Raw genomic sequence first — 72,089 nt, 5'->3', positions numbered from 1 at the left:
GGTATGTTTGTTTGCTTGGTGTGTCTCAATCTCAAAATGGAAGACAAAACATGACACCTAAAATATGTCAACCTAGAGCCACCTAAAATATGGTGCAACTATGATTATTGCCACAAGTATTCCAATGTGATCACACTACAAGGAACTTTAGGTTTAGTTTTGGTTAAGAAGAAAGAAGAAAGATGAAAATAATAATAAGAAGGAGAAATAGAGGAGGAACAAGAAGTGTATATTTTTTCCTTTTTTAGATTACAATGCTCTTGTTTTCAACATTCTCAGTTTCCTTTCATATCTAAAGAAATCCCTAGTTTTGAAGGGTGCCAATTGCCATTGCCAACTAACCTACCAAATTAATTAAGTGTTGTTGATGTTGTTGAGCACAAGTGCATTGCTTTTTTATTCTCAGTTTTCTTTCATGTCTAAAAACTTGGCTTTGTTCCAACTATGTCCATTTATCAAATATGATACAGTTGAATTAGAGCCAAGCTGGAGTAGATATGCATATGGTCCATTTATCAAATATGGTTCTAGCTAGCTGTGTTTATGGATATGGTTCTAGATACTAATTGGTCTCTTCTGCTGCTTATCAGAGATGGGGGGAGGCCGCCACTGCAGGCTGCGCTCTGCCACACCGGAGTACGACTTGGAAGGTTTCGAGTTCTTCATGATCATACTTGAGAATTCCTCCAGTAGGCAGGTATATAAAAGGAGAGATCTCCCCTTCACCCATCTCTTTATCATAACTCTATTGTTTTCTACATCACTCCTTGACCCATGCTGCGGAGGCTTCATGACACTTTTATGAAGATGCTGGATGACCATCGGCCAAAGAATGTGAAGCTACAACAGGCCGGCAGCGGGCTTCACAGACTGTGGGATGTGGAGGTGGTGATCAGGTACGACCAGATGTACCTGTGTCGTGCTTGGGAGCAGTTCGTCTGTGCCTAATCCCTAGTTTAATATTTTTAGTGTAAACCTTTTAAGTATGATAGTGTTGAACTTTCTTAATTATGTGTGCTCATGGATGCTCATGAATTGAAATTATGTTCATGCTCATGAATTGAAATTATGTGTTTTTGTGCTTGCTCATTCATTGAATAGTTTTTTTTTATAAAATTATATATCTGTGAAATCTGTGATATTGAATGAATTTAAGAAAAAACAGAAAAAAAACAGGGGTATACAGGATCTTTGCCGTCCGACTGGCTGATGGCAAAGAGCTTTGCTATCTTCCAGCAGACGACAACGCTGCCATGTTTCAGCCACCTATGCAACCTAGGGTCCTATTTGGCAGCTTTGCCGTCCGCTGGCAGACGACAAAGATGCAAAGATGTTTGTCGTCTGCCAGCGGACGGCAAAGCACACCGTTAACCCTTTAACAGAGCTAAGGTGCCACGTGTGCCGTCTAGGCTCTTTGTCGTGTGCCAGTAGACGGCAAAGGCCTTTGCATCTTTGCCGTCTGCCAGCAGATGACAAAGAGGCCTTTGCCGTGGCCTGTTCAGCCGGACCTATTGCCGCCTCCTGGCTTACGGCAAGGCCTTTGCTGTCAGCCATGGCTGACGGCAAAGTGCCTGATTCTTGTAGTGGTACCTGTGTTTCTTGTAAAGTTTCCTATTCTTTTTACTGCATATTGCCGCTGTATTTGTACTGGTTTTATATAGTGTCTCATCATATGATTTTATGATCATGATGAGTTATTATTTCAGTGGGTGAAAAAGACATGGATTACATTAAAGTGGAGGCAACATGGTGCATATCCAAAGTACTGCTAAGTGATCAAGTTTGGATTAGTAGTACTTTGGATCTGCATCATGTGATGCCTCCACTTGAATGCAATCCATGTTTATTTCACCCACTGATATATATATATATATATATATATATATATATATATATATATAATTGATCATGCTAATAATGATATAACAACTAAGCATCATCATCATTAATAATAACTCATCATCGTTATCATAATAACAAGTCATACTCATCATCATCATAGTCATCTAACAATTTCTACTCGTTATCATAATAACAAGTCAAAATCATCATCATCATCATAGTCATCTAACAACTTCTACGTGTTATCATAATAACAAGTCATACTCGTCATCATCACAATCATCTAACAACTTCTACTAGTTATCATAATAACAAGTCATACTCATCATCATTATAGTCATTTAAGAACTTCTACTCGTTATCATAATAACAAGTCATGCTCATCATCATCATAGTCATCTAACCAACCCTACTTAATTGTTCTTAGCATATGATCATGAGTATTAGCTAGCTAGGACCTACTACCCTCTCTAAGATAAAATAGCATAAAACAAGATAGCCCCTGGCATTCCATTATGGAGAATGGAGATTATATTGTCTCCAATTCTTGCGCTTCGCACAATGTTGCTTCCAAGTAGTTCTTTGCGATTCTTCATACATTTTTTCCATTCTTTGATTGTCATGTCTTGATTAGTTTTAGAAATCCAGTATGAACAGACGTGAAGCCTAGACAGACTTGGCCGTAAGGAAATAACATCAAGGCGACCTTTCAAAAATATCAGATCACGCACACAATCATTCGGGATTTTCTGTTGAAAAACATAATAATAACGCAGTAGTTAGCAATGTAGCTTAGCTTTAGAAGAATGTATGCAAAAGATGCACAAATGTAGTAATAGTAAAAAAAATCTTAGCATGGCATCTCCATGGATGTTACCGTAGTTCAACACGTGCACTAGTGGCACGTATTGACCATAATGTGCAGTAGTAAATGAGATAAGATGATCTTTCTTGTCACAAGTTAATTCAGCGCCTTCAGTGTAGTAGGTTTTGTCTACCATCTTCCGAACATTTTTTGAAGAATGAAAATAATTGTAAATGAAAATAAGCTATCAACTGTTTTGAAATAAACAATATAAATTACTTAATACATATGCTTGAGAACCTCACATAGAGGTAGAACTGGTAAAGTATCAACAAGGACCCCAAATGTCCATATTCTCTTCGTCGCTATCATCTTCAAGATTACCAAGATCGAAGTTGACATACATATCCTCCTGAAAATCATACGCCTTGCACAGAGCTTCCCAATTCGAGCAACAGAAATGGGATACGCTCTCCGAGTTGTAAAGCTTTACGGCAAAAGTATAACCATGATGGGTCCTAAGGTGAACTATCTTGTCTCCATATTTTCATGATCTTCAAAATTGAGCTTCTGCAAGACATAGCGTCTTGCATGGCATGGGATAAGCTAGTCGAATTGTAAAAAAACGAAAATTACACGTTGAAGAAGCATAAGTCATGCTTAATTACGAAAATGACTTGTCGTCGTTGCGTACCGTTTCAACATCAATGGTATCATCGAGATTAATTAATATTGAAGCGTCAACCGTCTACCAGGTGAGGAATATCGCACATACCCCGGTCGTCGCCGCAATAGCCACACTTCGGGATCTTATCATCGTCGTCAGACATTTCCTATGTTCATAATTTAAATATTAAACTTCTAAAATATTTAAATATTAAACTTCTAAAATTCAATACATGTACGACAAAAAATTTCATTATATCATTATTATTCATCACGGGTTGAAATATGGGTCTGACAAGTCTTTTCTTGTAAACTCTCAGCTCACATGGTGTGTATATTCGACCATCAGTGATGGTCGCTCCTCCCTTCATGCCCGAGTGCATTACACGAGAATGTCTAGCACACGGGAATGAAGGAGAAGCAATCCTCACAACAACAGTCGGGATTCTTCTTCTCTCATATATGGTGGAGACTCTCCCTCACTGATTCCTCTCTGACATTTGCGACCTTTGGTGATGGTCGTTCTCCTCTTCCTTCTCGTGCATTACCAAAATGTCTATCACGAGAAAGAAGAGGAAGAACGACCCCACAACAACAGTCGGCATTCTTCTTCTCTCATATATGATGGAGTCCCGACAGACTTGAAGTCAACGCGAAATCTTGTTTAGTTATCTTTCTAGAAAATTCGGGCCACTCGATATTTCCTACATATTCTAGCATAAGTCATGCCAGAATTCACGGAAAATCCGACATGACCATTGTTAAAAAGGACATATCGAGCGCTTGAACTTTGCCGGAATGGAAATTAATCAACACTCTGGCAAAACATAGACCACTCTGAGGTGTTCCCTGCAAACATAGGCCACTTGGGCAAGCACTAGTAGTACACAACACTACATATCACATGTCTAAATCTTCATCATATTTGAAAGACCTACATTACTCTACTACATCTATCAAAACATCTACTCATTTACTACTCTACTCTACTATATCTATCAAAACATCTACATCATCATCGACATAGAGATTAGGATGGTCTCACCCCGAGGTCGGAGGGGGTCGGTGATGGGGACGACGGCGGGGATGATGCGTGGGGTCATTGGTTTCTGCAAAAAGAAGAAATATAAACAAAAACATGAGCATTCAAACTTGATGGTCATTGCATTTCAATGGTCGAAAATATTCACAAAAACATTTCAATATATCTTATATATAATCCTAACATTTCATTTGGATAAGAAGCATGACCAAATAGGACCATCATACACTTACTAAATACCCTAGTTCTACTTCAGTTCTACTCTATTCAACACATACTAAAAATCCTACCATTTCATCCGGACAATATAGGTCGCTCTCTCTCTTGGCATGTGATGTTGACATAACTAAATACCATAGTTCTACTCTATTGAACACTTACTAAATTTTCTATTACCCTAGTTCTACCCTAATTTTCTTCCTACAGACTTCTATTACTAAATTTAATACCTAAAATTTTCTATTATTAAAATTTTAAAAACAGATGAAGGTGGAGGGAGCAGGAACGAGGGACGGGTGAGTGAGCGAGGAAGGGAGGAGGAGGACGGATGAGCCAGGGAGGAGGAGGACGGACGAGGCAGGGAGGCGGGAGGGAGGAGGCGGGAGGAAGGATGGAGGGGGAGGTGGAAGGAGGGAGGGAGGGATCGGGAGAGGGACGAGGAGAGGAGGGAGGTGGAAGAGGGATGGAGCTACCTCGATTGAGGAGGAGCAAGAGCGGCGGCGGCGGCGTGCGACGATGTTGGTCGGGGAGGGCCGAATGTCAGCAGCGGTGGAGGACGGGGTGCGGGGGTGAAAGTGCAATCATGCCCTTAATCATATTTTGATGTTGATGACAACACATATGCTAGGGACTAATCATGTTTATCAAGTATATCTCAGGATTATGTCTCAAAGACCGTGTGCATGGGTCATGACTAGGGATAAAAAACATATAACTCAAGAATGGATATACAAGACATTGACTTCATTTATGGTTTGTTCTTGAGTATAGGGATCCTGCACTATTAAGAGGGGATCGTTGGATCTAGTGAAAAACTTGCTCAAAAGCCACTGTTCCTATATCTTGCCTTCGGACGTCCGGTGCTCTACGGACGTTCGGTCCCTCTCGGCTGCCCGGACGTCCGGCCACTTCCGGTCGTCCGGTGTTCCTTTACAGTATGATTTTTACGGATGTCCGGAACTTTCCGGACGTAAGATACTTTCACAACAGAATCATTTTTACGGATTTCTGGACTCTCCGATCGTCCGTGCTCCGGATGTCCGGCCCGTCTCGGACATCCGTGTCCTGTACACTGGGTCGTGGCTCACAGTTTCATAGCGCCCGGTCGTCCGATGACTGTCGGACGTCCGGACCTATTTTGTGCCTCCGGACGTCTGATGTTCTCGGGACGTCCGATGTTCTCCGGATGTCCGACCTATCTTGAGCACTTATGTTCCCCAAACGGTCACTTTTACTCACCTACTATATATATGCCCTTCCCTTCCACGGGATAGGGTTGACCACTCACTTTGAGCCTACCAAGAACACTCCTCACTCTCTCTCTCATTCACCTACACCAAATCCTAGATTCCCAAGAGTTCTAGGAGCATTTGAGAGAAGTTCTCCAATCAAGTGATAGATCCACTCCTTCCCCTTCTTTGCACCAAAGGAATTCGTGATTTGAGAAAGTTTTGAGCTTTCCCCCATCGTTCTTGTTACTCTTGGAGGTTGGAGACTCCTAGGCGGTAGGAGTCATTCGGAGAGGAATCGAACTTTGTGATTACCATCGGAAAAGTTTGTGAGGGTTTGGAGACCACCCCAATGTCTACCACTAGTGGTTGAGAAACGCCTCCGTGGTGTTTTCTCAAAGGGAGAATAGGTGAGCCTTCGTGGCGTTGGTGTGCCTTCGTGGTAACATCCACCTCTCTAACAGTGACTAGCTTCCCTCCAAGGAAGTGAACATCGGCATACATCCTCGTCTCCCAGAGTTGTGGTTATTCCTAACCCTAACTCTCTACTTGTGGTTACTTGTCTCTTTGCACTTACGTACATCATATTGTGCTTGCCTACTGACGTGCTTGTGTTACTTGCTTAGTACTTAGTACTCACTTGCAATTGTTAGGGTCATCTTCATATTCCGCATTATTGCCTAAAATTGCTAAGTAATAATTAAAATTTGTAATTGTACCTATTCACCCCCCTCTAGGTCCATCTCGATCCTTTCAATTGGTATCAGAGCCTCGTGCTCTATTCTTGTGGCTTAACTGCCCTAGAGCGAGATGAACCCGGATGGGACTCCCCTGGTTGTAGATCCTTAGGATAAAGGTGAGGCTTCCTCTGAAGTCAAGTCCTTTACGTCAGAGGATCTAGAACGGGCCCTTGCTAAGCAAAAAGAGGAGCATGATGCTTCTCTTGAGGCCTTGGTCCAAATGAGATTAGCCACGTTGTCCACGGTGCTTGCACCACTCTCGGGTGGTGCTGCTTCGAGGCCAACTGTGCCTACTCCATCACTTGGTCAACAACCTCCTAGCAATGAACATGCCAGTGTTCCTTGGCTTTATGCAAGACCTCAGGTTGACAAACCAAGATATAATCCTCAAGGCAAACCTCCTTTACTTAGTGCCACTTCTGATTTTGCTTTGTGGAGAGTTGCTATGCAGGATCATCTTCGACATGGAAACGATGAGATGCTGGAGATCTTGGAGTATGGCTATCATGTGGTTGATCCAAAGAACCCCACACCAAGAGAAATATATGACAAGAACCTCAATGACACTGCAATCATGTGTGTAAGGAGAGGTATGGATGAAAAGCAAAGAAGACTGTTCATACACATCACAAGTGCCAAGGAACTATGGGAAAGTGTTATACGATCCAAGACTGGCACTTCTACCCTCCGGAGTGCTCAATATGAAATTGCCAAAGGGCAATTGCAAATCTTTTGTATGGAGAAAGGTGAAACCCCCAATCAACTCCATGAGTGTCTCATGACTCTCACTGCCGATATTGAGTCATGTGAGTGTGACAAGACACAAGATGGATTCAACATGACTAAGAGGTTCCTTGTGGATAAGTTGCTTCATGCTCTTGCACCATATCACCATCAAATGGTGTGGGACATAAGACAACATCATACCTTCAAGGAAATGACTACAGATGACATCGTATCCACCTCTAAACTATTTGAAGAGTCAAAGGATAATGCCACAAAACATCTTGCCATGCATGGTTCCCCATCATCAAAGATCAATCTTGCATTGAAGGCCAAGCATGTATGTGAAGATGAACAAAGTGAAGAAGAAGAAGAAGAAGATGATGATGATGAAGATGGTGATGAGATTGAATCCGACGAGGGCCCTTCATATGAAGACATGGCTCTTTTTGTCAAGAAGTTTAGCGCAGAAAAATTCAAGGGAAGATTTCAAAAGAAGAAAGTAAGAAAATGCTACAACTGTGAAGAAACCAATCACTTCTCCAACGAGTGCCCTTATGAGAAGAGAGAAGATAAACCAAGGTTTCCCAAGACCTTTCCCAAGAAGAAGTTGCCAAATCCTTTGAACTCCAAGCTCAATAAGAGAGATGGCAAAGCAATGGTTTCTCAAGAAGAATCCGATCCGGATGATATTAGTGGTGTTTCTAGAGTTGCTCAAGACTCTCAAAACAGTTTGAGGTTAGTAAACAAGAGTGGTGATGTGGTCACTTACAACTACATGAAAGACTACAAGGGCAACGCTCACAAGTGCCTAATGGCAAAGCCCGTGGTAGAAGATGGAGAGGACCAAAGCTCTCCTGACAAGGTCAAGGTAACTCCACGATCAAATCCTCCTCTTTTCACTCCTTCTACTCCTAGTGATGAGTATCTTGATGCGGAGGATAGTTATGAGGATGATGATCTAAATGATCCTATGTTTGCTAAACTTAATAAGTTCATGTGCTCCCTCAAAGGAAAGAAGCTCACTATGTTTCGTATGCTTATGGAGATGGTGAGTAAGCACGCCATCACCATTAAGGAACTCGAAACCCTCGTCACCGAGGAAAAGGAAAAATGTGAAATCCTTGAGAGGAAAGTCCAATATGAGGAAGCACGAAATGATGAACTATGCTTAAAAATTGGTGCAAATATTGATGTTCATACTAAAGATCTTGCCTCCTTGAAAAAGGCTATTGGCTCTTGTGAAGAGTTGATGAATGATAAAAGTAACCTTGCAAAGTCTCATGCTTCTCTCTCTAAGGATTGTGAGCTTCTATCCGTGTCCCTCAAGACTAAGGAAGAAGAGCTCACCCTTCTTACAAAGAGTTTTGAGACGCTCAAACCTACTTATCTTGCAAATTCTAGCTAAGGCTTACTCATCTCCTATTATCAATGTTGATGCTTGTTCTACTAACTATAGTAGTGATCTAGCATATATTCTTGAGGAGAATCGTTTTCTCAAGGCTCAAATCGAGAAAGGGCTCATGACATGTGCTCAAGGGCAAAAGAACCTTAATGAGGTGTTGAGCCAACACAATGAAGTGTTCGCCAAAGAGGGACTCGGGTTTGACCCAAGCACAAGCAAGAAGAAGACGTCCTCTCAAAAGTGCACCACCCCTTTAAAAGAAACTTTTGTACGAGAAGGACACAAGGAGAAAGGTAAGGTTGCTAGTGGGAAGGCCACAAGGGGCATGCCCACTCTCAACAAGCCAAAAGAGTTCATGCCTCCATCCTATGTACTTCGTAAGACTAAGGATGGAGAAGTTTATGCAAAGTTTGTTGGTCCTCGAAATGCATTTCGGTTTTATGCTATTTGGGTCCCTAAGACCCTTGTGACTAACTTGAGAGGTCCCATTGCAAAATGGGTGCCTCTAACCAAGTAATAATTGTGTGTAGGTTGCCTTCTCCGGTGGAGTAAAATGAGTGACTGATAGTGGATGTACCAATCATATGACCGGAGACAGCAAATTGCTCTACGATTTCATGGAAGCTATTCAACCATTTATGAGCATTATGTTTGGTGGAGGATCAAAAGGATAGGTACTTGGGTTGGGGAAGGTGGCTATCACAAATGACATGTCTCTTGCAAATGTCGTGCTTGTCCAATCCCTTAAATATCATTTGCTTTCTGTTCGTCAACTGGCTTCTGTTGGTTATGATACACTATTTGGACTAACGGATGTGAAAGTCTTTAAGAGAGATACTCTCGAAGTGGCCTTTGTTGGAGAGTTGGATGGCAACCTTTACACGGTTGATTTCTCAAAAGAGAGCATATTCCATGCAACTTGTCTAATGGCCAAGGCCGACAAGGGGTGGCTATGGCACCGCCGGCTAGCCCATGTCGGCATGAGGAATCTTCAAGATCTCTTAAAGGGTAATCACATCCTTGGACTAACAAATGTCTCTTTTGAGAAAGATCATGTGTGTAGTGCATGCATAGCCGGGAAGCAACATCAATCTAAGCACCCACCAAAGAATATTGTGTCTCAAGGCCTTTGGAGCTCCTTCATGTGGATCTCTTTGGGTCTCCTTCATGGGACTTGTCATTGTTGATGATTACTCAAGATATACATGGGTGTTTTTCCTCAAGTCCAAGGACGAGATGAAGATCACCTTCATTGACTTTGCCAAGCAAGCACAACGCAAGTTTGACAAAGAAATCTTGGCAATAAGAAGTGACAATGGATCTGAGTTCAAAAACTATACCTTGGAAGAATTCCTTAGTGATGAAGGGATTGAGCATCAATATTCAGCTCCATACACTCCTCAGCAAAATGGTGTAGCCGAAAGGAAGAACCGCACCCTTGTGGAGATGGCAAGGTCCATGTTGGATGAATACAAGTCACCACATAGTTTTTGGGCCGAAGCTGTCAACACCGCATGCCATGCATCAAACCGGCTCTTCCTCCGCACTATATTGGAAAAGACTCCATATGAGCTTCTAACTGGAAACAAGACAAATGTCAAGTACTTTCGTGTATTTGGGTGCAAATGTTTCATCCTCAACAAAAGAGAATGGTTAGGAAAATTTCAATCCAAAACAATTGAGGGTATATTTGTTGGCTATGGATCAAACTCTCACGCCTATAGAGTCTACAACAAATCCAATGGATGTGTTGTAGAAACTTGTGACATGGTGTTTGATGAATTTAATGGCTCCCATGGGGAGCAAGTTGATCTAAGTGATGTAGGTGAAGAAGATTCTTCTCAAGACATTTTGACCATGGGCGTTGGTGCACTTCTTCCTATGGAACAAGAACCTCATGATGAAGAAGAAGAAGATGGAAGTCTCACACATCATCAAACTACTTCAACATCCATACCACCACAAGCTCCTATTGTTCAACCGATACCCTTAGCCCAAGTTGAAGAGGATGATCAAGTTCCTCCTCATGATAATCTTCAAGAACAAGAACAAGAAAGTCCAACCATTGATGATGAACCTCAACAAATGCAATATGAACAAGAAGATCTTCATCCACACATTAATGATCCATATGTTGAGGATGTGGATGATGGACACGAAGTTGAACCTCCTGAAACCCTTACCTCCATTATGCCTGGAGTGGCCGGTCGTGTTGATGTTGACAGAATTCTCACCGGCATATCGGAAGGTAGAGTCACTCGTAAACATTTGACAAACTTTTGTGCTCACTTCTCGTTTGTGTCTAGTATTGAGCCCCTCAAGGTACAAGATGCATTGATGGACAACGATTGGCTAGTTTCTATGCAAGAAGAGTTGAACAGTTTTGAACACAACCAAGTGTGGTCATTAGTCAAGAGGCCATCTACCGAGCACAATGTTATTGGAACAAAATGGATTTTCAAGAACAAGCAAGATGAAAATGGTGTAATCATCCGTAACAAGGCAAGGTTAGTGGCACAAGGGTACTCACAAGTTGAAGGTTTGGACTTTGGTGAGACCTTTGCCCCCGTTGCCCGTCTTGAATCCATCCGCATCTTACTTGCTTATGCCGCTTTCAATGGTTTTACATTACATGACATAATGGATGTGAAGAGTGCTTTCCTTAACGGTCCTCTACAAGAAGAAGTATATGTGTCACAACCACCCGGGTTCGTTGATCCATTTCACAAAGACTATGTGTATAAACTTCATAAGGCTTTGTATGGCCTCAAACAAGCACCTCGTGTTTGGTATGATCACTTGAAGAAGTTTTTACTCGATGATGGTTTTGTGAGAGGGGTGATCGATCCCACTCTTTTTACTAAGAGGGACAAGGGTGATTTGATCTTATGCCAAATCTATGTAGATGATATAATTTTTGGTTCTCCTAACATTCATTTGTGCAAGAAGTTTGCGGACTCCATGACCAAGAATTTTGAAATGTCACTCAATACGGATTTGAAGTTCTTTCTTGGATTTCAAATTCAACAATTTCAAGAAGGAATTTTCTTTTCTCAAGCAAAATACCTCAAGGATATCTTAGAGAAGTTCGGCATGACTGATGCTAGTCCATGTAAGACACCCATGCCAACCGAAATTGTACTCACTGAAGACACCAACGGTATCCCTTTTGACCCATCTAAATACCGCTCTATGATTGGTTCATTGCTTTATCTTTGTGCATCTAGACCAGACATCATGTTTAGTGTATGCATGTGTGCTAGATTTCAAGCTTCCCCTAGGGAAAGTCATCATAAGGCGGTTAAGCATATTCTTAGATACCTTGTTCACACACCAAAGTTGGGCCTCTGGTACCCCAAGGATGCTAAGTTTGATCTCATTGGGTACACGGATGCGGATTGGGCTGGAGACAAAGTGGATCGTAAGGGCACATCCGGTGCATGTCAGTTTCTTGGACGATCCTTGGTTGGTCCTCGAGGAAACAAAATTGTATTGCTCTCTCTACCGCAGAAGCTGAATACATTGCTGCCGCTAGTTGTGCAACTCAGTTGTTATGGATGAGGCAAACTTTGAAGGATTACGGTATCACATATACACATGTGCCTCTTCTGTGTGATAATGTAAGTGCCATCAATATTGCTGAGAACCCCAAAGATCATCTCCGCACCAAACACATTGATATTAGGTATCATTTCTTGAGAGATCATGTTGAAAAGGGTGATATTCACATTGATCACATTGGCACAGATTTTCAACTAGCCAATATCTTCACCAAACCTTTAGATGAAGCAAGGTTTTGTCGACTTAGGCGTGAACTTGGTATCTTGGAGCTTGACAATATTATGTGAAATCTAGTAACCATTCATGCATGAATCTAATGTCTTGTCATGATTTAGGCATATATTTAGGGGGAGGCATTCAATTCATGAATATTCTCACCCTACTTATGCATAAAAAGAACCAACACTCTCAAAGTTACCATGGTTCTAAAACTATGGTGCTTTAACATGATGGAGTAGTGACTATGCACTCAAAGTTCAAATCTTTCAGTGTCATGCCACATCTACTCATACATGGTGGCATTAGCCACCGCTTGTATCACTCGACCAATATTGGAATAGTATATGGCTATTATTGATTGGGGTAGGGTATTAGTTACTAAATAAATAAATTTTTACTGTGGACGGTAATTGTCTTCTCCTCATCATGATCAGCAGCACATACACTTACACCTTGCCTCTTGTCAAAATTCTGGCGTCAGACGTTCGTAGGTTTCGGACGTCCGTGTGGTTCTTCAATGCCGGTCGTTCATAGGAATCCGGACGTCCGTAAATTCTTCTCTGATTGACATCGCCCGGTCGTCCGGCCTATCCGGACGTCCGTAAAATCCTCTTTGGCTCCCTTAGCTGGCCTTGACGCCGAAACGTCGGACGTCCGTAAGACTCCGGACGTCCGAAAATTCTACTCTGTTACACTCCATACGGTCGTCCGGCCTATCCGGACGTCCGAAATAACCTTTCTGGTACAATCAGGCCGGACATCCGAAGCTTCCGGCCGTCCGTAAAATCATCTCTGTCATCTTCCATTTTTCTGGCCCCGACTCCGGTCATCCGTAACCCCCGGTCGTCCGGACGCCTACTCGACTCCGGTCGTCCGTAGGCCCGGTCATCCGGTCGTTTTCACCGGCCCCTATATATAGTGCGTGGTAGGGTTTCAGAACTCTTTCCTCATCTCCTCTTCACTATTCCCCACCGCCGCCGCTCCTACCTACTGGCCTCTCGCCGCGGCCGCACGACGCCGTGCCCCTTGCCGGGGCTCCTCTCCACTCCGGATCCACTCTGTGGCCTCGTCCTCGTCGTGACTCTGCTGCCCTGCTTGGCTTCGTTCAAGCTCCGGCGGTCTCTCTCTCTCTATGACCGGTTGCGTGATTTGTTTCGGTCGTCGATCTCCTCCGTGTTCCTCACCTCAAGGTAGGCCATATCTTTTTCCCCTCATGAATCGACTCCTCGATCTATGGTGGGGTATTGATTTGTGTCCTTCTTCTCCCCTAGGGTCATGATGCCTAGGACCAAGACCTCCGCTCGCAAGCAAGTCGTCGGCGGGCCTGCTCGTCCGTCTCGCCGTGGTGGCTCCGATGACTCCCAGGAGAAGGCTCGTCCTCGGAAGCGTGCCACCCGTCCTCCCAGCTCGTCCAGCGCCTCCTCCTCGGAGGGGTCAGACTTTGAAGATGAACTTGAGGAGGTGGAACCGGCCCTGTTGGTGGGTGTTCGCGTCTCTGCACCCAAGCCGGGAACTCGTCGCCCAACCTTCATGCCTCCCCCTCCTCCGGTGCAACCCCACGGTGATGCTCGTCACATCTCACTTGAGCCTCCATTACCACTTGGCCGCCATGTTAAGCGTTTCAACGAGGCTCCCAAAGCGTCGTATCTTAAATTGCGTCGCGATGTTGATCAATTTACTGTTGCTAGGGATTCTCAGGATAGTCGCTTTCGCACTAATGTCCAAGCTGACATCTTTACCACTATTGTCATTCCAAAAGGCTTGTCACTCCATGTCTGCATTGATCTAGAGCATATTCGCACTCATCCGGAGAAATATCCGGGAGCCACTGAGCTCATTGAGTCATCCAATCTAGCTGCTCCATTTGCATTTCAACATGATTTCAATCATGCTGCCATTCATCAATTCTATGCCACATGTTATTTTGGTCCGGATAACACTGTTAAATGGATGACCTCAGACACCGCACTCACAGCATCTTATGCTCAATTTGTCACTGCCCTTGGATTTCCTGACACCGGGTTCAAAATCCACAAGGATGATCCCAACCACAGGCCCAAGGGCATTGAGGTCTGTGCAGATCTTCTTAAACCTATACCAACTTTGTATAACATTGAAAAACAAAAGGGTCTGAACCAAGTCTCCATTTGGCGTTTTCCTTTCAACATCATATATTAGTGTGTCATCCGCACCATCTATCCCAAGATGGGTGACAAAGGCTCTTGCAGCAGCTATTGCATTGATCTCATGCATCGCCTTTTTGCGTCTCCCAAAGGTAAGATAAATGTTCCACACTTTCTATGGCATGAGATCCGCCTTGCGAGCTTCCAGCACAAGAGGGCTTTTCCTCATGCGCCCTTTATTCAGGCTTTTATCGAGAGCGTAGCTCCTTTTCCCATTGTCCGCACTCATGTGCATGAGCGATGGGTCATTCCAGCTCACATGGCGGCTGATCATGTTCCTCCTCCTACTGCTACTGCTCGTCGCACTGCAGCTAGTGTTCCAGCTCACCCTGTTCATTCCCCTTCCAGTTCTGCACCCTTTGGGCGCATTGCTCGCTTTCTTGGGAAATCTCACTCTGCAATGATGAAGATGTGCACCTTTCATTGCTCCCAGCATCACGATGTTGTCACTCACATGGTTACTTCCAAAAACGCTCTGAAGGCTCGTCTGACAGACTCCGGAGTGTATGATGTGAGTGACAACGAACGCCTTCCTGACGCGCCTCCTTCTGATTTTGGTTTCCCTTCGGGTCCTGAGTGGGCTGATTTCTTTGACGAGGTGGGGGGCAGTGGTGCTCATGATGATGATGATGATGATGATCTCTGATGCTGTTATGTTTCTCCCTTGTCTTATCACTTTTTGGATATTTGATGCCAAGGGGGAGTAGGCTCTATGCCTGTAATCGAACTCATTGCTATGATTATGGATTAGCTTGTATGAACTTATGTATGAGATTGTCGAAACTTATGTTCTATGCTATGAGTTATAAGTCTATATTGAGTTTACTTCTTGAGTATCTTGTGTATGAGATTTAATTGCTTTGGTATCTTTTTGAGGGGGAGCCCTCTTCATGTTTAGTCTCTATGGTATCATTTTGAGGGGGAGCTCACTCTTTACTCATTCTTGATTATTATTATTGAGCTCCATAACAAATACTTTCGATCACTATTATGAGTGTGCATATGAGTATAGGGATCCCGCACTATTAAGAGGGGATCGTTGGATCTAGTGAAAAACTTGCTCAAAAGCCACTGTTCCTATATCTTGCCTTCGGACATCCGGTGCTCTACAGACGTCCGGTCCCTCTCGGCTGCCCGGACATCCGGCCACTTCCGGTCGTCCGGTGTTCCTTTACAGTATGATTTTTACGGATGTCCGGAACTTTCCGGACGTCCGGTACTTTCACAACAGAATCATTTTTACGGATTTCCGGACTCTCCGGTCGTCCGTGCTCCGGATGTCCGGCCAGTCTCGGACGTTCGTGTCTTGTACACTGGGTCGTGGCTCACAGTTTCACAGCACCCGGTCGTCCGATGACTGTCGGACGTCCGGACCTATTTGTCCCTCCGGACGTCCGATGTTCTCCGGTCGTCCGACCTATCCTGAGAACTTATGTTCCCCAAACGGTCACTTTTACTCACCTACTATATATATGCCCTTCCCTTCCACGGGATAGGGTTGACCACTCACTTTGAGCCTACCAAGAACACTCCTCACCCTCTCTCTCTCTCTCATTCACCTACACAATTCCTAGATTCCCAAGAGTTCTAGGAGCATTTGAGAGAAGTTCTCCAATCAAGTGATAGATCCACTCCTTCCCCTTCTTTGCACCAAAGGAATTCGTGATTTGAGCAAGTTTTGAGCTTTCCCCCATCGTTCTTGTTACTCTTGGAGGTTGGAGACTCCTAGGCAGTAGGAGTCATTCAGAGAGGAATCGAACTTCGTGATTATCCTCGAAAAAGTTTGTGAGGGTTTGGAGACCACCCCAAGGTCTACCACTAGTGGTTGAGAAACACCTCCGTGGTGTTGTCTCAAAGGGAGAATAGGGTGAGCCTTCCTGGCGTTGGTGTGCCTTCGTGGTAACATCCACCTCTCTAACGGTGACTAGCTTCCCTCCAAGGAAGTGAACATCGGCATACACCCTCGTCTCCCGGAGTTGTGGTTATTCCTAACCCTAACTCTCTACTTCTGGTTACTTGTCTCTTTGCACTTACGTACATCATATTGTGCTTGCCTACTTACGTGCTTGTGTTACTTGCTTAGTACTTAGTACTCACTTGCAATTGTTAGGGTCATCTTCATATTCCACATTATTGCCAAAAATTGCTAAGTAATAATTAAAATTTGTAATTGTACCTATTCACCCCCCCTCTAGGTCCATCTCGATCCTTTCAGGGGGAGAGTGAGAGTGGAGTGGAGAGGGGAGAGTGAGGGGCGGCCGGTGGAGAAGATATGATGGGTTACGGGAAAGCGCTACTGCTAAACGCCATAACAGTAGCGCATCTCCCCTAGCTCGCTACTACTATGCCTAGCCTGGTGGCAACAGTGTGGGAATTATAGTAGTAGTGTTTTTCTCACTAGACGAGCTACTGCTACAGACATAGTTGTAGCGCCCTTCGTGCACCCACACTATGGGTAAGTAGCAGTAGTGTCTGGTTTTAACTAGCGCTACTGATAAACTTTTTTGTGTATTAGGTTTTTCCTAGTAATGTCTACTTATGTGTTTTTTTGGAAAACGGGTGTAACCCCGGCCTCTGCATCAGAACGATGCATACGGCCACCTTTATTATAAAGAAAATAAGTTCAACACAAGTCATGAGTTCTTAAACAAACGAACCACAAAAATGCTCACGAAGAGCAGAGAATAAAAGCCACAACCGGAAGGCAAAAGAAAGATAGGAAAACTAATTGCCTATCCTATTACATGACCGCCATCCAAACCGGCTGAATATAGCCCGAGCTACCATCTCCCACCGGGTAGATCCAGTAACCAAATGCTCCCTGGCATCCGTCTGAGTGAGTAGCGATCACATACGGATCAATGTAGTGGCTCGGAATATAACTTGCAAAAAATGAGTATTTGTTGTTCTGTTAAAAACCAAATCATTCCTGCAGTTTCAGACTGCCCAAAGTAAAGCACATACTCCTACATGAATGTGTCTCGCTGTTTGGGATTCTATCCCGTCCAGCCACGTCCCAAATAACTGTTGATATTATTCGGAGGAGTAATATTAAACGCAATGTGAACAGTCCGCCATAGAACCTTTGCCATCGGACAGTCAAGAAAGAGGTGTTTGATAGTCTCATCACGATCACAAAAACTACATCTCGTGAAACCAGTCCAGTTGCGCTTTGTCAATTTGTCCTTATTTAAAATGACTTGTTTGTGTACAAACCACATGAACACTTTAACTCTCAAAGGTACCTTGACATTCTATACATGTTTGGATGTAGGAATAGAGCTAAAGTTAATCACATCTAAATACATTGATTTAACCGTGAACTCTCCATTCCTAGCTAACTTTCAGCATAACGTGTCTGGCCGTTGAGAAAGCTACACATCCATCAGTCTTCTCACCAAATGTAGCCAGGCTTCCCAACGGGCTCCGGCAAGTGTTCTCCTAATGTGGATATTGAGGGGATTGGACTGAAGCACGGTTGCAACGAAAGCGTCTTTTCGTTGCACAATGCTATAAAGTGTCTACTTATGTGTGAGTTTTTGTGTTTGTGCACTGTGGTTTAAGTTCTCACCCACTTCGAATTAGCGTTGACGGTTGCTTGGTTCTATATGGGTGTTGGGCCAACCCATTGGGCTAGGTAGTTTGGTCCTGGCCCGTGACATTCCCCCTCCTTTACCAGCGGTTTGACCCGAAATCACTAGTTAGGAGTACTCCTTGCGGAGATTACTCCAACTTTCCCAGGTTGCGACAAGTGGCGCGATGCATGTGCGCCACTTGTCGCAACCAGAGAGTTTTCCTTTTTTTTCGTAGATTCGTTTATTCAAAATGTTTCATCTCTTAAACTGTGTGTCCAAATATCGAACCGCTTTCGCCGTTGGATTCCTCGCGTCGAGATCTTCAGAACTAGATCCCATGTTGATAGGTTTTGACGAACTTTTCTTTCATGAAAAAACCGGACGAAAAAAACTGACGAAAAAACCGAACCGGGAACACGGATTTTTTTCACTTTCCGAAAAAGGCACGCCCGTGCCTCTGACGAAATCACAACCATGCCTCTCGTGGAAGCAATACTGTGCCTCTCGTGAAATAAAAGAAACAGAAAACACGTTTTTTTTCCTTTCCAAAAAAGGCACGCCCGTGCCTCTCGCGAAAAGCACAACCATGTCTCTCGTGGAAGCAAAACCGTGCCTCTCGCGAAAGAAAAAAAAACAAAAAGCGCATTTTTTTCCCTTTCCGAAAGAGGCACGCCCGTGCCTCTCGCGAAAAAAAATAGAACACGCGTTTTTCCCCTTTCCGAAAGAGGCACGCCCGTGCCTCTCGCGAAAGCACAACCGTGCCTCTCGCGGAAGCAAAACCGTGCCTCTCGCGAAAGAAAAAAAAATACAAAAAACACGTTTTTTTCCCTTTCCGAAAGAGGCACGCCCGTGCCTCTCGCGAAAGCACAACCGTGCCTCTCGCAGAAGCAAAACCGTGCCTCTCACGAAAGAAAAAAAACAGAACACATTTTTTTCCGTTTCCAAGAGGCACGGCCGTGCCTCTCGCGAAAGCACAACCGTGCCTCTCGCGGAAACAAAACCGCGACTCTCGCGAAAAAAATGTGTTTTTTTGCATAAAATATTTAATATTTTCGATTTTTTTTGTCGAAAAGCCAGAGAAGACCGGTAGAAAACCAAAACGTAAAAAGAAACCAGAAAAAAACTGTTTAAAAAGCCGAAAACGCATGCGAAAAAATAAAAAAAAATCCGGAAGGAGTGCCCAGAGCGCGACACGTGGTAAATGGCTGAGAGCGTGCCAAGTGACGCTTATCCTTGCGAGGCTCCCGAAGGAGCGCTCGTTAATTAGTTGCTCCAGGTTTGACACCAAGCCAAGGCACGACATGAGGGAAGCGGGTATGAAGCTCCCATTCATTCTCACATGCATGTCTCCAGCCACGGCAAGAGCCCCGACTACTGCACTAATACTTCTTCAATGTTTGTATGATGGAGACTACGTTGGCGGTGATCCAGGGCATGCTCCGGCACTTGTAGTGGTAGGTGCTTTTTCTCCAGGTGTGGCAACTCCTGATGCACGGTACTTGACGGTGGCATGCCGACGCGCAATTTGGAGATGTGAAACACCGAATGGTCTTCGCGTGCTCGGGCAGCTGCAAACGGTAGGCTTGACTCATGACGGGCACGACTTGGTATGGTGTGAAATAGCAGAAGGCCAACTTGGCATTGGCGCAATGCACCGAAGATGTATGGATATATGGATGGACCCGCCGGAAGACCCAATCATAGATGGCGAAAGATTGGTCACAACACTTGCGGTTTGAGAAAGCCTTCATCTGCTGTTGAGCTCGATGAGATGTTGTCCGAGCAGCATGGCCGCCAGGCAACGATCCTATAGTCAGACTTGTAAGATGTCGAAGAGGTACACTTGGTGCCTATACAATGTAAGAAATGATGTCATCTTGATAGCCGAGTGCTATGATGTATTTACCAGAATCTCACCAGAGGAATAATAGCAAAAAACTATCACAAATGTGGCAACTGTTTCAGAAAGCTACGACAATTTGAAGACGTCCCAAAAAGCTATAACTATCGGGATAATTCGTCGCATATTACTACCACTTCAGATTAGTTGCCAGTTTCGACGAAATTTATTGCGATTATGACAGAGGTGGCCCACCCGTCAACGATGACATGGGAAAAAGTTAACTCCATTACAAGTGATCGTAAGAATACCACCATTCGGCATCACAAACGGAATTAACTGACTATCTATTTATCCATATAGATCCTTGCACAATGCTGGAGATGACCAACCAGTGAGGTGATCTTTGCAGTAAAAAATGGGGCATCACGCTTGCCAATTTTTGAATCAATCTCGCATCCGTCAGACTTGGCGTATGAATAGTTATCTGAATTTGAAAGGTTCTCGTGTGTATGATCCCAACGTGTATGGAAGTAGTCTACAGGGCCGATCCCGCAATAAGCCTGTAAGCATGCATAAGTATTTAATTCACGTCCAAAATATTTGAACTACTTTCATAAATATGCTGAGTCGGTGCTGAGATTAATAGGAACTTATAAGTCGAACGTCTAACGATGGTTAGGACATGCATACCTTGTTGGACCCAAAAGTATATCTAATTGGGTTACTCCAGGAAACCAGGTAGTGCTGGTCTCCACCATCTTTGTTCTTGCCACGGTAGATAACCGATGCCATCGAACCTGAAAATGACCCTTGGCAGTGAACGAAGGCAGCCCACTGCCCATTGCCAATCCGTTCAGGGTAGCCCCTGCCATTGAGGATATGCCCAGACCAGTCATGGTTGCCGACGTGGTAGAGGGTGTCGCCGGTCGCGTTATAGATGAAGCACTGCGTGGCCCGCGGCCAATAGACTTGGATGATTACCTTGGGACACAAGTACCTGCAAGCCATGACATCTTTGCGGTCTTCGCACATCAGATTCAAGGCCTCGCGTGCTCGGTCTTCCCGCTTCTTAGGTTTCCCCATGTACTCTGGCATTTGATCCAACTTGTAGTTGTCAACTACTTCACCAAAGATATTCACCGCCGTGCTCAGTCTTTTCCTCTCTTGTTCTTCTAGTTCTGCTATGTGAGTTTGTCGGCAGTCCTGCACATTCGGATGAACTTATTTTTGGGGAAATGGCGGATTTTGTTGACTCAAAATGAAGCATTAAAGGGATGCAAACACAATGAGCACACATCGTGTGGCTATCTCATGTGCGCACGCTGACGCGCTCAATTCAGGCAGCGTACATTTTCAAATTGATCTGGTTCAATGTGTTGTATCCTTTTTATTCCTTTCATTTTTTATATTGCATGCAGCCACCGACCCCCTTAAAATCAGGGGATAGTGAGATTAGAGGGAGAACTCAGGGGGAGAGAAAGATTAGAGGAAGCACTCCACTTCAAATCAGGGGGTGGGGAGATAGATTAGGAGAAAATCTAACCGGGCCCCATGTAAAATGGGAGGGGGGTGGGGTGGGGTGGAGTGATTCGGAAAAACTCCACGCAGCCCATCGTGCATTGTGACGTGCACTCATGAAAAAGTCTTTTCCCCTTCTTTCATCTTTTCATTGACTTTGTTCTTTTCATTGTATTTTCTTTCCTTTCTTTTCCCTTCGATTCCTTCTTTTCATTGCTTTCTCCTTGATTTCCCTTTTATTTTCTTTCTTCTTTGCACAACCGTTGCATACCCATGTTTTGTAACAGTTTCACCGTGCTCCACAATATTTTTGTAGTTTCATAATGTTTCACCATGTTTCAAAATCCAAATTTCAAATCTTGTGAAAATATATTCGAGATTGGCCTTGTTCTAAAGGCCTCGTTATCAAGAACACAAATGAGCAGAAATGTCATAAATCTGATTTTCTATTCAAAAGATAAATTTGAAATAATCTTTGGATCACATAAAAAAGTATAGATGGATGATGGAAGGAGGAAGATCTCTGGCAGCAATGAGTGGGAAACGTTCCCCTATTTTGACGAAAAAGGGTTTCCCCCCGCTTTGTATTACAAAGCAACCACCGATACATCCAACGATAGGTGCTGGGGCCGCAGCACAAATAAGCCCAAAGAAAAACAGAGAAGAAAGGAAGAGAAACAAATGCCAACAACGGCAGATCGACGAAACGAAGATGACCGGCGACCGCTGCACCCTCCGGAGAAGTACCACCACGTTCCCAGCACCCGAAGCGCCGCGTACCAAGCAACACCTTCAAGAAGGAGGCGACGATGACGCCGCTGCTGCCCGGACTAGTCCTAGGGTTTCCCCCGGTACGCAGGAGGGCAGTGAGGGGAGGGGTGTGCCCGACGCCCTTCAGGAAGGTCCGACGGCACCCACAGGCGTCGCCGCGTCGGGGCCGGACAAGCCGCTAGAGATTTCTCCCAACCCAGACCCCCACCACCACCCCAGACGAATCATAGTACCCACGTTCCCCTATTTTTGCTGACTCACATGTATCTAACAGAATGTGTGGGTATTGTGCAAAAGGAAATCTTTAAAATAATTTGTTCAATAAGACCCATGATAGTTCCGCTCCACTGTCTGATGACAAAAATCAACAATTTGTTCCTACCCTCTTGCAACCTATATTCTTATGCATACACGTTGAAACTATTGCACATGGCTTGCAAATGGACACTAGGTGAAATTAAACTGACTTTTTGAGCTCATAATACATCGATTCAATTGTGTGCTGAGCTGTTTCATTTCTATGCATCATGATATGTCGACATTGGTGGTTAAAATACTAGACAGATGCAATGGTTTCATGTGAAAATGAGATTAATAAAAATTACCATCATCCCAAATAATATACATTGAGGCCTGAACCTTCCATTACCAAGGGAACTTACCTCGAATGATGTGTTCCCTTGTCCTCGATGTACATAATCCAGCGTTTCCTTTGCATCCCTAATTAGGAACTCTCTTTCCTGGTCGCTATTTATCTACGATAAAAGAAGTTCACAAAGTTAAAAATCAAACTGTATTCGAGTTCACAGAGAGTGACATATTACTTATGTTATCATTCTAACACAATACTCAACAAATCGTATATACCTAAGAGAGTCATCTCCACTAACTTATTTATCTCAGCATGCAAGCTTGTCAACTTAGCATACAACTATGAATGGGATAATTAAGGCCCACCCCAACATGCAATAATGCATGGGAAAAGACCCATCACAACATTCAACTATGCATGGGAAAATGTTTCCCGTTCAATTATCCCACTTATATTCAAATATGGTTACAACAATGCATAATTAAATATAATAATTCATATGTATTTTTAATTGTTGTTCTGATGTTATCAACCTAAATTTTCATCAACCAGTTCCCACAACAATGTGCGGGGTATCCTCTAGTTCATCTAATACACATTGCTAACATGTCCTTTCCTTGCAAAACAAATGCGAATCTTGTACGTTAACGAGTACTATCAGTCTCTTGTGTTAAAATTGGTGTAACCCTATGTATATTGGATCTTAACAGTAAGCGCAAAGAATCCGACAAATGAGCTACCTACACCAGTCCAATTGCACGAAAGCCAATACACAGAGAAAATTGAGCAACCCGGCACCCTACGCTTTTATTCCCTCCCTCGCATTACTGAACAAGAACACATCACATTAATGCAACCGTATGCAAATCTGGAAAATTGATGGAACTGTTCTTGGGAGCTAAACCGTGTCTAGAAAGCGGGAGAGGAGGGAAACAGTTACACCTAAGATAAAGGGCGGACAGAAAACCCATATGTTGCAATATTTTACTGTGTAAAGGCTGATTACTAGTATAGTTAATTTTTTTACCATTGTCTGAATTAATGAAGCCCTCCCTTCCTCCCTTTGGAATGAAAAACAGAAAATCATAGTAAGAAACAATTGTGCCATCATTAGTGATCACACCTTGTTCATCGATGATCCTGTGTGATTCATTGAAGCGCCAGGGACTTGTATTGCAGTCTCCATCTCATTCAAAACATTAATGATTTCCCCTATACTTGGTCTTTTGTGTCGATCTGCATCCACACAATTTAAAGCTATTTCTATGCATCTCTTTACTTGTTTGGAATATGGCTCCAATGCGTGAACCAGTGTTGTTTGTAGCTTAGTGTTCCAGTAAGCATGTACCTACCAGTGTGGAACATAAAGCATGGGTATTATATCAAATATATGGAGGCATTATTCTTGAAATATTTACTACTTATCTCAATAAAAGAAGAACGGTTACTCACAATCTCTATGAATTCTTGGGGAGACATTTCAGCACTTCGAAAGTATGCCGTTGGTCCTGCCATTATCTTTATAATTACCACACCCAAACTGAATATGTCAAACTTAATGGAGATTATACAGGCGTCTATATATTCCGGTGGTACATACCCACTGCATGATAAAATGACACATCATGCTACTTGTTGTCCTGCTACTTGTTGCAGAGTAGTGTGTGTCTATAATTTTTAAATTCACATGGATGAGTAGGCTTACCGTGTTCCTATGTCACTTTTTGTGAATTTTGACTGTTCTCCTCCGAAGAGCCTTGACAAGCCAAAATCCGCGATTTTGGGCACCATATTTTCATCTAGCAGTACATTGGCTGGTTTTAAATCCAAATGATACATTGGAGTTTGCAATTCCTCATGAAGATATTTCAAACCCTGACAAATTCCTTTAATTATTGCATAGCGTGTGCGCCAATCATGTCCCTTAGATTCATCTGTACCAACAAACAACGCGCACCCTCAAAAACTATATGCTATGAACGATTGATTAAAGTGGTATCTTATGATACAAGTAGAACCCCGTGTATCATACCAGTAAGAAATTTGTCAAGGCTTCCATTTTGCATATATTCAAAGCAAAGTGCTCTCTGTGTAATGTCAGCCAAGACCAGGTCACCATTATAAGGTAGGAATTCTCGCCGAGTTTCATGACTATAGCCAACTAACCGCACAATATTGTTGTGTTGCAGATTTGCGAGATTGTGATACTCCTTCTCAAATTGCTCATCTTCAAGTCCTGGAATGTAATTATGAAGCAGCTTCACAGCAATCCATTCCCCATCTGTATGCTGTCCCTATTCAACATAGAAATGCATGCATGGTTTAAAGTTCTATGTGCAGATATATATGCAACATGTTTAAGCTGAAATTTGTGCATACTCATGTTTATTTATCTAGGGACCCATATTAAACTCTCAACTCTCAAGATAATTTATAAGAATGAGGTCATGTTACACTCTGAATAAAAGAAAAACCTAACAGTGCAGAGAATGACGACTTATTCACCACACGTTTGTTTGTCAGCACAGACCTTGTCCAACTATATGAAATTGTAACTAGAAATCTTGCATTGGTTTCCAACTGTACCTTATAAACATTTCCGAATGATCCAGCGCCAATTTTCATTTCCGTAGAGAAATTTTTTGTAATTTCATTTAATAACTGGAACGACATAACCCTTGGCACTGCACTTACATCGTCCATGTTATTCCTTTCTCTGGTAGAGAATGAACCCAAATGGTTACCTGAAGAAGAAAATCAATGTCTATATTTTACAGGAAGAACTGCTTTCTTTCCTAGTTGACCTCCCTCAAATGACCAATTGAGCTTGCACGAAATCTGATAAGTCTGACTGATGTATCAAAACTCAACGATAATATATGATACAAGGTTCTGTTTGGAGGAAGCAAATTTGAATCAAAAGCTACTAGATTGTCAGCAATGCTGCAATGAGAACGATGGAGTGAACCTACTTGATACGTGCCTGTGGGGTGATAGCGATATGCAGAACAAGCAAGAAGTTGGAAACTGCTATACAGACCAAACTCCAGTCGTGAAATCCAAATCTACATCGGACAACAAAGATGCAAAATTTATGTTAAGATCGATGTTGACCCAATTTAGATCTGAAGTTCTGGAGCATAGCATATACTCCCTCCGTCCCAAAATAAGTGTCTTGAGCTTAGTACAAATTTGTACTAGAGCTAGTACAAAGTTGAGACACTTATTTTGGGACTGAGGGAATAGTTGGAACCAACTAGAAGCGAACCCAAGTCTAATCTAACATACATGGCGAGGATGAAAATTAAGGTGAATGAGTTAGAAACCACAATACAGAGTGCTAGATATAGACATGTTGAACAGAGGTAGAAGATTTTCAGCATTAATTTCAAAAATAATTGGAAAAATAAACAGTACAGTAATAATTCATTAACAAGATTAGTAGCATCATAACTTACTTGGCCTGATGACCTGCACAGCACCGAGTGTCTGAAGACCCTACCTGCTGGGTTGCTCGCGTCCTCTGCGTCTCACGAGCGGACGGACGGCGACTCAGCGACGGAGTTGCGATTGCGGTTGCGCCGTTGCCACTCTGGGCTGACCGGCTGAGCAAGGGGCGACCAGCGACGTGGCTGCCGTCGGTCGGCCAGCCCTGGCTGTGGCTTGCGGCGCTCGCACGTACGCTGCTGCCTCCTTCCCTCCTCAATGCCTCCCCGGCAGCCAGATTTGCACGGGAAGAGAAATGGGGATCGAAGTTGCACGGGAAGAGAGAGAAAGAGAAGTGGATCAATGCTAGCTGGACTCCAATTTGTAGCTAGCTAGCTAAGTCAAGTGCCGTGTCTGACTGGGTTACCTTGTTTCATGTCAGCAAGTTGAGCCACTTGCTCTCTCCACTTGTGCTCTCCGGCCGGCCGGATATAATTTTTCTTCGCATGCGAACAATCTTGACTAGTAGCCAGCTGCAAGTGGGCATACGTTTAAATTTGTTTAAAAACCTAAAGATCTGATTTCGATCTGTCTGCCCCTTGAATTAGGGGTGGGAAATGAGGGGGACGGCTGCGGACAGGGACATAAGAAGGGCGAGCCCAAGCTGTCCACAGACACACCGGGAGCCTGATTTGATAATCCTGGTTGTTGAGCTGGACCAAGGCCAACTCCAGCGCGCGACCCCATCCCGTCCAGCCCCGTCCGTTTGAGGCAAAACAGACAGACCCCACGGTCCAGCACGCGACGGCCTGAACCCATCTTGTCCGTTTTGTATTCTCACCGATCCATTTCGAGTGCAAACATGCGTCCGGTTTGGGTCCAGGCGGACAGCAAACGGCCGTGCCACTCGTCCGCATTGGGGCCGCATGGCAAGCGGCCACCTACCTCCCCCCGCCTAACATAAATGCGCACGTGTGGTCGGCCCAACCTGTCATCCGCCCAGGTGAACGGTCGCCGTCCTTCTTAAATGGGAAGCCGTGGACCGGTCGCAGTCCACACTTCCCACTCCAGTCTGCGCTGCCTCCTGGAAACTCGACAGTCCCCAAATCCTATCTATCCCTCTCCCCTTCCTCAAGCTCGCCGGCCGGCCGCCAGGCAGTCATGGGGTGGTGGAACACCAGCCGCAAGGGGGCGCACGACCACGAGGCTGGCTCGTCCTGGGGCCGCCGCCGCCGCGGCGTCAAAGACGAGCCCGCATCACCACCACGGCACGCCCCATGGAGGGCCCCGCGCCACCCGCATTCGCCATCACACCTACGGCCGCCGGCGAGCGCGACCGGCACTACATCCACACGGATGTTTGCCAGCGTTATTGGGAGACGAGGACGCCACTCCGCTCGAGCGACGTTCACCTCCCCAATAACTGGCATCTGTCCGCGGATCGGATGCCGATCCCGCCAGTCCCGATGAGCGGCCGTGCATGCCGCAAGGAGATCAAACGCTGCCGCCGCCTCCTGCCAGACGACCTCTACTACGACCCCATGTATGCCCCCGGCTCCGCCCTCTCGGACACGTGGTTTCGGGATGAGCACGACACGCAGCGCGCGTCCTTCTTTGTCGGCACCTCATCGGGGCCACGGCGGCCACGTGAGCGCCGCACACGTGATCTGAGCCCTCCCCACGTGCGCGGGCTAATGCGGGTGCGCGGCCTCATGCCGACGCCATCGCCGTCGCCTTCGCCCTCTCTGTCGCCACCACCACCTCCTCGCATGACGGAGGAGGAGGAGGCCCGACTCCTTCAACGCATCATGGAAAACTCCATGAACACACACAATGAGCGCCAATGGGAGGGCCTGGAGACCATGATTGCCCTCTTTGCGGCCGGCTATGTGGCCGTGCCGGAGCTGGAGATGAGGGAGGAGGTGAGGGAGGAGGTCCTGGAGGAGCAGCACGTCGCTGCGTTCCACCCGGGCCTGGTGGGCCAGGGGTGGAGCTGGTCGTGCACGACCGCTGACATTGCCGATGCCGCGAGGGCCATGAACTGGTGCCCTACGCCGCCGCGGTCACCGGAGCGCGAGACGTTGCCACAGGGTGAGGTGGTGCAGGCGCCTCCCGCCTTCCAGGGACCGGCCCACTTCTGGACGCCGCCGCCCTACATCGACCTCATTGACGACGACGACAACAACGACGCGTGAGGAGATGGTGACGGGTATAACAGGAGTGCGCGGGCGGCGGTTTTGTTTTGTTTTTTATGTTAATTATGCCATGTGAACTGGGGAAGGGGGCCGTGATGAGGCCGTGATGTTTAGTTATGTTGTTATTTTTTATGTTTGGGTTTATTTTAATTTTTTTGATTTTTTTAGCGATTTTTTAGGCACGTCCACCCTGAACATGATTTGGGATGCGTTCGCGCTTGGGCGCACCGACACGACAACGGCCCCAAGCGGACATGGGCGACCCCATTGCCGTCCCAAACAGACGAAATCAGGCCAAAACGGACGTCCATTTGGGGTCGTGCGCTGGAGTTGACCTAAAAGGGCGGTGGCAGGCCGGCGTCAGGCTGGGCCCCCATGAGCCCATTTAGTCCCGGTTTGTATCACAAATCGGGACTAGAGGTGTACCTTTAGTCCGGGTTTGTATAACCAACTGGGACTAAATATGCCCCTATATAAACCCTTCGTCCAGCATGAGCCCATTCTCTTTGTTTCCCCCTTTCCTCTCCTCTATTCTTGCCATTGCTCGACCTCATCCTCCTTTTTTGGCAAAATTTGTCAAGATGTGTTCACAAAGGTTAGCAACTTTATCCATTCATCTCTCATTGCTAGATTAGCTAGTAAGTATATTGATTTGTGGGTTTTAGTTTGGGAGTAATTATCTGTGAGGGTTTATTTGATTTGTATGCAATTTGAGCTCAAATTAACTTCTTAGTTTGCATAGTATATGTGTGGTTTACTTAGTGCCTCCCTGTCCCCGTCATACCCACCATCGATCGCCCTCCGTCCCCGTAGCCGGCACCACCATGGTGAGCCTCTTATTCTTATCCGTCTTATAAAAAATATCTTATTTGTACGATTTAGATAGTTTCTTACTTATATGATTGTTTGTTATACATAGTGCCATGGTCTTGATATCCGTCCCCGTCCGCCCTCATCCGGTTTATGATTTGGAAGTGGTATATTCTCTTTTATAATTATTTCTTTCATTTCTTGTTTATGACAATTATGCCCATCAAGTTGACATAGATATTTTTTATCTAGAAGGTATGTGACCCAAAAATTGCAACCGACACTCTTGTTGAGAAGTTAGATTTAGTTAAAAAAGAAAACGAGTATTTGAAATAAAAATTAAAAAGAATTGAAGAAGAGAAGATGAAATTGGAGTTGTATGTTGCCCATGTCGTTGATTATCACAAGATCAAGATGGATGCAATGCAATTGAAGACTAGAAATATTAGAAAATATGCCGTTAATAAAGAGGATTGGTATCATTATGTTGTTGGATCGATTTTTACCTTAGTTGAGATCTTGATCGCATTTTTTCTTGCATTTAAATGCTTTAGCTAGATATTTTTGTATGTTGTTTTAAGAGAATAAGTGTGTATGAACTTGTATTAGTTTGATCTTTTCGGTCTTGTGTAATTAAGATGAGCCGGCTATGGATGTACGATGAGGGCTTCTACGTGCATAGTTCATTAATGGTGTGCAGAGTTTTCTGCGTGCGGCTGAGGCAAACCAGCAGTATGGTTTTATGTGTTATCCATGTGCTTTCTGTAAGAATGATAAGACTTACTCTAAGTCAAGAGTCATTCACGTCCACCTGTTTACGTCCGGCTTCATGTTCGGGTATAACTGTTGCACCAAGCACGGAGAAAGAAGGGTTCTAATGGAAGAGAATGAAGAAGATGAGGGTACTACAATGGGAGAACAAGCTGAAGAAGAGGCACCAGATGTGCCCGCTGATGATCTTCGGGTTATTCCTGATGCAAAGAGAAACTGCGCAACTGAAAAGGAGAAGTTGAAGTTGCAGCGCATTTAGAGGATCATAAGAAATTGTTGTACCCAAATTGTGAAGATGACAAGAAGAAGCAGGGTAACACACTGGAATTGCTTCAATGGAAGACAGAGAATGGTGTATCCGACAAGGGATTTGAAAAGTTGCTGGAAATGTTAAAGAAGATGCTTCCAAAGGGCAACGAATTGCCCGACAGTACACACGAAGCAAAGAAGACTATCTGCCCTCTAGGATTAGAGGTGCAGAAGATACATGCATAACCTAATGACTGCATCCTCTACCGCGGTGAGGAGTACGAGAATTTGAATGCATGCTCGGTATGCGGTGCGTTGAGTTATAAGATCAGCTGCGATGACGCTGGTGATGTTGAGGGCCAGCACATCAGGAAGAGGATTCCTGCCAAGATGATGTGGTACGCTCTTATAATAACACGGTTGAAATGTTTGTTCTAAAACAAAGAGCATGTCAAGTTGATGCGGTGGCACAAAGAAGACCGTAACAAAGATGGGAAGTTGAGAGTACCCGCTGATGGGTCGCAGTGGAGGAAAAGATTGCTGCACCTTGTGCGTTATCCAGAATGGTGAAAATGAAAGGGAAAATAGTCTATGATGCAACATGGACGATCAGCAAGTTGGGTTTGTTTGCTATTCGTAATTTGCCTACATGAAATTGTTTTTATCCCTCCCTGTGTATTTGCTCCATGTAAATCGTAATGATTAGGATGAGATCAATTACTAAAGCACCAGGCATTCTGAATTTAGTTTGCCAAAAAAAATGCTGCTGATGGTGAGGTTTGAGGATGATGGGGCGGCATAGTGGAAGGTGCTGCGAGTCATCTACGCAGTCAGCCAGTGCAGCAAAGGACCACACCGGTTCTGTTTTGATCTCTAAGGAGCATGCATGTTTTTTCTGAATATTTTTTATTTGAGGAATGCAACTATTTGAAAGTAATGTAGAGTTATATATACAATCAATTGAGAGTATACTCACCCGCAAAAAAAAATTGAGAGTATACTGCATGTCCGGCGAGAACCTGCAGTGGATGAAGGAGGGGATGCACTTCGTCATCATGAATCTGGCGCCTGTGGACCGCCTCTCCATCGTCACCTTCTCCGACACGGCCACCAGGCACTGCCCGCTCCGCTCAGTGACGGAAGCCACCCAGACGGAGCTCAAGGCCATCGTTGACGGCCTAGTCGCCTGCGGCGGGAACAACCTCGAGGCTGGCATGGACACCGCCCTTGCGGTCGTCGCCGGCCGCGCCACCACCAGATGCCGCACGGCCAGCGTCTTCCTCATGTCAAACGGCCAGGAGAACAAGGAGACCGACGCCAGGCGAACCGAACCTGGCAAGGTGGGCGTGTACACGTTCGGCTTCGGCGGGGACGCCGACCATCGGCTGCTCAGCGACATCGCCGACAAGTCTAAAGGCGGGACGTTCAGTTGGGTGCGCAGGATGAAGCCGGCGGACGACATGGACAACAATGTGAGCGCGCCCTTCGCGCAGCTGCTGGGCGGCCCGCTCGCAGTCGTTGCCCGGGACGTGCCGGTAATTCTGACGCCATGTACGGACGACCCACGGGACCTGGATACCATGTATGTGGCCTCCGGGGCGGACTACACGCAGATCACCGACGAGGACACCGAGATCACCACCATATATTTGGGCACCTTGTTCTGCGGCCAAGTGCGTAAGGTCGTCGTCAACCTCACGCTCGTGAACAGCAGCGTCACGGATTTTGAGTATGATGCGACATTGGCAACTGTCCAACACACCTACACCAGCCAGGAACGCGTCAAGAAAAACACCCCGCAGGACATCCTGGTCCTCCGCGCCCCGGACAGTTAGCTGGCTGCCGTCAAGAACCTGGACGAGGGGCGGTACAAGCTGGCGGAGGCGCTGCAGAAGCTCGCGCTGAACGGCGGCCAGAAGCTGGTGGGCATGCTCGGGGCCGAGCTGCTGGCGCTCTTGGTGTCGCAGGACCTCGACTCCGAGACGTCAGATGAGCGCCAGCGGCACGCGGCCAGGGGCGGCGATATGGACGCCGTCCGCCTCTTCGCCACGCCTCGCATGGAAGCCCACCTAAAAAAGAAGTTGGAGGGGATCCCCACGGCGTCGTCGCAGTCCTCTGCCCACAACAATGTCAAGCTCGAAATATCCACCATATCCGCGCCGGTGGCTTTCTACCTCAACATCGCTACCGATGCGCTGCAGAACCTCCAGAAGATCGCGCACGCACCCACCACCACCTAGATAGCAATCTTTTCATCCTAAATTACTATCTATTTCATCGGTTTCCTTTTTCCCCTTCCTTCCTTCGCCTCCACATATTACATCTTGGTATTTGTATCAACAGTTTGTCTAATTCACATTTAGATGTTTTTTAAGAATGTCACATCTAAGCTCCCACAAATATATAATGCATCAACAAAAAAAACTAGAACAAAAAAATATAGATCACAAATAGAGTGAACATCAGTTTAGATGTATCAATCAGTCTACGTTTAAATTTGAGATTTCTAGATGTGCTTTACCAAACCAGTTAACTTTACCTTCATGCAACCGCGCACCTGCTTTAAGGCCGGACGGCGGCATGCAGCAGGACAACTCACCGGTTAGTAGTTTTCCCCTCACGACCTAAATCCTTTTTCATGTGAAAGTTGTTGAAGTGCAACTATGATGATCCATTAACTATGTTTTTTATATGTGAAAATATGCTGGCTATATTATATGCTCAGCTCAGGTACAGTTATCAAGTTCTCACAGATGTGATATGTTTAACCTACCATTATGTAGATCTACAGGGTTCAACTTGTAGATATGGTTGTGTAGATCAACTGTTGTGACCTACTCCTTCTGTTTCTAAATATAAGACTTTTTAAAGATTTTAATGCGGACGAGATACAAATGCATATATACGGATTTTAGAGCGAGATCCACATTGTGTATGTTGTCCATATTAAAATCTCCAAAATGACTTATATTTGAGAATGGAGGGAGTACAAAAAAAGTTGTTTTTCTTTTATTGGGGATTTTTAATGAATGTCTATTTTTTTGTGTTAGACTAAGAGAGTTAGCATGTAAATGAAAGGTAAATATATACTCTCTCCCTTCTGGTTTAAAGGGCTTAATTCAAAAAATTCACCAACAAGGTAGACGGTGAGTGGTGGAATAATTTTTGCAGTTTGCCAAAGTATACAAGTAATGGACTTACAACCCTCCTTTTCAAGTTTCACATCATGAAGGTGTTTGACTCGGTTAAGTGGAGTTACATCCTGGACCTTCGTCAACGCCCGGTGTTCCCCGCAAAGTTTCGTGCCTGGGTTGCTACCCTTCTACCGACATCTTCATATCGCATCTTTGTCAATGGGCTACCCAGCCCACCGATCAAGCACCGACGCAGGTTTTGGTAGGGGGACTCGATCTCCCCCCTCCTCTTTGTCATTGCGATTGATCCGCTGCATAAAATCCTTGAGTTGGCAACGCCAAAAGGCCTTCTTCACAAGATTTGTGGGCGTGGGGCCACGGTGCGAACCTCTCTCTAGGCGGATGACGTGGCGGTCTTTATGGCTCCTATCAAGCAAGACATTGATAACCTCGCCTCGATCTTGTGAGGCTTTGGTGAGGTTATGGTGCTCCGTACCAACGCTCAGAAAAGCTTGGTGGTGCTAATTCGGTGTAACAACCTCAACCTTGGACACATGCTTGGGAATATGCTAGCAACACGGGCAACCTTCCCGGTGAAATAGTTAGGCCTGCCACTCTCGGTATGGCAAATTAAGAAGGTGGATTTCCAATATCTCGAGGATAAGGCGGCCGGCAAAATGGTTACTTGGGAGGGCCAAAACACTACAACAAATATGTCAACTTGTGACCTTCTGTCAGTGACCCAGGAAGAATTGGTTATAAATCTACGACTATTTAAGACCAATTGGTCAAAAGCTGTTCGGGGGCCTCCAAACCCTAAACTATAACGACCATTTTGGTCAAAAGGTCTTAATTTCCTTACACGAAATGGTTACAAAGCAGACAACACTCGTCCGCTGCCTTATTTCTAGCTGATCACGACCAATAAAGATGGTCACAACCTTGTAAATTGTGGTGGATTGCTATGACTAGGCGCCACCTCATCAGTTTTGCCTGTGTCATGTCCATGTGTCAATTTTTGCCCTAGGTTGTGAAGCAACCTATATTTCTGTCATTTCCAAAATTCACAAAAAAATCTCGTAAATTCTTTGGGTCATATCTTCGTCAAATATGTAAAAATCCTTCCTTGCCTAGTTGAAAAATAATTCAACAATATTCATTGCCCTATTCTGTTCAGAATAACATTTCTGTGAAGGAAGTGCTATTTATATATTCTTGATTGCCCTCAAAAATTTTGGGCACTCTTTTCTATCCAAATCATTGCCTTATGACAAAATTCAGCTCCATTTGCCCAGTAAATCTTCCTCGGCAAATTTCCAAAGTTTTTGTCGACCTAGAAGCATTGTCAAGCAAGTACCATTTTTATATATCCGAATGACATGAAATTTATACAGTTCCTTCATATGCCCAAATTATCACCCTCCTCCAAATTGCTGCTCAGTGAAATCATCTATGTGAGCCATGGTTCAATTTATATTTTATGGCCAGATTGGCACATTGCAAAGCAAGTGTTATCTAGACCCCTCCTATCACCCTCAAACTTTTTGGGCACTCTTCCATACCCAAATCATTGCCACATGATAATATTCAGCTCCATTGTCCTGGTAAATCTTTCTCAGAAAATTTCCAAAGTTTCTATCTCGAGAGAAGCTTTGTGAAGTAAGTACTAGCTAGGCTTACCCAAATGATCTGAAAATTTACCAGGGCATGACCATACCTATGTAACTTACCTACACCAAATTTGAGCTCATTTTATTTATCCAATTTCTCTCGCTAATTTTCCCAAGTTTCTGTCCAGAGAAGAGCATTGTGAAGGAAGTGCCACTTTGGCATGTCCAAATGGTATCAATTTTCTATAGTGCTTTCCTATGCCCAAATAACCATTCTCCACCAAATTTCAGCTCAACCCATTCATTATTTTGAGCCCAGCTTCAACATTCAAATTTCTGTCTAGTGTGTTACTTTGGAAAGCAAGTACCACCTAGGCTCCTCCTTTTGAGCTGAAAATTTGTGAAGACAGTCTTCCTAGTAGATGATCATCCTCAGCCAAAACACATGCCAATTGGCCATATGCATTTCTCGTACCACTAATCAAACACTCGGCTGCTAATACATATTTGAGCATAGTTCGGTCTCCTCATGAGAAGCTTCTGGTGTCATGTTCTTCCTAGCACCTACCTAGGGAGTTCCCAACCCACCAGATATGCCTAGGCCACCCAAAAAGCATGTCAACGCCACAGTCACGCGGTGACCACGCGGCGGGCATGCAATTTTACGCGCTTTGGAGTTGGGGCTCTCGGCTACCGTCCAAACCTCAACATATCACCACCAAACAATGTATTTCTGATTAAATAGATACTTATGTAACTATAAATAATTTTTGGAAAAAATAAAGAGCAAACTATATGGCAGCCGTAGTCCAAATTTGACTCATTTCCTACTGAATCGGCAGAAATTTGTCTTTTTCACGAGAGGTGGATCAAAACTTTTGACACCCAACCATTTCATTAATTGTGCATTAAATATGGCCTAATATTTTAGAAAATTGATTTGGTCCAATTTTGCAAAAATTATTTGGTAGATTCTTTACAAAAAACCTCATTTTGGGCACTCGAAAAATGGAAAATGATTTTTCGTCGAAAGAAAATGAAAACTTCCTTAGGCAACATTGTTTGCCATTCCAATATGCACCCTTGTGCAAAATATGAGATCATTTGAACAAACTATACCATGAATGTGGCCATAAGATTGATCATCTGGCTTGAAAGCCATTGATCTCCACACATGATAACTCGTTTCTGAGAACACTTTTTTAAAATAATTATCGTAATACAAGTTCATTATTTTTCCTGGTAACTTGACCACATATAATGACATAAATGCGAATGTTTTCCATTTTTTTTGATTTTTTTGAATTTTTCATGCCCGTTTCAAAATGCGGTCAAAACGGCGGGCATGACCGTTCCTAGCTAGTGGTTGAATCTTGGAAAACTTTTGGTGTTTCTCTGATTAAATAGATACTTTTGTACCTAGAAATGATATTTGCAAAATATAAATAGCAAACTATGAGGCAGCCGCAGTTCAAATTTGACCCGCTTCCAACAGAATCGGCAGAAATTTGTATTTTTCACAAGAAGTGGATAAAAGTTTTTGCCACCCAACCATTTGATCAATTATGCGTTAAATATGGCCTAGTATTAGAGAAAATTTATTTGGTCCAATTTCGCAATAATTATTTGGTAGGTTCTTCACAGAAAAACCTCATTTTGGGCACTACCAAAATTGGAAATGATTTTTTCGTAGAAAGAAAATAAAAAATTCCTTAGTCAACATTGTTTGTCATTCCAATATGAACCCTTGTGCACAATATGAGATCATTTGAACAAACTATGGCATGAATGTGGCCATAAGATTGATCATCTGGCTTGAAAGCCATTAATCTCCACATATCATAGCTCATTTCTGAGAACACTTTTTAAAAATAATTATCATATTACAAATTTATTATTTTTCCTGCTAACTTGACCACATATAATAACACAATGTGAAGGTTTTCCATTTTTTTGATTTTTTTTGAATTTTTCAAGCCCGTTTCAAAATGCGGTCAAAACGGCGGGCATGACCGTTCGTAGCTAGTGGTTGAATCTTGGAAAACTTTTGGTGTTTCTCTCATTAAATAGATACTTTTGTACCTAGAAATAATTTTTTGGAAAATATAAATAGCAAACTATGAGGCAGCCGCAATTCAAATTTGACCCGCTTCCAACTGAAATGGCAGAAATTTGTCTTTTTTACGGGAGGTGGATAAAACCTTTTAACACCCAAATGTTTGGTCAATTATGAATTAAATATGGCCTAATATTTTACAAAATTGATTTGGTCCAATTTTGCAACAATTATTTGGTAGGTTCTTCACAAAAAAACCTCATTTTGGGCCCTCGAAAAATGGAAAATGATTTTTTTTCATCTAAAGAAAATGAAAACTTCCTTAGTCAGCATTGTTTCTCAATCCAATATGCACCCTTGTGCAAAATATGAGATCATTTGAACAAACTATGCCATGAATGTGGCCATAAGGTTGATCATCTCGCTTGAAAGCCATTGATCTCCACACATGATAGCTCGTTTCTGAGAACATTTTTTTAAAATAATTATCGTAATACAAGTTCATTATTTTTCCTGGTAACTTAATCACATATAATGACACAAATGCGAATGTTTTCCATTTTTTTGATTTTTTTCGAATTTTTCATGCCCGTTTCAAAATGCGATCAAAACAGCGGGCATGACCGTTCCTAGCTAGTGGTTGAATTTTGGAAAACTTTTGGTGTTTCTCTGATTACATAGATACTTTTGTACCTAGAAATGATTTTTGGAAAATATAAATAGCAAACTATGAGGTAGCCGCAGTTCAAATTTGACCCGCTTCCAGCATAATCGGCAGAAATTTGTATTTTTCGCGAGAAGTGGATAAGAGTTTTTGACACCCAACCATTTGGTCAATTATGCATTAAATATGGCCTAGTATTTTAGAAAATTGATTTGGTCCAATTTCGCAACAATTATTTGGTAGGTTCTTCGCAGAAAAACCTCATTTTGGGCACTACCAAAATTGGAAATGATTTTTTCGTCGAAAGAAAATAAAAAATTCCTTAGTCAACATTGTTTGTCATTCCAATATGAACCTTTGTGCACAATATGAGATCATTTGAACAAACTATGGCATGAATGTGGCCATAAGATTGATCATCTGGCTTGAAAGCCATTAATCTCCACATATCATAGCTCATTTCGGAGAACACTTTTTAAAAATAATTATCATATTACAAGTTTATTATTTTTCCTGCTAACTTGACCACATATAATAACACAATGTGAAGGTTTTCCATTTTTTGTTTTTTTTCTGATTTTTTCAAGCCCGTTTCAAAATGCGGTTCAAACGGCGGGCATGACCGTTCGTAGCTAGTGGTTGAATCTTGGAAAACTTTTGGTGTTTCTCTCATTAAATAGATACTTTTGTACCTAGAAATAATTTTTTGGAAAATATAAATAGCAAACTATGAGGCAGCCGCAATTCAAATTTGACCCGCTTCCAACTGAAATGGCAGAAATTTGTCTTTTTTACGGGAGGTGGATAAAACCTTTTAACACCCAAATGTTTGGTCAATTATGAATTAAATATGGCCTAATATTTTACAAAATTGATTTGGTCCAATTTTGCAACAATTATTTGGTAGGTTCTTCACAAAAAAACCTCATTTTGGGCCCTCGAAAAATGGAAAATGATTTTTTTTCATCTAAAGAAAATGAAAACTTCCTTAGTCAGCATTGTTTCTCAATCCAATATGCACCCTTGTGCAAAATATGAGATCATTTGAACAAACTATGCCATGAATGTGGCCATAAGGTTGATCATCTCGCTTGAAAGCCATTGATCTCCACACATGATAGCTCGTTTCTGAGAACATTTTTTTAAAATAATTATCGTAATACAAGTTCATTATTTTTCCTGGTAACTTAATCACATATAATGACACAAATGCGAATGTTTTCCATTTTTTTGATTTTTTTCGAATTTTTCATGCCCGTTTCAAAATGCGATCAAAACAGCGGGCATGACCGTTCCTAGCTAGTGGTTGAATTTTGGAAAACTTTTGGTGTTTCTCTGATTACATAGATACTTTTGTACCTAGAAATGATTTTTGGAAAATATAAATAGCAAACTATGAGGTAGCCGCAGTTCAAATTTGACCCGCTTCCAGCATAATCGACAGAAATTTGTATTTTTCGCGAGAAGTGGATAAGAGTTTTTGACACCCAACCATTTGGTCAATTATGCATTAAATATGGCCTAGTATTTTAGAAAATTGATTTGGTCCAATTTCGCAACAATTATTTGGTAGGTTCTTCGCAGAAAAACCTCATTTTGGGCACTACCAAAATTGGAAATGATTTTTTCGTCGAAAGAAAATAAAAAATTCCTTAGTCAACATTGTTTGTCATTCCAATATGAACCTTTGTGCACAATATGAGATCATTTGAACAAACTATGGCATGAATGTGGCCATAAGATTGATCATCTGGCTTGAAAGCCATTAATCTCCACATATCATAGCTCATTTCGGAGAACACTTTTTAAAAATAATTATCATATTACAAGTTTATTATTTTTCCTGCTAACTTGACCACATATAATAACACAATGTGAAGGTTTTCCATTTTTTGTTTTTTTTCTGATTTTTTCAAGCCCGTTTCAAAATGCGGTTCAAACGGCGGGCATGACCGTTCGTAGCTAGTGGTTGAATCTTGGAAAACTTTTGGTGTTTCTCTGATTAAATAGATACTTTTGTACCTAGAAATAACTTTTTGGGAAATATAAATAGCAAACTATGAGGCAGCCGCAATTCAAATTTGACCCGCTTCCAACTGAATCGGCAGAAATTTGTCTTTTTCATGGGAGGTGGATAAAAGCTTTTAACACCCAAACATTTGGTCAATTATGCATTAAATATGGCCTAGTATTTTATAAAATTGATTTGGTCCAATTTTGCAACAATTATTTGGTAGGTTCTTCACAAAAAAACCTCATTTTGGGCACTCGAAAAATGGAAAGTGATTTTTTTCGTCCAAAGAAAATGAAAACTTCCTTAGTCAACATTGTTTCTCATTCCAATATGTACCCTTGTGCACAATATGAGATCATTTGAACAAACTATGCCATGAATGTGCCATAAGATTGATCATCTGGCTTGAAAGTCATTGATTTCCACACATGATAGCTCGTTTCTGAGAACACTTTTTTAAAATAATTATCTTATTAGAATTTTATTATTTTTCCTGGTAACTTGACATCATATAATGACACAATGCGAAGGTTTTCCATTTTTTTTGATTTCTTTGAATTTTTCATGCTCGTTTCAAAAAGCGGTCAAAACGGCGGGCATGACTGTTCCTAGCTAGTGGTTGAATCTTGGAAATTTTTTGGTGTTTCTCTGATTAAATAGATATTTTTGTACCTAGAAATGATTTTCGGGAAAAATAAATAACAAACCATGAGGCAACCGCAGTTCAAATTTGACCCACTTCCAGATGAATCGGCAGAAATTTTTCTTTTTCTCGAGAGGTGAATAAAAGCTTTTGACACCCAAGCATTTGGTCAATTATGCATTACATATGGCCTAGTATTTTAGAAATTTGATTTGGTCCAATATTTCAACAATTATTTGGTAGATAGTATTGGCAACCAGAGTTGCTCTGCACGGGAAATGGTTTTTTTGTGCAAATAAAATGAAAAATTCCTTTGTCAACATTGTTTGTCATTCAAGATACAAAATTGTGCACACTGTGAGACCATTTTTGATTTTTTTATGTGTAAAAGTAGAAGAAAAACAAAAGAAAAACACAATCACATATACTCTATTCTCATTGGTGGAGTTAGTTTGACACGGATCAGTGACATGGCGCCCATCCATCCATCCCTGATCCCACATCCATCCATCCATCTATCTATAGAAAAGAAAAAATAAAATGAAAACGGGAAACCCCACGGCCCCACTCACCCCGGTCCCATCCCTCCCACTCGTCTCCCACCCATTCCCAATCCCATCCCTCCCTCTCGTTTCCCACACCACCGCCGTCTCGTCCCTCCCAAACCCTACCCGCCACCACGCCGCCCATTGATTGCCGTGGCCCCCTGCCCCGCCCCCGCCCCTCAGCAACCACCCGCCGCCGCCCTAGACTTTGCATCGACCGCTCTCCACTCCTCCCTGCCGCCACCACCTCCATCATCCGATCCCGGGTGTAGAATGCTATGGGAAGAGGAGAATGCACCTTGGGTGCTCTCCGATCTATACACTCGTATATATAGCTCAGGTTACAACAGGGGCGCAGAGCGCCAGGTCGTGGCGACGTGCATGGATCGTGGGCGATCGTATGCAGTACGTGCGCATTGGGGAGAGAGGTGAGAGGGAGAGTCTAGCTAACTACTAACACCCCGCCGCAGTTTGAGCGTCGGGTGGCCTGACGCACAAACTGGACCAAAATTCCTCGAACGCGGGTTTGGGCAGCCCTTTAGAGAGAACATCACCGAACTGTTGGCTCATGGGCACATGGAGGACGCGCAGCTCACCGAGGGCCACTTTCTCCTGGACAAAGTGGATATCAAGTTCGATGTGCTTGGTCTGACGATGATGCACAGGGTTGGCAGCCATGTAGACGGAGGAGATGTTGTCACAGAAGACAATGCTAGCCTTGCGAAGAGGAGTCACTAGCTCAGCGAGGAGTTTCCGTATCCAGCAGCTCTCGGCGACGGCGTTGGCGACGACGCGGTACTCGGCTTCCGCACTCCATCGATACACGGTGGCTTGGCGTTTGGAGGACCAGGACACCAGAGCATCACCAAGGTAGACAACGTAGCCGGAGGTGGAGCGGCATGTGTCCGGGCACCCGACCCGGTCATCGTCGGAGTAGGCAACAAGGTCGAGGGAGGCAGCTGGTCGCAGGCACAGTCCATGGCTGGTGGTGCCCCGAAGATAGCGCAGTATCCGCTTGGCCAGCGCCATGTGTGGGACACGCGGATCATGCATCACCAGGCAACATTGTTGGACTACATAGGCGATGTCAGGGCGCGTCATAGTCATGTTCTGTAGGGCGCCAACAAGGCTATGGTACTCTGTGGCGTCGGTCACCGGCGCGCCATCCGTCGCAGAGAGCTTCGAGCGGGTGTCGACAGGTGTCGAGATCGGTTTGCAGGCTTGCATGTTGGCGCGCTCGAGCAGCTCTTTGGCGTACTTCCGCTGGGAGAGGAAGAACCCGTCGGCCGTGCGCGTGACGGCGATGCCGAGGAAGTAGTGAAGTGGACCAAGATCTTTCATCGAGAACTCAGTCGAGAGCCGACGCTGGAGTTGGTAAAGAAGCGCAGTCGATGAAGCAACAAGAATTATGTCGTTGACATAGAGGAGTAGGTAGGATGTGCCGTCGTCGTTGTGGAGCACGAACAGGGACGGGTCCGCTCGAGAGGTGATGAAACAGATGCTGCGGGCGAACGCAGCGAAGCGCGCGAACGAGGCGCGTGGCGCTTGCTTCAAGCCATAGAGGGACCGATCGAGAAAGCAGACGTGGTCGGGGCGAGTCTCGTCGACGAAGCCAGCCGGTTGCTGGTAGTACACCTGCTCCATCAAGTGGCCGTGCAGGAAGGCATTGTTGACATCCATTTGATGCACGGGCGACCGGCGAGACGCGACGACCATGAGGACGACACGAATCGTGGTCGCTTTGACGACCGGTGAGAAGGTCTCGTCGAAGTCGACGCCGGGGCGTTGGGAGAAGCCGTGAACCACCCATCTGGCCTTGTAGCGTTCAAGCGAGCCGTCGGCCTTGAGCTTGTGCCAGAAGAGCCACTTGCCGGTGACTATATTAGCACCGTGCGACCGCGGTACGAGCCTCCAGGTCTTGTTCTCCATGAGGGCCCTGTACTCCACCCGCATCGCAGCCAACCAACAAGGATTGGGCAAGGCGACACACACTGTTTTTGGGATCGGAGATATGTCAGGCGTAGTCGAGGTTGTGAGGCTCTGGTGGTATTTTGGGTTGGGAAGAAATTTGCCGTCTTGCACGCACGTCTGCATGGGGTTGGTTGGGTTTGGGCAGGTACGGCGGCGAGGCGGTGGGGGAGGGGGATGGTGGCGAGGTAGGGGAGGTGTCGGTGATAGGAGTTTCTGTCGAGTCCACGTGAGCGGGTGTTGTGGGAGGGGAGGTGAGGGACACGGTTTCAGGTGTCGTGGGCGCGGGTAGGGCGGACTTGGGTTCGGGTGTGGGAGTGCGTCGTGGAGGAGAAGACGTGGGGACGACCATCGTAGCGGATGCCGGTGCGGGCGTGGGCGTGTCCATGGTGGCAGGAGTGGGTGGGCGAGATGGACGAGCGGTCCGGGGTTGTTGGGGAGCGAAGGGAAGGGTTGTCAGGTCGTCGAGAAGGGAGGACTCTGGCTGGGTGTGATCGCTTGTGTTGGCACGAAAAGGGAACATGTGCTCATCGAAGACAACATGCCTCGAGGTCACCACGCGCCCGGTGGCACGGTTGAGACACTGGTAGCCCTTGTGCTCGGGTGAATACCCGAGGAAGACCCACGGCGCTGAGCGCGGGGCTAACTTGTGTGGAGTTGTGGCGGTAAGATTAGGATAGCACAAACAGCCAAACACACGCAGCGAGGTGTAGTCGGGATGAGCACCGTAGAGAAGGAAGAACGGCGAGTGGTCGTGGCGAGGGCGGCATGGCCGTCTGTTGAGTAGGAATGTGGCGGTTTGAAGTGCTTCGGCCCAGTAGGAGTATGGCATGTGAGCGTGGACAAGGAGCGATCGCGTGATTTCGTTGAGGGTGTGAAGTGCGCGTCCTACCCGCCCGTTCTGTGGTGAGGTGTAAGGGCAGGACATGCGGAGCTGGGCACCGAGCGAGGAGAAGAGAGCGCGTGAGGTTGTGTTCTCGAACTCCTTGCCGTTGTCCGTTGGGACTGTGAGGATGGGTAGGTTGAATTGGGTGCGTGCGAAGGCGAAGAACATGCAGATCCTGGGAAGAACGTCGGACTTGTGTCACAGGGGGAAAGTCCATGCAAAGTGACTATAGCCATCGAGAATAAGTAGATAGTATTGGCAACCGGAGTTGCTCTGCACGGGAGAGGTCCATACATCACAATGCACTAACTGAAAATGAAAGAAAGATACATGCCCTGATGAGCTGAACGGGAGCCTAGTGCTCTTCCCTAGCTGACACGCATAGCAGGCACCATATGCGGAGTGGTCGCAGTCGACGGCCATGAGACGAAGAGTGCAGCCAAGGGCGTCTCCACCTAGATGGCCGAGGTGATGGTGCCACAGATCACGGGTGGTGACGGTGAGCGCGTGGTGATCACGGGATGCGGGAGCAGACGACATGGGGTAGAGCTCGTCATCTTCCGAGTTACAGCAGAGGATCACCATTTTCGTTCTTCAATCCTTGACAGAGAAACCCAGTTCATCAAATTCAACATTTAATGGGTTATCACGAGCTAAAGCTTTGACAGAGATTCTGTTTTCAATGAGGTGTGGTGAGACAAGAACATTGCGGAGAGAGATAGGTGTGGCTGTGGTTGGGATGGTGGTGTAGCCGGTGTGCGTGGTCGCGAGCATGGTCCCATCGCCGACAACAATGCGAGATGAAGTATTGGGAAAGGAGGAGGAGAGCATACCGGATGAGGAGGCCATGTGGGACGTTGCCCCCATGTTGAGGTACCAGTCCACGGTCAGTGGCGACTGTTGCTGCTGCTGCATCGTCATGGAGTTGAGGGCGTGGATGAGCGCTCCCTGGTCCCATGCAGGGGCGGTCGGGTTGTAGAGGCCGGTGTTGGGGGCACCATAGAGAGGGTGCGTAGGCACATCGCCGTGCTACCAGACCACAGGAGGTGCAGTTGCAAGGATGCCTGGAGCGCTCGGGGCGCTCGGACCTGCAGCGTGGTGCGAGGCGGTGCCAGCGAACGGCGTGCTCATGCCAGGACGGGGGACGAGGATGCCCGCGCCTGGGGCGTGGGCTCGCCACGTCATTGGCCAGGCGTGAACCATGCCTATCCATGGTGCAGCTGCAGGAGCGGGAGGGCGTTGAGCATGCCCACCCCTGCTGGAGTGGGACAACTGGCCCCGCCGGAGCTGTTGGCCTTCCCCTTGCCCTTGTAGCGACCACTACCACCGCGTGGAGGGCCGTTCCCAGGGCCGCCGCCGTCGCCGCCCGGAGTGTTGTTGTTGTTGGCCGGGACATGGGCAGCATGCAGCGCAGTCTCAGTGGTGCCGTCGGCAGAGAGACGGCTCTCCTCCAGCAGCAGGAAGGCACGGTAGCGCAGCAGGGTCGGAAACAGTGTCTGCATTGTCAGAATGGGCACGACATAGCGAAAGCGTGGGTGAAGCCCACAGAACATGTTGAGCACCTGATCACGGTCGATGACGGGCGCGCCAAGCTCGGCGTGGCGGTCAGTGTAGTCCTTGAGCCGTGCGAAGAAGGAGAGGATAGACAAGGAGCCTTGCTCGATGCGGAGAAATTCGGTGGAGAGAAACACCACCTCGTGCTCCGTGTTCTCGGGAAAGAGAGTGCAGATGGACTCCCGGACGATAGCGGTAGTAGCACAACACTGGTGAATGAGCCCGAAGACCTCTGCACTGACGCGGTTGTACAGCCAAGAGAGGACGTGGGCATCGTCTTGCGCCCAGGCCGGGTCACGGGGTCGCGCCGGGCCGGCGATGTGGTCGGTGACGGCGTGCTTGGCGAGCGTGACATCGAAGAGAGTACACCGGTGGGAGAAGTTGGGGGTTGAGCATGAGCACGATTGGAACATGCTGGTTGATGAAGACTCCGGCGAGAGGAGAGACGAGCGGCTGGTTGTGCGCGGAGGAGGAGGCCGTCGGGTCCGGCACGAACAGCGCCCCGCGCGTGAAGGCAGAGGGGGTGAGAAGGGTCTGGCGATGGCTCCGGGAGGAGGGCGGTGTGGCGGGCGAACCGCCGCCGAGGATAGAGCTGGGCCGCGGTGGTGGGGGGGAGGGGGTGGGGGAGGAGGAGGAGCGGCCATGATTGCGAGGTGCAGTGGGGAGCGGAAGCGGTTTCAGGGATGAGGAACGAGCCCTGATACCATGTAGAATGCTATGGGAAGAGGAGAATGCACCTTGGGTGCTCTCCGATTTATAACTCGTATATATAGCTCAGGTTACAACAGGGGTGCAGAGGGCCAGGTCGTGGCGACGTGCATGGATCGTGGGCGATCTTATGCAGTACGTGCGCACGGGGTAGAGAGGTGAGAGGGAGAGTCTAGCTAACTGCTAACACCGGGAACCAGCACACTAACATGACTCCCACGCTCCGCTCCTCCCTCCTGCCCGGCGAGATCCGATGAGGGATTCGTTCACCGCCTCCCTCTCCCTCCACAGCCGCCCCTCCTCCCGGATCCAGATCCCGTATACACGCACACACGCGCCCGCACGCCTCCCTGCCTTCTCACAGGCCTGGCCCCGCCGGTGGAGGACGGGGAGCACAGTCGTCGCCTGTAAATCGGACGATCCCGTCTACGAGTTCATCGCCTCCGACCCTGCCTACGGCCTGCAGCTATCTCCCTGCCCTACCCTCTCCAGCAACCCGATCCCGATATCTCTCTTCCTACCGCTCTCGATCGATCTTGATTCTTGGCTTGCACGTGTCGTCGTTGCTGTTTTTGCTGATCGAGATGCGGTGGGGAATTAATCCATAGCTTACTGCCTTACCTGCAGGTGTCGTGCTGGCGACCGGGTTCAAAGCGCTCGGATCGAAGGTGGCCGAGCACTGGTACGAGCTCTACGAGATGGACAAGCAGGGGGCCAAACTCAGGTTCATCTACCGGTGGGAGGACAAGGTCTCAGGTGTGTTGCTTTCTTCTGGCTTCATTCCACATACCACTTCCTTCTGTTTATCCTCATTGTGTGATTCAATTCCAAAAGGCAGCATGTTGCGTGTTGATATATGTATGCCTTTGTGTAAGGGAACATTATGATAGTGATTCCATCGGTTCCTGGTCAGAAGTTTTGACTGTGAGGTCTTGATGCTATGCCACATGAGTGAATGTGGATTTTCGGCTGTGGTTATGTGGTATTAATGATATGCCTTTTGAGTGAATTGTGTTTTCAAACTGCAATTATGTGTTGTTGGTTAAGTGTTTTCTGAGTGAACCAGGAATATTAGAAGGATATGATGTGGTTGTATCAGCTTCAGCATGATGATTCTCATCAACTTGCACCTGGTCATAGTCTAGCAAATGCATGGTAGTGTTTTGTTCAATTATATTATATAAGGGTGACTCCTGTAGTATAAATTGTCATGGTCAAGTAGCTGCGTACAGCTGCATGCCAATATCTCATAAGAGTGACTCGTGTAGTATGAATTGACAGTGTGATCTAAGTATCATGTGTGTAATTGTGTATGCTTAATTATATGATGTCTGGCACATTTCCTGTACCTAGAATATAAATTTGTGAGCATAGCTTCTGTTGTCAATGCAGAAAACTGTTCCTTGTAATGTACATACTCATACTGCATCTTTTGGAGTATCATTTCTGTTTATCTTGTGCTGATGCTACTTAGTATGTACTCACATCTTCGTGCTGGAAGAATAATACTGTAGGTAGACCATTTACTATTTTTTCATTTTTGAATATGGCTAATTCTGCTTCCCCCAATCTGCATATCCTCTGTTCTAAGGGAGTGTAGCTTAGTTTTAATACTTATGACGTTCAAGTAAATATGATATTTGTAATGCACACTTTCAGGGAGATGGGCCTATCCTGGAGGATGATGAAGATGAGTCAGAGACGCCGATTCCGTGCAGGGCTCCTCCTCCCACCCAAGCTCGCCTCCGGGGGGTGCCTGTAGAGAGAGAGACAATGAGAGAGATAATAAGTAACTACTTGAACTGAATAGAAGGAACTGCAGAATTTCATCATACCCTCAAGGTCATCGTCATTTTTGAGTGAAGTGCACTGTAGGTCCCTAAACTATTCGAGGGGTGTCAACCAGGTCCTCGAACTATGAAAATCGACATGTGGGTCCTCGAACTATTGTAAGTGTCTCAGTCACGTCCAAAACCTGCCCGACCCAGTCTGACCTACCGTTGACTGTTGCCACGTCGGACAGGGCAACAGTCAACGGTAGGTCAGACTGGGTCGGGCAGGTTTTGGACGTGACTGAGACACTTACAATAGTTCGAGGACCCACATGTCGATTTTCATAGTTCGAGGACCTGGTTGACACCCCTCGAATAGTTTAGGGACCTACAGTGCACTTCACTCAAAAATGACGATGACCTTGAGGGTATGATGAAATTCTGCAGTTCCTTCTATTCAGTTCAAGTAGTTACTTATTATCTCTCTCATTGTCTCTCTCTCTACAGGCACCCCCCGGAGGCGAGCTTGGGTGGGAGGAGGAGCCCTGCACGGAATCGGCGTCTCTGACCCCGGCTATAGCGGATGGAGGTCACTGCGGTGGTGGCATGAAGCCCCACCGCTTCTCCTGTCGCCATCAGCCTGCATTCGACGGAGAACCGCAAGCTGCCTGCAACATCACCAACTCGTGCACCTCGCGCTGCGGTTGGTCGACCTCGGAGGACGGGATGGCCGTGTTCGTCGTAACCCACCCTATGTGCTCATGGTCCTCTCCCTTGACAAATCAGTGCAGGTCTTTTAGTGATCATGATGCAATCCCCTTAGTGTTACAAGTCCGATATGCCTGATTCTGTTATGGTTTTATTGGTTGAACGACACCCTGGTTGTTATAAGTTTAATAATTTATCCATGCTTAATCTGTACCTGATTCCACTGTTTGATTCCTCCCTAGATTTGTGTCTAGTTTAAACATTACATGGAATATTTATCAGCAGTCTGATAGGCAACGATGATATCCATATAACAGGTTATCTTAGCTTGTTAATGTGTGCTCAATGAACTATTTGAGCTCTCTTTACTGCATCTTGTATGCTCATACAATAGCATGAAATAGTATCGCTCATACACTACATGGAATATTTATGAGCATAATTTTTTTGCCATATCCATTTCACACCTGGCATCCGCCATTGTAACTTCATACTGATGTAACATGTGAATCTGTTGGTCCTGCTTGTTGTTTTTCAAGAAGTCAATGTGCCTACCTATTTTTGTGCTATGTTATTATCTTTGATCAGTATCAGTTATGTCTCTCTTAAGAGACACTCCTACCTTTTTTGACTCGAGTTGTTAACAATTGTTCCATACTTCTGCTAGCTACAACAATTTTTTTAATTGTGTACTGCATGAGTTTTTACTACTGCTAACATGGAGTATTTGCTACTAGTAAAACAGGGATTTTGTATAGTCTTTACTACTGCTAACACACAGAGTATTTGCTACTAGTAAAACAGGGATTTTGTATGCACTGCTACCTGATGAGTGCTTTCTTTGTACTATTTCACCTTGGCATGCATATGTTTATTTCACCTTAGATGGAAATGAGTGTTATCAAGGAAATGGTTTTAGGTAAACCAGAGCCTCTCATCAGTCTTTCTTACTCAGTGTTATCATCTGCTTGGTTTTAGGTGGACTCATTTCCTGTGGTGGTTCTGCTTGGGTTTTCCTGATGTTGTTTCGCGTTGGGTTCCGATTCGCTTTGCTGCTATTGTTTATTTGGAGATGCAGACTTGTGGTGAAGAAGAGCAAGGCCAAGAAAGGCTCCAACAAGCCTAAGCGCCCCCCGAGCGCCGTCTTAGTCCTCATGTGAGCCCCAGATTTGATTTGTTGTTGTGGTTCGATTCACGTTATTTCTGTGGCGTGGTGACGCATCCTGACCGGGGTCCATTTTTGGTTCTGTTTTCGCAGAGACAGCTTCAGGAAGGACTCCAACATCAAGCAGGTCTCCATCGTAAGCATCTTGGTTCCCTTTGCTCCCGCCCCTATCTCCTTGTTCTTATTCGAACTGGTGTTGTGATAGTTTTCCTTGCAAATCCCGTGTCCTGATTTGTGTTCAAATCGCAGGTTTGCAAGGTTGGTGTTGAGAAGTGGAAGTATCCTTTGTGAGGTTGTAAGTTACCCACTCCCCCATCTCCTCTCTGTTACCGCTCTATTCGGTGTTGGACTCTTCCGCCTGATCTCAGTGTTTGCTCGGTGATGCGATGAAATTTTTGCGGACTTTGTGTTGGTTTCCATGTTTCTGTGTCGCTGCACCGCGTCATTTGGGTATTGTTCGGCCCAGTTGATCAATGATATTTAGAATTTAGTCGCTATGCAATTGTTGATCTACTTCCTATTCTCAATTTGGTCGTTCAAATTTATGGTTTCTTGTGTTAAAATGTATGTACTGTATAGTCTGCTCATCAATTCAAACTGTTGCTTGAATGTTACTTTCCAAATCCATCATGCCATTTCGCACGATTTTTTCAATGATTCTTATTCTGTTAATTTTTATCCTGTAATCTGCGCAGATTCATCAGTAATCGGCTACCAGGTGCCCTACAAGTAACTATTGATTGGCTAGTTAACTGATTAATCTGAAATTTTGAACTGTGCCTCATGGTCACCCTCATACATACTTGCTATTCTACTTCTGGGTGTAAACAATAAGTTCTTTTAGGTGGACGGTACAATATAACAGATAGAACGCATTTTTAGAAGATATGATCGTAGTTGTCATACAGTGATGCATGGTAGATTATAAAAACAAGAATTTTGTCCTATACTTTTAGATCCTCGATTTACACAAACATATCGTGTGTGTTTGTGTGTGTGTGTGTGTGTGTGTGTGTGTGTGTGTGTGTGTGTGTGTGTGTGTGTGTGTGTGTGTGAGTGCGTGTGCGTGTGTGTAAAATTTCAGTTCCTAATATTGCCTGTCTCAAATTTGCATCAGAATAGAGATACTTCCCTATTTACAATGTTACCTCAGTTTTTTCACCAATTTAAAGCACTGATGATTACCTCTTCATTTGCTCTATTACATACAGCTTTGGTACTCAATTATCAGCAGGGATGGTGTGCTGTAAAAAAGAAAAAGATCATGGCGGCTGCTCTATTATGCTGTGGTAATCGGAGCTTGATTTAGCACATCAAGATACGGTAACAGCAAGCATGCCTGCTGGGTCTCAGCATCTCCTCTTCACTCTTCACTAGCGACAACATCTATGAGACTAACAACCTCCTCCTTGACGTCTTCGTCATCCTTGTCGAACACCCTGGCCAGCTCCAGGTAGGCGTCCATGCGTGGCGTTGAAAAGAGACGCAGGCTCTCCTCGCGGCCGCCTCTTGACGGGAAACGCTGGCGGCCGTGCAAAGTCTCCGATGCCAAGGCGTAGGCGCGACCTTGCTCCTTGTTGGCTTCTTCAGGTTTCGGGGGCTCCTGCAGCTCGGTCCTGAGCAGCAGGTTGGATTGTTCCATCACGCACTCGAGCGAGTTTTGGGCCACCAATAACTTGTTGCCGTCCTCATTCACCGATGGCAGCGGCATAGTCGGCTCCTCGTTGAACACCCTTGCCTGCTCCAGGTAGGTGTCCATGCGTGGCGTCGCAAAGAGACGCACGCTCTCCTCCGTATCCAGGCCTAATCTCCGCATCTCCTCTTCCCTGCTGGCGACATTAATCAAAAGAGCAGCGACCTCCTCCTCGACGTCGTCGTCCACCGACGGCAGCGGCTTCGTCGGGTCCATGTGGAACTTCTTGGCCTGCTCCAGGTATTCGTCCATGCGTTGCGTCGCGAAGAGCCTCATGGTCTCGGCGTCGTGGCCCCTTGCCGTGAAACGCTGCCGGTCATGCGAAGAGCACGAAGAGAACGCGTACATGCTGCCGCGCCAAAGGTACTCGTCGCTGGTTTGAAAGTGCTCGAGGAGCTTCTGCAGCTCGGCCCTGAGTAACGGGTTGGATTGCTCGTCCAACATGCTCTGGGCCTCCACTAGTTTGCATTGGGCAGCAAGCACATCCTCGCCGTCCGCCATGGTTATTGCCTCGTTGATCATTCTCCTTGTCCGTAGACGGGCCTCCTCCCTCTGTAACTCCGCTGTCGTATAGGACGTGTGTAAGACCTCCACGCTCGTGCGCCACACGGTTAGCATCTCATGAGGCGCAAATAACTGTTGTCTCCTAGAAGAGCTGCATTAATGAATTCCATCGTCACAATCAAATTAACAAAATCGTGCCAGTTAAAAGAGAGATGGAGGATGAGTGTTATATGAACCCCTAGTTGATTCTAATTATGTATCTCTTTGCATTGAATTGATTGGCCGGTACCTGCTGTTGTATGAGTATGTGACCCTGAGCATCTCCGTGCTGCGCTCACTGTCGACCGTGGCGAAGCGGAGGTCCACAATGACATTGCGCACTTCCCTGCTGTAGAGGTGGCCAAAGCTGACAGTCAACGAGTCACCGTTGCGCGTTTGCGGGTAGTTCCCACAGGTCACCTTCACTATGGTCGACTCATCGCCGGCGGGTGCCACCGTCAGCTCGAGGTCCTGAACCGCGACGGTAAGCAGGCCGGCAAGGCACTGGGAGAAAGCCTTGGTAAGGCCGCTACCACCAATGTCCGGAACGTGGGAGAACGTCCCTCCCATGCTGTTGGCCGCGATCGTGCTGAGTACTCTAGGGTCGCTGTGCATGCCAAAACCAAACGTGTAGATGGGCAAGTTGTTGCTGACGCCGACCTGCATAGCACCTTGCGCGTCATCCCGCGTGCCGTCGCACATGAGCATGACAGCGGCGACACGGCCACCGCTCACCTTGCGGTCAGCAAGGATCTTGAGCCCGCTCCGGAGACCATCCATGATCTTGGTGTAGTCGCCGCAGGGCTTTAGGCTGTTGATCAGCATCTGCAACTCCCGCTGCGAGGCCTTGGTGATCTGTTGCAGCGGGCAGAGCTTCGTGGCGGCGTTGGAGAATGTGACGATGGAGAGTTGGTCCATAAGGCTGAGTTTCGACACCAAAAACCGCATGGCGGTCTTCAGCTGGTTCATCTTCTTGCCGTGCATGCTGCCGCTGACGTCCACCACGACCACCAGATCCAGACCTGGCCGGTCACCGCTGAAGGCGGTGCCGGTGAGCTCCAGCATCACCTTTTTGTTATGCTCCTTTAAAGGAGCCTATCTGTTGTTCTCGATTGCCAACTGCACTTTCCCTGTATGCCGCAATTTGCAAATCAACATGGAAAATTGTCCTAAATATATGCCGCAATTGCAAATCAACAAGGGAAATTGTCCTAAATATATTGGTTCATTATTCATTTGGTAATTTCCTCGTAAATTATTGGCAAGCCATTCTTTAGATATGTTAACCGATTCAATGAACGCTAGCTTAATTGAGTTAATCAAATCAGGGTTCTACCAAGCGTCTTGCAGTTTAAGTTGATCTTCTATGTGCAGGTATGTATATGACTATAGTCTAAGCCCAATGAGTTGTGTGATCTGTAATGTACTACATATAAGTTGTGCACTCTAGTCGCTTTTATTTTATTTTTGCTTCCGTTTTTTACAATTCCTCTTTCCTAGTTTAATTGTGTGGATAAAGTATACGGTAAAAGGCACCTCTAATTGATTCCGGGCGACATCAATGATCAATGTATCAAAATCATTTTGTTGAGGTCCCATAGAAGTAAGTTCGGTAATTGTAACTAATTACCTGAGCTTGCATATTTTTTCTTGGCCTGCTTTCTTGGAAAGTTGATAGCCTACAAATAAAAATTACTGATTAATGTGTGCATACATAAAGAAGGACCTCTCCTCAACAGGAAAGTACACTATGATGTACTCCCTCCATATCAAAATATAAGATGTTTTTTGGTACTTCCTTTTTGTATAAAAAAACGTCGTACATTTTGATAGAGAGGGAGTATATTATTATGGCATATTAGTCCAACCTATAAAGCAAATTATTTGGAAAATCTTGTTTAGGCTGCCCCAGCTCTAGCTTTCTCTTTACTTCGCATTTTGGCTCTTTCAGCTGATTTATGTAAGACTTAATATGAACCTCGCCACTTTGGTTTGCTCCTGAGTAATAGAACAAGAGGAAGGTCACTCCTGTTGATCTAATAAAAAAAATGTTCTCTAGGTTTACTACCTATCCCCGCTGCTGGAATCAACTTCTTTACCGAGTGTCATGAACACTCCCACTACTGAAATCAACTTCTTCAGCATCCCGAACACTCAGTAAACACTGGTCGGTAAAGTGTTTACTGAGTGTCACAACCGCACTCAGTGAATGTGCAATCGTCAAAGACATCTTTACCGAGTGCTTATCCACGTACACTCATCAACGATATATTTTGCCGAGTGTTACGAAAACACCCGGCAAATAGGAGATAGAGGATATGAGAAGATGGAACTGAAACTTTGCCGAGTGTCAGAAACACTCGGTAAAGTTTACACGCGTCAGTCAGGTTCACTCAACTAAGACTGAACCAGCCCAGTGTAGGCACGTGTCCTGTTACCGAGTGTCCGGCCGTTGATATTCAGTACATAATGGTCAGTGAACTGTGGTAGTGTTACCCGTTACCGCCACATCATGCCCACTTCCTCTCTATCCCTTACCCTAGCCAACTCATTCCCTTGCAGAGCATGACTAACCCGAACATCTTACACAATCACATGCAAAATATGGAAGCGATCAATGGAACTCCCTTTCGGAGCTAAATGTGGCAAAGCAAGCTGGACACCGCAGAAGGTCCTAAGAAAAGGAGAGAAAATCCATATGAAACCATATGTTACAATATTTTACTATCTATAAAGGATAAACACTAAAGTTAAAACGGGTACGGTTAGCATATACCTGATTTAATAAAGGGACTATTAAACATTATTTTTATTTTAGCAGTAAAGCGAGAGTGTGAAGTGTACCAAATTTATGTCGGCATAAAATGGTCCATTCTATCATGAGTATTGATTATCCCTGCTCTCTCTATATATAGAAATACACATGCACGTTCCGTTCGCAACCCAAAGAAAACATGGTAAAAAAGCAGTTATGCTACTCCCTCCGTTCCTAAATATAAGTCATTTTAATGATTTCAATATGAACTACATACTGTGTAAAATGAGTGAATCTACACTCTAGAATATGTCTATATACATCCGTATGTAGCCCGTAGTGAAATCTCTAAAAAATACTTATATTTAGAAATGAAGGAGTATTAGTAATCACACCTTGTACATCGATGACCCTCTGTCGTTCATCAGCGCACCAAGTAATTTCACTGCAGTCTCCGTCTCATTCAGCCTAGCAATGACTACCCCTATGCTAGGCCTCTTGTGTCGATCTACATCCACACAGCTTACAGCTATTTCGAGGCAACTCTTTACTTGTTTACAATATAGCTCCAACATGTAAACCGATGTTGTTTGTAGCTTATTCTTCCATTTCACATGTTCCTACAAGGGTGAAACATAAATAAACATGTAATGCATAAAAAGTATGTATAGGTATACATTAATAATGAAATATGTACACAATTGATCTCAATAAAGGCACCAATTTCTCTTACAAGCTCTACGAATTGTTGTGGAGACATTTCAGCACTTCGAAAGTACCCATCTGGTCCTGTCATTATCTTTATAATTACCATCCCCAAACTATATATATCAAACTTAATAGAAATTACACCCGCGTCAATAAATTCCGGTGGTATGAAACCACTGCATGACAAAATGACATATCACATATGTTACTGATACCATGGGTCAAATGTAAATAGTGTTCCTATAAATACGTTTAACATCGATGATTAAGCTTACATTGTTCCTATACGAGTGTTTGTCATTTGTGTTTGTTCTCCTCCAAAGAGCCTTGACAAGCCAAAATCTGCGATTTTGGGCACCATATTTTCATCCAGCAATATATTGGCTGGTTTTAAATCCAAATGATACATAGGAGGATTCAATTCCTCCTGAAGGTGTTTTAAACCCTGGCAAATCCCCTTAATTATTGCAAAGCGTGTGCGCCAATCATGTCCACTAGATTCATCTGCATCAACAAACAAATGGCCATATCAGTAAGTATATGTTCTGATTACTCAAGGTGGTGCATAATAATATGAGAGAAGCATGCACCATACCAGCAAGAAACCTGTCAAGGCTTCCATGTTCCATATACTTGAAGCAAAGGGCTCTCTTTATCGTTTCTATAAAAAGCGATCTTCCTTCAAAATGTCTGAATTCTCCAAAAGTTTCATGGCTATAGCCAACTAACCGCACAATGTTTTTATGTTGTACAGTTGCGAGGTTCTGGTACTCCTTCTCAAATTCTTTATTACCAAGTCGTGAAATGGGATGAAGTACCTTCACAGCAATCATTTGCCCATTTTTCTGCTCTCCCTATCCAACATATCAACGCATAGATTAATGTTCTGCTTTGCGGCAACATATGTAACATACTTAAGCAGAAAATTTGTGCATATATCTATATACTGTTTTTCATCACAAAATGGAGTAGCAGTGTAAGATTAAGTATGCAGGGTTGCAAGCTAGTCATTAACAAGATAACAGAGAACATAATATTTGTGGCTTCTGAACTTGAGGAACTTAAATCAGGTCCCCGATGGTTTCTTGTCTCTACTCCTAATGGAGCACTTGGTGAATAGTCCGCGCGGTTTATTTTCGCTGGTTTATTTTTGTCATACTTCCACCACCGTTTTTTTTGTCATCCTACCACCTCTGCACTACCCTCCATCGAAATAAACCGGTGCAAAAGAAAACCCTGGGATCGATCCCTCGTTCACACAGCTGATAGATCTACGCCGCCGCCCGACACAGCAGATCGATCTGCGCCGCCGCCCGATCGCACGCCCAGTCCGCGGCGGATCCATCCCTGTGCCACGCCGCGGCAGGTCCATCCTGTACCTTCGCCGTCGCACTTGCAGGAGGCGGCGGTCTGCTATTGGATCGGGCGAGGACACGGGGCAGCGATCCCGCGTGTCATGTTCGCCGGCGATGAGATCCGGGAGACGCCATCGCCGCTGTTTGAGGAGAGACGTCGCCGCCGTACGAGGGGAGACGTCGCCGCCACACCTCCTTTGCTCACGCCCCCATCTCCTCAGCCGGGAGGCCCCTGCCTCCCTCTCCTCCTGCGAGGCAACATCTGGCCTCGTGTGGATGGTGCTCTCGGGAGCGGGGGACACGAGTGCGGTGCAGTCAATGGCCAGGTGCGATGCGAGCAGCAGTCGGCGGCGGACGGGGCCAAGGGGCCAACGCTCAACGACGGGTAACTGACTAATACCCATACTTTTGCGCCCATGTTTCAGTGTCCACCCATGTAATGATCTATGGACATTCTTTGGTCATCTTTCACATTTTGTTGCACATGTAGGATTTGAAGAATTAAGATGGCTATTATGCGATAATAATTTACTGCATAGGTGGGATCAAAATCAAAATATTGAGAGAAACAGGATTTGTGTGTTGCAACCTGTAATAGCTCATAATAACGTGTGCTTATTCTGACTGCTTTTGGATCACTTATTACTCTATATATGCCCCAAAATTATCTATCAATCATTTTACTCTGTATCTTTCTGTCAAGGTAGAGGACCTTGGCTTTTTTTTATTTGAAAAAAAAGTAGAGGACCTTGGCAATCTGATCAAGCTTTACGCCAATCGCATGCTCTTGATCACTTATTACTTTTTCAAACAGTTATGTGTAGAAGGCTGAGAAAGTTGGGACCAGAAACTTTGCTAGGATATGCCTTGGTTGGCGTCTCCGTTCCCTAGGTGACCCTGTCTTCGTGTGTTCACTTGGTCGAGAAGTTCGTCGCTGCCGCCGAGGAACAGAACATGTCGGTTAACTGGAGTCTCAGCTGTCGGCACCTGGCTTGCTTGCTACTAATAAATTTGGCTTGAATAGAATGTGTTAATTTTCTCCTTCTGCAGTAGCTTCTTGCAACCGTGGACAGTACATTGTTGCCTCGTCCAGATGTTGTGGTGCCGCTGCCACACTGCTGGCTCGTTTCGGTTCCCCTATTGCATCGCCTGATGCATCGGAGGAGGAGATGAAATAATGGTTGTTCTCCACGAGAAACTATGCTCATAATGTTTCCTATAGATATCCACTTGTGCAAGTACTAAGTATTACAGCAAGGAGGAATCAAGTGGCTGGCAGTAGACCGTCACCAGAAGTATGCAAGAATCACCGTCGCATCTGGACCAGCCTCCTTTCTTTTAATGCATGATAGGTAAGCAGAGGCATACACACGTTCGTATGAATATCAGCAAACAGAGTTTAGAGCATTGCCTTATTCATATGAATTTCAGACTACCATCTTGTTACGAGTTTCAGCAAAAAGAGTTTAGATCATTTCAGCAAAAAAAGTTTAGATCATTTCAGACTGCCATAAAATTTCGCAGCCAATAAAATGACTTCACATTTGTCATTTAGAACAACAGAAGCCAAGCTGCAAGGAAATATAAGCCTACTAGCGTTTATGATGTCTGCATGTTTAAAAGATGATTCAACTCACAATATGGAGTGCATTTCTAAAACGATAGTATGTTGGGCATAAAAGAAGGTTGTTTCTTGCTATTTGATTGTAAACCCTCCGTTCCTAAATATAAGAGGTATTTGCACCTGTTAGTCATGTATTGTTTATCTGTGGAACTGTTGGTCAGGTAATGTTATAATACATCTCTTTTCTTACAAGTGGTATCTGGAACCGTCAGTCTCAGCCATGCCATGGTGTCTTATAGGTATTTTCAGATCATTGATGTCTGGTTTCCGTTCTGATCTGAACATATAGTTGAGCAGGGACTTTATGATTTTGGCCCAGATTCTGTTTGATGAGTAAACTACTATTATTAGTTCCCACAAAAAACCAATGATCATTAGCTCAAAGTTTAATTTTATTTTCATTTGAGAGCACCGACAGTTAGTTTTCACCACCTCTGCGTCCACCTGCCCAACAATTAGTACCCTGTTAACTTGAGGGATGGCGTCTCACATCTGTTATCATATATAAATGTTGTTGGTTAAGATGGCCATGTTATGCAGGGTGAAGCAAGGTTTTGGATCCCAAATAGGCAAATTTTCTTGTGGGTGGGCGATATTCCCGGTAACCACGGTTACCGAGAAATACCGAACAAATTTCGGATGAAATTTACAATTGAATTTTGAATTCAAACAATTTTAACTTAGATATAATAATACCTTGAACTGATGCAAGTCAGAAAAGAGGTACTAGCTCAGTGGTACCTGAACTACGCGCGCAATTAGCTGTGTTGACGTCGCGAGTTGGATTCTCTGGACTGTCATTTTTTTACTGCCTATTCTGAAAAATAACAAAAAGAACAGAAAAAAGTGCAGGAGGAGGACTCGAACCAGCTACCTCTTGAGGCGCGCATAACAGATGGTTACCACTACGCCAGAGTAAAGGCGTTGTCTGTAATGAGAACCAAAGGTAATTTATTAGATCTGTAGCGTTCAAATTCAAATTATTCAAAAATTTCGGTATTTTTTGCTCGGGATAGGTGTTTCTCATGGGGCGGCGAGAAAAGCGGTAACTGCCCGGTATCCGTTTTTCTCGGGCGGTACCCAAAACCATGGGGTGAAGCATGATGAGAAGAAAACACCGATGGATCCAGATGGGGAGTCGAGAGGCATGGAGAGGTGATGAGAAGGACAACATCTTAGTTACTTATCAGAACAGAGTTCATATAGCAAAGGATGTACTAGCAAGGATGTGCTTCAAGGTGATATTTGTCACAACGGTCATAGGTCGCATCTGAAATACATGTTGTTTGATCATTGTTTTTAATGTTAAGCTTCGTGTTTCATGGCAATGCATGGCCATCCACCTATTACTATAAGAGGGCTATACAAATTATTCCCAAGTTTGTTGTAAGTGGTGGTTTATCATATGGTCTAGGTTTTAAGTGATCAGGTTCTTTCCCTATATCCAACGGGAAAACTTAGGGCCTTATTGTGGTTACTTCGGATATTTCCTTATTTGCTGTACTCATGGATGAAATACAAGATTATTTTTAGCTATCCAACAACGGAGATGCATAGAGCCTGTTGGATACATTTTCATGCCCGCCACGGTTTGCCTCATGCAAGTGGAGGCACCATAGCCCTCGCTGGTTGTGTGAGGAGACACCGATGGATCTATGGTGGTAGGGGGTAATGGCAGGAGGAGAAAACACAGAAGTATTTGGAGCAGACTAAACACATAGGAGGATTTTGGAGTAGGGTGACGACATAGCGGGACGGTGACGCAATGACCAAAGAGCTTAAGCGCTAGGGCTCGTCAAATAAGAAATGGATGACAATGATGCAACATTGTTGTGTGATTGTTGTATGTATATTTAAGGTGCATAAGAAGTCTTAGGGAGGTGAAGTTATGGAGACACATCTTTGATGGAGATTAAAGAAGAGCCCATGTGGAGGCTGGAAGCAAACATAACATTATTCATAATCAACTTCTGAATAAACACATGGTGGAAAGAATGTTTACATATCCATATGTGGCCCGGACAGAGAAGGCGATGGACAAAAGGTTGGATGAAAAAGAGCGGCTAAAGGTGTGTGTGGTGTTTGTCGAAATAGAGAGAAGAACGTGTACTTGTGTTTGTGGCATGGTTGAACATTCTGTGTAATGTGCTTTTTCGTATCAAGGAAAATGAGCATTGTTTACACATTCATTTTTGACCCGTGGCAACGCACGGGCAGTCTACTAGTTCTACTAGCTCATGTAAATGAGGTGATGGGTAAGAACGATAAGGAAGCTGCCGACATGGAGGTTTTTGTTTCGGGCAAAAAGCCCCGTTACCTATTTACGGTGGAACCAAAAACGTCACGCACGTTTGGTGGAACCTCATAAACGGTTCCAGGCTTGCTGTCGGTCGACACCACCCACGCCCCCCCGTAAACTGTTGCGTTAGCGCACGATCCCCTCCCCCTCGACCAGTGCCGCCGCTTTCCTGATCGTCTTCGAGTCCGGCTCCGGCTCCTCCCCGCCCGATCTCATCTCGGGCTCCTCTGCTCTCCCGTCACCATGGTCGAGCCACCTCTGCCCGTCTCCCATGATCGTCGAGTAAACGCCCGGACGTGTGCCTCCTCCTCCTCCTCCTCTTTGGTCGCGGCCCCATCGCCTGGTATCCATCGCTGTCGCCCCAACTCGTCCTCGTCGCCGGACAGTTCACCTCAAGGTACGAATTTCCATTATATAGACGAACCAAACAAGATTTGATTTTCTCAATACGGAGTTGTTACACCCTGTAACTTGATTCCCTTTACGTTAGCATTACCGCTCCTCAAAACAAACACCTCCCGAATCACCTGGGGTGGCTTGGCAAATGTAAATGCCGACATCAGATGTGACAACCGTCGAGGATATTTGAGAATTGGAGTTGTTATTTAGATATGTGGAGAGGGGTGTTTCTTAGGGCAGAGACATGTCTGTATAGTTGTGCTAGTGCGGAACATGGTGAAATATTGGCATGTTTGAAAAATGAAAAATCATGGATTTACCGGTTTAGGGAATGATATCGAGTGGCAATCAGTGTTGGTATCAGACTGTTCATGTGGTGGTGCAAGGTCTAATTTCTGGTGAAGCGTGTCAGTAAGCTATGTGAAGGATGGTAAAGGAGAAAAACTGAGGCATTTGTAAAACTTATTACAGAATTTCAGGTGAGCAACCAGGTGGTTCATTGTCTGTACTCTGTGGATAAGTATGACTTATTTAGTGGTGTGTTACATAAACAGACGGTCCCAAAGCATTTCCTAAGTAACAAAGCTAACCCATCACTGAGAAAACTTGAGCGTGTGTGGTTATTTATGTCTGAACACAATGTGTCTTTATGTGTTACGTCTTTGATTCTTTTGGCATGCTCCTGAATTTAACTATAATTAAGCACGAGGTTGTGCTACAATGAATAATTGACCTGAAATAATAGTGCAGAGAATAACTGCTTATTCACCATACAACGTTTGGTGTGAATGTAGATTCACAAATCTATCATCATGCACGATGTAAATATATCCGAATTTGTAGCTAGAAACCATACACGGGTCTTTAACTGTACCTTATAAACTTCTCCGAATGATCCCTCGCCAACTTTCATGTCCGTAGAGAAATCATTTGTGATTTCTTTTAAAAGCTGGAACGGCAGCAGCCTTGGCTCTGCACATACGTCATCCATGATATTGCTTTCTCCGAGAGAACAATGAACACAAGCCCGTTACCTGAAATAAATTATATGTCTACATTTTACAGGTGGAATAATATATTGAGATTAATGACTAATTTAACTGCTTCTCTTCTTGTTGACCTCTGGCAATAGGCCAATCGATCTTGCAAACATATGACATGAAGGCTCAACAACAATGGAAGCAAGGAAGTGAATACCTACTTCAGACTTGGCCCTGTATGCAAATCCACCTCTAACTGAATACTGGTATGCACATGCAAAGTATGTGCTGTAAGAGCAATGTAGTAATCAGAAGTTAGAGCTGAACATAGTAGTAAATTGTAAAGCAAATTCAACATTACAAGTACAGCGGAATTAAATAAAATGACTTCATAACATGTTCAGGAAAGTTAGATTGCAATACATCTTTGTATAGAACTTAGAGAAGAATTATTTAAGTTGTAATCTGAACCAACACTATAGCTTCCACATACCTGTTACCAAATGGATCCAGCGTGCGCTCAGCTCAGGGAAGACATGAGTGGAACTCTTGTATATATGCAATGATGTCTTGCTTCTTTCTATATATATTAGTGATTTGTTAGCTTGGTAAGACTTGGCAAAGTCTACACGTATGGCTACGAGCTGCACGATTCCCTTGATGAGCTGTACTCTGACAACTGACAGCTAGGTTTTGGCTAACGACAAACCTATCCACCAGTCGACTGGTGGTTTGCGACAGGCAGGCACAATCGCTTTTTTTTCCTTCGATCTTTCTTTTCTTCTCTGGCGCGTAAAAAGAGCTTTGGAAAAATAGTGCCACTGCTAGGATTCGAACACACGACCTATCAGTTGCCGCCACGATGCATTACCAACTAAGCTAACCACCTATTTTTGTTTCATTTGTGGGTTAATTTGTATTTCTACCTTAGTAAATGAGAACGAGAAAAGAAAGACCACAACACCTTTGATGAAGAGACAAAACCATTTGCTCCAAGTTTTTTAAAAGGCCGATGCAACGTGTTTTGTACTCCACTTGTCTCTTTTTTGTAGTGATGAATGTTTTCTAGAGAAATAAATGTTTCACTCCTATAGAATTCAAACATCGGTCTTTTTCTCATTTGTGATATCTCGGTAAATTATTTTGTAATGAGATTAACAATTATATGTACCAAAACCTGATAGCTTATGTACAAATATCGTCATAGCTTTTTTTACAAAAAAAAATACTAATGTAAACATACACTCGATAACTTTTTTGTATGAATAGTATGGTAACTCACACATCACATATCTGATAACTTATGCACCAGGGCCCTGGTACCTTCAGCGACCGAGGGGGGGGGGGGGGGGTTGATCAAATATACCCGGTAATAGCATGATAACTCACACATTGCAGACCTGATAACTTATGTACCCCTGTCCTGGTAACTTTGGCGATCGAAGGGGGAGGGGGGAGGGTCGACGAACTTTTGTATGAATAGCATGGTAACTTACACAACGCAGACCTGATAACTTTTGCACCCACCCTGGTAACTTTGGCAACGAATGCCGGGGGGGGGGGGAGTTGATGAAATATCCCCTCGGTAGATTTTTGTGTCGATATCATGATAAGTCACACATCGTATACCTGATAACTTATGGGCCCCAGTTCTGATAACTTTGATACGGGGGTGGGGGTGGGGGTGGGGGGAGTTGACGAAACATCCCCTCGGTAACTTTTTGCGTGAACAGTATAGTAACTCACACATCGCACACCTGATGACTTATGTACCCCAGTCCTGATAGCTTTGGCATGAGGAGGGTGGGTGGGGGGGGGGGGCGGGGGCAGTAACATTTGTGTGAATAGCATGATAACCCACACATTTGCAGACATGAGAAGTTATTTACCCCGGTCCCGGTAACTTTGGCGAGGGGGTTGATTAAATATACCCACGGTAACTTTCATGTTAATAACACGGTAACTCACGCCTCGCAGACCTGATAACTTGTATACCCTGGTCCTGATAACTTTGGGGACCGGGGTGGGGGAGGGAGGGACATCATGAAATATACCCCCGGTAACTTTCATTGATGAAGTGAATTTTTTTCTAGAAAAATAGCTTTCTTTTTTCTTACGACAGTAGTAAGAAAGAGTTTAAAACAATTTCGTTGTTGAACTAATGAACAACAAACTAGGTTGGTGTGATGGTTGTTGGGCTTTGCACTTGGGCCTCTCCTTTCCACCCCGACGCAGGTTCGAATCCTGTGTAGGTAAAATTTTTTCGCGTTTTTAATTATGGTGCAATAAATCGATCGGGAGGAGCACGGGAATAGCAGGTGGAGCGTTGTTTCCCCTGTCGAGGGGATCATGCGGATCTGTCGCTAACGACCAGTCGACTGATCATTAGCACAGTACTTTGGTTAAACAAAGCTAACTAGCTCTATGATTGCAGTTAATATATGATGGTATCTTGGTTAAGCAACGACCATCTTGTATTGCCTCTATTTTATGTAATCTATACGCGGAAAGATGCATCATTCTATTGTATAACAACCATGTTGCAGATGGTGCCAAGATTAAGCCCATGTGATGTGATGTGATGCGATGGGGACAGCTTGGGAGTAGGGACAGACTATATAGTCTAGTGACAAAGAAGACTTCATTCATCTTCCCTCAAGTCGTCAAGTATAGTACTAGTCGTTAGCCATTCATCTGACCGAGCAAATGTTATACAAATTCGACTTGTCTGATAGGAGCCGAAATGCTATTGAAAGGTTGCTTGTCATGTGAAAAGGTTCCAAGTACTTCTGACCAAAAAATTGTTGACGGAGATCCAATCTATAGTGGCCGGCTGCAAGTGGACTAAGATTTTCCAGCTAAGACAGAAGCTACAACTTTTTATCGACAGACGAATATCTGTTTGCTAAAAAGATGGAAAGCAATGCCTAAAGTTGGACTGCAATACAAATTGATTCGAACACACATGCGTACGTAGTGAGATGATCAAATGATGCCATGTGCCCACATCACTTCGTTTTAATTCAACTTTACCAATTACCACTACCGTAGGTTGGTTTAGACACTGACCGGTGACCGCTGAACTCATTCAGTTTTGATTATTGCCACTAAACAAAAGAGAAGGGCGCACCTTCCTAGAGCTCGCCGTCCATACGTACAGCCCGAGGAAGCGGACAGGTGCGGCCACGAGCAAGCATCCTCCTCACCAGACTTGCTTTGGAGCTCGGGGGGACGGGCAGCGGGTTCGGAGAAGCTCCCGTCCATCTGCAAAGGTCGTGGCGACGCCAACAAATTTGGAACCTCCGTACTCTTCACTTGCGCCCACGCGCCGACGCAAGTGGGACGGCCAATTTAGATTTCGCACTATTTTTTCTGGTTCTTTTTTTCTCGAATACTCAAAGCTTGCATATCATTACATTGATAGAAAAAATAGAATGAGTACAGATAGAGATACAACACATGACACGAACACAGACATGCGTGGACATGGTGCCCGAAGTAGAAAGATAAGGGATGCTCGGCCCGAAAAAAGGATACATCACATATAAAACCAGGGACATCAAAGGATACAACACAGACAAGCCTGAACCAAGAACGGCAACGCCGAACCAACAAGAGCACCAACATCTCCAGAACCAAAACCGGGGACACCGTGAGCGAGCAAGACGGCGCCTTCAAGAAGGAACACAACACCGAGACGCGTCGCCATCCGGTCCAGAGGAACCAGACCTAGGGTTTCCCCTGAGCTCAAAGAGGGGCGCAACCGAGAGCCTTGACAGCGCCTCCAAGAAGGAAACGATATCCACAGACGCCGTCGCTGCCAGCATTGGCAAGCCGAGCAGGGATTTCTCCGTGGCCTGAGCCTGAGCAATCCCATAGCCGCCGTATCTGGAGACGAAGATGAGCAAGCCAACGCCGGTCGGAGCCACCACATCAGAAGGGGTTTGGCGGGGCTGCATCTGCCGTCGGAGGGTGCCACCGCCTCTGAATCCATGAGCATTGGATGTGGCAGAAGTGGAGGCTTTGAGGCATACAGCGTAGGGCAGGCGGCGAAGTGAACCACGAGGGGGTAGGGCGACGGCGAACGGCAATGACGGCAAGCAAGGACTAGAGGGATGCAGATCCTGCCGTCGGGTCATCGGGGAGCCAGGCGAGCTGGAAGGAACGCAGCTGCTGGGACGCCGAGGCCGGAGCCGCCCGGCAGAGGATGCCGGCAGCCAAGGACACTGGAGACACAGGGGTCCAAGGTCGTCGGGGCCGGAGAAGCACCAGCAAGTACTCTCCTTGAGGGCTTCATGACTGCCACTAGCACAGTAGACTCGTCGCCACCGCGAGAGCCGTCGCCGTGGCTCGGGGAAGAGGACGGATTTCCGGTTGCCGACCAGCCGAGACGTGCAGCAACTGGGAGGTGGGCGCCCACGCATGAGCTCCTTGACGCGGGGTGGGTGGGTGGGGGAGCGCGGAGGGGACGGATCTGCCGCGCCACTGTCTTCTCGAGGCGCGGCACGACCTTGCTTGCCGACACCTCGGCGGCGGTGCGGCGGAATCGGGTCGAGAGATGAGCGCCCCTGCGGCGGCGGTGGATTTGGGAGCGGGTGAGGGAGTCCTGGGTTAAGGGGTCCTCGGGCATCCGGACTATGTAGCCTGGGTCGGACTGATGGACTGTGAAGACACAAGACCGAAGACTATCTCCCGTGGCCGGATAGGACTCTCCATGGCGTGGAAGGCAAGCTTGGCATGCTGATATGAAGATTCCTTTCTCTGTAACTGACTTTGTGTAACCCTAGTCCCCTCCGGTGTCTATATAAACTAGAGGGCTTAGTCTGTAGAGGCCGATCATAATCATACAGGCTAGACTTCTAGGGTTTAGCCATTACGATCTCATGGTAGATCAACTCTTGTAATACTCATATTCATCAAGATCAATCAAGCAGGAAGTAGGGTATTACGATCTCGTGGATGGCTTGCCTTGTTATCAAGGATGACATCACCTTCGGAGGAGCCCTGGCCCCAGGCCAAACCCTCCGTCTGGGCGGCTTCACCTTAACCGCCCGATCGGCCCTTGAGACAACGATGACTTCTCGGGTCATTGAAAATCCCCTCTGCGTCGATTCCGAATACTCCAAACGGATGGATCCGACGGAGCTATCATCTTTAAACGAGCTCCTCGATCGCATCGCTACAGACTACGATCAGATTGGGCTTAGGCCCGACCAGAGAGAAATCAAACCTCCACCGATCACCCACCAGATAGCGGTTGTAGAGGACCAAAACAACAGCTCACTCCCCATAATGAGGACGAACTATGTTCGAATCTCCGAGCTTGAAGAACTGGATGCTTGTCCGCGGAGCGACACGCCCAACCCTCCGAACCTAGAATTGCATGGCGGGCCCGAAAAATAAGTTAACATCCCGGAGCCCGAACTATTAAGCTCGGAATTCTCGCAAGCTCCGAATCCTAAATCGGGTCATGGTTCGGCTTTATATCCACCCACCCAACCAGCTATACTCGATCTCATGGACATACGACAACTGTCTCAGGAAACAGTCCATCACTTCTGGGCTAGATTCCTCCTTGTCAAGGACAGGGTTAAAGATTGCCGCGATGAAGACGCGATCTTAACATTCTGCAACAATTGCACGGACGAAGGAATCCTCAACGCTATCAATCGTCGTCGTGTTTTAAATTCGCTGACTTGGCAACCATAATACAGAAGTATTGCGCAACGGAAAGCACATGGAATACTTAGGCAGCCCGCTGGGAACCACCAGTTCCCACTCAACCCTTCGTCCGGACAAAAAGGATACACCCTCGTGGGGCACCCGATCCCATAGTAAAAAATACAAGCCCATTATGCGGCGCGGTACCGTTCTGGAGGGATGGCTCGATGGGCCATGCAAAATACATACAACATCGGACACAATACCAACTCACAGCCTTAGAGCATGTTGGATACTCCGGCAAGTAGCCAAGAGCGGCGAGGATATCCTCACCAATAATACCCCAGAACAATATCCCCCGGAAGACGACGACATCTGGGTATTGACGCTCTTCAAGACCTTTGCTTCAAACAATAAGCGAAAAAGGGCACTCCATGACCTCGCCGAAGTGTGCCAAATCACAACAATAAACCCCTGGAACGACACGGGTATAACTTTTAATGCCGGTGATGAACCAAAATCCAGGACAGTCCGGGCACCATCTGCCTTGGTCCTCAATCCAATCGTGGACGGCTTTCAGCTCACTAAAGTGCTCATGGATGACGGCAGCGGACTAAACCTCATTTACGAGGACACACTCAACAAAATGTAAATAGACAGGAACCGCATCGAGCAGAGTAGCACTACCTTTCGAGGCATTATCCCTAGTCGGGAGGCGCGATGCGCAGGAAAAATCACACTCGATGTGGTATTCAGCACGCCGGAAAATTTTCGGTCCGAAGAAATAACCCTCCAAGTGGCACCTTTCAGCAGCGGCTATCACGCCCTATTGGGGCGAGACGCATTTACGCGCTTCCAAACTATACCTCACTACGGGTACATGAAGCTCAAGATGCCGGGGCCTAATGGTATTATCACTCTTGCCAGTGATCCGGACATAGCACTCCGCGCCGAAAACAAAACCGCATCTCTTGCCCTCGAGGCATTATCTGAAGCCCTCGCGGCCGAAGAGCTAATAACACTACGCTCCACGGTGGATAGGGACGACGTAATCCTGGACAAGCGACCCAAATCCACCTCCTTCAAACCAGTAGATGAGATAGTCAAATTTCAAGTTCATCCAACAGACCCCAAGAAGACAGCGTCCATAGGGGCACAACTAGGTCCAACGGTCGACGCACACTACGAGAATTCCTGCGCGAGAACTGGGACATATTCGCCTGGCACCCTTCTGACATGCCAGGAATCCCACACAGGCTAGCCGAACACAGCCTCAATATACTGAAGGGATACAAATCAGTCAAACAAACACTGCACCGCTTTTCCGAACCCAAGCGTCAAGCTATGGGGGAGGAGCTAGCCAAGCTCATCGAGGCCAGATTCATTAGAGAAATAAAACACCCAGACTGGCTAGCAAACCTGGTGATGGTACCAAAGAAGGATAAATCCTGGCGCCTATGTGTCGATTTCAAAGACCTTAATAAAGAATGTCCTAAGGATCCCTTCCCCCTCCCCTGCATCAATCAGATTATTGACGCTACCACATGACACGACTCACTGTGTTTCCTCGATGCATACTCCGAATACCATCAAATCAAAATGAAGGAATTCGACCAACCCGCAACAGCATTTATCACCCCATACGGGCCGTTCTATTTCAATACTATGCCCTTCGGACTGAAAAACGCCGGGGCCACCTACCAACGCATTATCCAAAAATGCCTGGAAAAACAGATCGTCAACACGGTTGAAGCATACGTGGATGAGGTTGTCCTCAAAACCAAGCACGTCGAGTCATTAATAGACGATCTGCATCTCACATTCGACAACCTCCGTGTTGGAAATATGCCCTAAAGGCAATAATAAAAGGATTATTATTATATTTCCTTGTTCATCATAATTGTCTTTTATTCATGCTATAATTGTATTATCTGGAAATCGTAATACACGTGTGAATACAAAGACCACAACATGTCCCTAGTGAGCCTCTAGTTGACTAGCTCGTTGATCAGCAGATAGTCATGGTTTCCTGACTATGGACATCGGATGTCATTGATAAGGAGATCACATCATTAGGAGAATGATGTGATGGACAAGACCCAATCCTAAGCATAGCACAAGATCGTGTAGTTCCTTTGCTAGAGCTTTTCCAATGTCAAGTATCTTTTCCTTAGACCATGAGATCGTGTAACTCCCGGATACCGTAGGAGTGCTTTGGGTGTACCAAACATCACAACATAACTGGGTGACTATAAAGGTATACTACGGGTATCTCCGAAAGTGTCTGTTGGGTTGACACGGATCGAGACTGGGATTTGTCACTCCGTATGACGGAGAGGTATCTCTGGGCCCACTCGGTAATGCATCATCATAATGAGATCAAAGTGAGCAAGTGTCTGGTCACGGGATCATGCATTGCGGTACGAGTAAAGTGACTTGCCGGTAACGAGATCGAACGAGGTATTGGGATACCGACGATCGAATCTCGGGAAAGTAACATACCGATTGACAAAGAGAATTGTATACGGGGTTGTTTGAATCCTCGACATCATGGTTCATCCAATGAGATCATCGAGGAGCATGTGGGAGCCAACATGGGTATCCAGATCCCGCTGTTGGTTACTGACCAGAGAGTCATCTTGGTCATGTCTACATGTCTCCCGAACCTGTAGGGTCTACACACTTAAGGTTCGGTGACGCTAGGGTTGTAGAGATATTAGTATGCAGCAAACCAAAAGTTGTTCGGAGTCCCGGATGAGATCCCGGATGTCACTAGGAGTTCCGGAATGGTTCGGAGGTAAAGAATTATATATGGGAAGTCGAGTTTCGGCCATCGGGAAAGTTTCGGGGGTCACCGGTATTGTACCGGGACCACTGGAAAGGTCCCGGGGTCCACCGGGTGGGGCCACCTATCCCGGAGGGCCCCATGGGCTGAAGTGGGATGGGAACCAGCCCCTGGTGGGCTGGTGCGCCCCCCTTGGCCCCCCTGCGCCTAGGGGGAACCCTAGGGGAGGGAGCGCCTCCACTTGCCTTGGGGGGCAAGGCACCCCCTTGGCCGCCGCCCCCCCTAGGAGATCCCATCTCCTAGGGCCGGAGCCCCCCTGGGGACCCTATATATAGAGGGGGGAGGGAGGCAGCCGCACCCTTGACTTGGCGCCTCCCTTCCCCCTTGCTACACCTCTCCCTCCTGCAAACGCTTGGCGAAGCCCTGCCGGGATCCCTGCTGCATCCACCACCACGCCGTCGTGCTGCTGGATCTTCATCAACCTCTCCTTCACCCTTGCTGGATCAAGAAGGAGGAGACATCACGCTGACCGTACGTGTGTTGAACGCGGAGGTGCCGTCCGTTCGGCGCTAGGATCTCCGGTGATTTGGATAACGACGAGTACAACTCCCTCAACCCCGTTCTCTTGAACGCTTCCGCTCGCGATCTACAAGGGTGTGTAGATGCACTCCCCTCTCTCGTTTCTAGATGAACTCATAGATTGATCTTGGTGAACGTAGGATTTTTTTTATTTTATGCAACGTTCCCCAACAGTGGCATCATGAGCTAGGTCTATGCATAGTTCTCTTTGCACGAGTAGAACACAAATCTGTTGTGGGCGTAGATGTTGTCAACTTTCTTGCCACTACTAGTCTTATTTTGCTTCAGCGGTATTGTGGGATGAAGCGGCCCGGACCGACCTTACACGTACGCTTACGTGAGACGGGTTCCACCAACTAACATGCACTAGTTGCATAAGGTGGGTAGCGGGTGTCTGTCTCTCCCACTTTAGTTGGAGCGGATTCGATGAAAAGGGTCCTTATGAAGGGTAAATAGAAGTTGACAAATCACGTTGTGGCTTTTTCATAGGTAAGAAAACATTCTTGCTAGAACCCTATTGCAGCTACGTAAAAGATGCGACAACAATTAGAGGACGTCTAACTTGTTTTTGCAGCAATTGCTTTGTGATGTGATATGGCCAAAAGTTGTGATGAATGATGAAAGATATATTGTGATGTATGAGATCATGTTCTTGTAATAGGAATCACGACTTGCATGTCGATGAGTATGACAACCGGCAGGAGCCATAGGAGTTGTCTTAATTATTGTATGACCAGCGTGTCAATGATTTAACGCCATGTAATTACTTTACTTTATTGCTAAACCGTTAGCTATAGTAGTAGAAGTAATAGTTGGCGAGCAACTTCATGGAGACACGATGATGGAGATCATGATGATGGAGATCATGGTGTCATGCCGGATACGAAGATGATCATG

General features: G+C 45.6%; 3 protein-coding genes and 1 pseudogene across 4 annotated transcripts; 1 reads left to right on the top strand and 3 right to left on the bottom strand.

Annotated features, from left to right (window-relative positions):
• Positions 1-20,186: 20,186 nt before the first annotated feature.
• Positions 20,187-26,741, bottom strand: LOC123043128 (cysteine-rich receptor-like protein kinase 26). Its single transcript, XM_044465479.1, has 10 exons — positions 26,436-26,741; positions 25,917-25,998; positions 25,520-25,677; positions 24,966-25,227; positions 24,639-24,867; positions 24,386-24,536; positions 24,057-24,281; positions 23,004-23,096; positions 20,743-21,255; positions 20,187-20,612 (listed from the first exon to the last, which is right to left on the bottom strand). The coding sequence occupies exons 3-10, from the start codon at positions 25,634-25,636 to the stop codon at positions 20,397-20,399; spliced, it is 1,806 nt and encodes a 601-aa protein (XP_044321414.1). The 5' UTR covers positions 25,637-25,677; positions 25,917-25,998; positions 26,436-26,741; the 3' UTR covers positions 20,187-20,396.
• A 4,647-nt stretch (positions 26,742-31,388) lies between these two features.
• On the top strand, positions 31,389-32,624 carry LOC123038749 (uncharacterized; annotated as a pseudogene).
• Positions 32,625-51,174: 18,550 nt separating this feature from the next.
• Positions 51,175-53,112, bottom strand: LOC123038748 (E3 ubiquitin-protein ligase WAV3-like). The gene is made up of 2 exons (XM_044462236.1): positions 52,298-53,112; positions 51,175-52,159 (listed from the first exon to the last, which is right to left on the bottom strand). The coding sequence occupies exons 1-2, from the start codon at positions 53,110-53,112 to the stop codon at positions 51,175-51,177; spliced, it is 1,800 nt and encodes a 599-aa protein (XP_044318171.1).
• A 177-nt stretch (positions 53,113-53,289) lies between these two features.
• On the bottom strand, positions 53,290-62,708 carry LOC123039969 (putative serine/threonine-protein kinase). Of its 2 annotated transcripts, none has more exons than XM_044462938.1 (8): positions 62,661-62,708; positions 62,385-62,455; positions 62,062-62,221; positions 56,106-56,364; positions 55,786-56,014; positions 55,536-55,686; positions 55,198-55,422; positions 53,290-53,726 (listed from the first exon to the last, which is right to left on the bottom strand). In XM_044462938.1, the coding sequence occupies exons 3-8, from the start codon at positions 62,176-62,178 to the stop codon at positions 53,670-53,672; spliced, it is 1,038 nt and encodes a 345-aa protein (XP_044318873.1). In that variant the 5' UTR covers positions 62,179-62,221; positions 62,385-62,455; positions 62,661-62,708; the 3' UTR covers positions 53,290-53,669. The 2 variants fall into 2 exon arrangements, with proteins under 2 accessions (XP_044318873.1, XP_044318874.1); XM_044462939.1 differs by having other exon boundaries at positions 62,389-62,455; positions 62,661-62,703.
• Positions 62,709-72,089: the final 9,381 nt, after the last annotated feature.

This window comes from Triticum aestivum, chromosome 2B (genome assembly GCF_018294505.1).
Source record: "Triticum aestivum cultivar Chinese Spring chromosome 2B, IWGSC CS RefSeq v2.1, whole genome shotgun sequence".
NCBI classification, from domain to species: domain Eukaryota; kingdom Viridiplantae; phylum Streptophyta; class Magnoliopsida; order Poales; family Poaceae; genus Triticum; species Triticum aestivum.
The sequence above is the reverse complement of the archived record's forward strand: the minus strand, read 5'-3'. Positions and strand labels throughout refer to the sequence as shown.

Coding starts and splice junctions, on each gene's coding strand:
- LOC123043128 (XM_044465479.1), bottom strand. CDS start 25,636: ATGGACGATGTAAGTGCAGTGCCAAGGGTTATGTCGTTCCAGTTATTA. Junction 24,868..24,965: donor CCTTGACAAATTTCTTACTG/GTATGATACACG, acceptor TTGTTGGTACAG/ATGAATCTAAGGGACATGAT. Junction 21,256..23,003: donor AAGGGAACACATCATTCGAG/GTAAGTTCCCTT, acceptor CCGAATGTGCAG/GACTGCCGACAAACTCACAT.
- LOC123039969 (XM_044462938.1), bottom strand. CDS start 62,178: ATGGATGACGTATGTGCAGAGCCAAGGCTGCTGCCGTTCCAGCTTTTA. Junction 56,365..62,061: donor CATTCGGAGAAGTTTATAAG/GTACAGTTAAAG, acceptor TATGTTGGATAG/GGAGAGCAGAAAAATGGGCA. Junction 53,727..55,197: donor GAGGGTCATCGATGTACAAG/GTGTGATTACTA, acceptor TTTTATTTGTAG/GCTATCAACTTTCCAAGAAA.
- LOC123038748 (XM_044462236.1), bottom strand. CDS start 53,112: ATGCTGGAGCTCACCGGCACCGCCTTCAGCGGTGACCGGCCAGGTCTG. Junction 52,160..52,297: donor ACATACTCATACAACAGCAG/GTACCGGCCAAT, acceptor TCATTAATGCAG/CTCTTCTAGGAGACAACAGT.